This window comes from Emys orbicularis, chromosome 7 (assembly GCF_028017835.1).
Source record: "Emys orbicularis isolate rEmyOrb1 chromosome 7, rEmyOrb1.hap1, whole genome shotgun sequence".
Lineage (NCBI taxonomy): Eukaryota > Metazoa > Chordata > Testudines > Emydidae > Emys > Emys orbicularis.
In genome coordinates this window covers 34,275,219-34,347,307 of record NC_088689.1, presented here as the reverse complement: position 1 = coordinate 34,347,307, position 72,089 = coordinate 34,275,219, and the positions used below count along the sequence as shown (strand labels likewise).

The 72,089-nt window shown below is 42.7% G+C and overlaps 1 protein-coding gene across 1 annotated transcript; it reads right to left on the bottom strand.

Moving 5' to 3' along the window:
* Window positions 1-17,477: 17,477 nt before the first annotated feature.
* On the bottom strand, window positions 17,478-64,650 carry HTR7 (5-hydroxytryptamine receptor 7). Its single transcript, XM_065408556.1, has 3 exons — window positions 64,127-64,650; window positions 24,104-24,853; window positions 17,478-17,550 (listed from the first exon to the last, which is right to left on the bottom strand). The coding sequence occupies exons 1-3, from the start codon at window positions 64,648-64,650 to the stop codon at window positions 17,478-17,480; spliced, it is 1,347 nt and encodes a 448-aa protein (XP_065264628.1).
* Window positions 64,651-72,089: the final 7,439 nt, after the last annotated feature.

The window sequence follows — 72,089 nt, the reverse complement described above, 5'->3', positions numbered from 1 at the left end:
CACCGAATTCCCGCCGAAGAAGAAAGCGGCGCGGTGGAGCTGCCGCTGGAGTGCCGCCAATCGCGATTGCAATCGCGGCTTTTTTTTTGGCTTTTTTTTTTGGGGGGTGGCAAAAACCCTGGAGCCGGTCCTGACTAGTGGAGGATGCAGCATCCTGCATTCTGACACATTCAGGTCAATAACAGTACTATTTTATTCATTCCAATCACTTAACTGGATACCCATTGAATGCTGGCTCAAGATTAAAGTCCTGGCTTTGATCTTCAGTGTGCTCAATGGGCTGGTCCTGGGACATCTCAAAGGTTACCTCTCCCTGTGTGATCACCAGACCATCCTGGGCAGCAATGATCTTCAGGAACAATGGAACCCTTAATGGCAATGGTAACTAGAAGGCACTTAGTGACAGATACTTCTTAGTAGCTAGCCAACTTCTGTTAAACTCCCTTCCACCAGTGCCTTCCACAAGAATGACCACAAACCTGACTGTTTTCAAGACAAATGCAAGACTCTCCTCTTTCCCATAGATTTTCCATCCTAATATTAAAAACATGATAATTATATTAATAAATATTAAAAACCTTTTGTTTTTCCTTTTCTTTGACCGAAGGAAATGAGAGTGAATACTACTGGGTCTGTTTGTATGCCACTTGTCTGGATTTATGTAATTTTGAAAAGTGCTTAGATGCAACAGTGAAGAGTGCAATATAATTATCTAAGTAGAAAGATGAAAGAAAGTCATACTCTCTTGTCTGGGGGGGGGGGGGGGGGGGAGGAAGTTAAATGTAAAATAGCATGGTGAAAAATATCCTGTAAACTCAAACACAGCTGTGGAGGTTCAGGAAGCGTGATGTTGGTGGGTCTCTGTAGACTTGTAAAAAACCAAAGATGTTTAAAAAACTGGAATTCTCTGCTGCAGAATGGACATGAGCCTCATCTAATTTAGCAACAGAATAGAAAGTATTGCACAAATTGTAGTTTGAGGAAATATGGGTTCAGTATATCACTTATTCAAGCAAAATGGAGAACAGATATAAGTGTAAAGGGAATGAGAAGTACTTGTGGCACCTTAGAGACTAACAAATTTATTTGAGCATAAGCTTTCGTGGGCTAAAACCCACTTCATCGGATGCATGCAGTGGAAAATACAGTAGGAAGATATATATACACAGAGAACATGAAAAAATGGGTGTTGCCATACAAACTGTAATGAGAGTAATTAATTAAGGTGAGCTATTATCAGCAGGAGAAAAAAAACTTTTGTAGTGATAATCAGGATGGCCCATTTCCAGCAGGTGACAAGAAGGTGTGAGTAACAGTAGGGGAAAAAATTATCATGGGGAAACAGTTTTTACTTTATGTAATGACCCATCCACTCCCAGTCTTTATTCAAGCCTAATTTAATGGTGTCTAGTTTGCAGATTAATTCCAATTCTGCAGTTTCTTGTTGGAGTCTGTTTTTGAAGTTTTTTTGTTGGAGTATTGCGACTTTGAGATCTGTACTTGTGTGACCAGGGAGGTTGAAGTCTTCTCCGGCTGATTTTTGAATGTTATAATTCTTGACGTCTGATTTGTGTCCATTTATTCTTTTGCGTAGAGACTGTCTGGTTTTAAACAATGTACATGGCAGGGGGGCATTGCTGGCACACGATGGCATATATCACATTGGTAGATGTGCAGGCTTCCGGTATAGGGTGGTGTTTATGTGACCATCGCTTATTAGCACTGTAGTGTCCAGGAAGTGGATCTCTTGTGTGGACTGGTCCAGGCTGAGGTTGATGGTGGAATGGAAATTGTTGAAATCATGGTGGAATTCCTCAATGGCTTCTTTTCCATGGGTCCAGATGATGAAGATATCATCAATGTAGCGCAAGTAGAGTAGGGGCGTTAGGGGACGAGAGCTAAGGAAGCATTGTTCTAAGTCAGCCATAAAAATGTTGGCATACTGTGGGGCCATGCGGGTACCCATAGCAGTGCTGCTGACTTGAAGGTATATATTGTCCCCAAATGTGAAATAGTTGTGGGTGAAAGTGTAAAGGGGCTTTTTTTAGATGGGAAAGAAATTGAAAGAGGCATGAGCCTAACATTGCATCTTAACATCTTATATTTTTTGTATGTACTTAAACTGGGAGTTCTCCCAGGAGCCTAAGGGAGTTAGGCACTCTAATCAAATTAATATTTATGGGGATTTGGTTACTTAACTCCCCTAGATGCCTTTGAAAACCCCAACCTTATTTGTTGGTTCATTTGTATTTTTGGCATATCCAAAAGTGACTACTGACCGTGAGTCCCTCCCATTTTTGTGTGTGTGCCCAACTTCAGACATCTAAAAGGAACCTAATTTTCATAGTGCAAGTGCTCAGCATTTTTGAAAATCAGGCCCCTTTAAGGTGTCTTAAGTACACCCACATATCAGTGTAACCGCTCAGAATTCAAATTCGGACCATTACTCCACAAATCATCCATGACCACAAAAACTAACAGAATAATTATACTCTACACTAAACTTCAGCTATTTTACAAGTTATCTAGAGCTAGGGTGACCAGATGTCCCGATTTTATAGGGACAGTCCCGATTTTGGGGTCTTTTTCTAATATAGGCAACGAACACCCCCGTCCTGATTTTTCACATTTGCTGTCCGGTCACCCTATCTAGAGCTAATGTTAGAAGGTGAAATACTAATATGAGAAAGGAAAAGCAGCAAAGACTCCTTTTTTGTTAAGGCACAGATGTTGGAGCCAGAAACCCTGAGTTCTATTTCTGGCTTTGCTACAGCCTTGGACAGATCACTTAAACCCTTACTCTACTCATGTGGCAAATGAGGATAATACCAGCCCACCTTACATGAGGCTTAATTTAATGTTTGTAAAGCACTTGGAGAACTGCAGATGGAAGGCATCAGAGAAGTGCCAAGTGTCATTTTATGCAGATGATCAAATTACCCATTGGCATTTTTTGTACACTCCTTTTCTTACCCTGTCACATGTTGTGCACATGATTTAATTAATGTATTCTAGGTGTGTAGGTATTTAAGGGAAGCCTCGATCACTCATTAGCAAAGTAAGCTCTGCCATCTACTGCTCAGTATGGCAGGAGATGGGATTGTAGGAAGGCCACAGCTGGAATAATGAGCTCTGCATTGCATGATAAAATATCAGTATATTCTCATTTCCAGTATTCTTTGTAACCCAGATGTATTGTTTAGTTGATTGACTGTTGTTGGATGGTGATGATGATAATGATAAGGTGTGGACCTGTAACCTACTATGAAGCAATACTCTCCACCAGCTCTCCCATGCTGGGGATAGGGAAATGCCAAACTTGGCTCACAGTACATACTCTATTTGATATCCTTCTTCTTAGAATAAATACCAGTAGCATGACCTACATTATTTTTCTAAGGGATCATTGTCTAATTTAACAAAGAGATGGAAATTCAGGCTGGATTTTTAAAAGCACTAATGGCTGTTAGGCAGGTGCCTGTCATTTCAGCCTCTTAAAATCTGTTAGACAAAATCACTGGCCGAAGCCCAGGGCCGGCTCTAGGATTTTTGCCGCCCCAAGCAGAAACAATTTTGGCCGCCCCCCCGTTTTTTTCTTACCCCACCCCCGGCCCCGCCTCAGCTCCACCCCTTCCCCAAATCCCCAGCCCTGCCTCCTCCCCCCAGGCTCTCAAGCCTAGGAGGGAGGGGGAGAAGCGGCACGCGCGCCGCGGCCACTCGGAGTCTCCCCCTCCCTCCCAGGTTTGAGAGCCTGGGAGGGAGGGCGAGCAGCGGCGCGCGAATCAGCTGTTTCACGCGCCGCTCGGGATCTCCCCCTCCCTCCCAGGTTTGAGAGCCTGGGAGGGAGGGCGAGCAGCGGCACGCGAATCAGCTGTTTCACGCGCCGCTCGGGATCTCCCCCTCCCTCCCAGGTTTGAGAGCCTGGGAGGGAGGGTGAGCAGCGGCGCGCAAATCAGCTGTTTCGCGCGCCGTGGCGTGCAAACGGCAGCAGCGGAGGTGAGCTAGGGCGGCCGGGGCACATTTTTAGGGGCGGCAGGGGCGGCATTCTGGCACCAGCTTGTTTTGCTGGTGCCTAGAGCCGGCCCTGTTGAAGCAACGCAATGATATTATAGATTTGTACTGCTTGTGTTTTCACGGGCAATGTTGGTCCAAAAGCATTTAGCACCTATTTCTTCATTGTAGCTCCCCATCCATCAGTTTGTTGAAGCATTCCTTGCGTCTTACCCCTCAGATAACATTTCTCTTACAATATTTACAAATAGAATATATTTTTGATTAAATTTAATGTCACAATATTTACAGTGAATTTCACAGAAAATTGTAATACTAGTACATATTACAAAAATTCATTTAAATAATAGATCTAATAATGTACAATTATTCTATTAAATCTGAAGTTAAGGTTTTGGTACAACTTTATCTAAAAGGAAAGCGTGACATTCCACTTTGTTCTGAATACAGGTGCTTCAGTGTCTGTGAAGTAGCTAAACACTAGCTTTAGAATATTACAGATGTCCTTTTGCATTCTGTTTTGCATTTACTGAAGAAAAAATAATCTTCAAGCTTTTGCTTTTACTGTCACTTATGTGAGTCCCTCTTCTCCCTTAAATCTTCTATCCTTAGTTTTATCTGTTGCACCCTGTTCTGATCTGACTTTATTCAGAGTAATTCCACTGAAATCGATACCATTGTAACTGATCAGAATTTGGTCCATTGAGTACTTACAATAAACTTTCTCACATTAAATATTTAAGGATTAACAAAACTTTTATCACTGACATGCTTGAATTTTGTACAGATCTATTTGTTCTCACTATGTACCTCTTGGGAAATCCAAGTGAATTACCAAAGGCACTTATTTTATTTAAAATGTGGGGTTCACAGTGACTAATAATCCTATTGATGAGGTACTGAATGGAGTCCTGGTGACTTTTAATACAGTGACAATGGCTACTCTGGTACTTGATTATCATCAGTACAACAGCATACACCCCCATGAAATTCAACTGAACAGATGCGATTCAAAGTAAAAAGGGTGCTTTTATATATATTCTTCAGAAACAGATAGCACGCAAGAGACTGTTGAAATCCTCCCACCTTTTATGCAGTTAATTGAACGAAGAGAGATCCTAGTTTCTCTATATATTCTGATACATCAAAAATCACCACTTAGAAAGGACATAAATTAACCTTTTGTTGTGTAAAATATATACATCCTGCTCTTGTCTCTTGGATTTAGTCCTAATAAAATCCATGAGATGCATTTTAACTGAAAGGTTTGAGACAACCAACAAATTATGCTCCATTTTTATCTTAAAGACCAACCACCACCTGTGTCAAAGATATATAACTAGACAAAGCTTTCGCCATTTAGTACCAAAGGGCCACTTTTTAAAAAAATCAGCCTTTTATTGTTGCCTTTCTGGATTTTAGCTCAGACACACAGAACATTTTCAACACAAGGCTTGAAAGCATCTACATTGCCACCATTTGCTTGAAAAATATCTTTTTGTAGTAAAACAAAATACATTCTGTATCACCGGTGATCCCTGAATATTAATAGCAATGTTGTAACCCACAAGCATGAGAAACATAAATGAATGCTCTCTTCTGTTTACATCGATTGATAAAGGTGCAGATCTGTACAATGTCTTGTCTTTCTGGATTTCAGTTGATTTCTCTCCCCTCAAGTGTCAAACTGCTTATTGCTAAAATGATTTGGCTTTCTCAAACAGAAAACTATTTTCATTTGTACACAATAGCAATTGTCCCACTAATAAATGAGAGATGTCACCATTTCCATGAGAAATACATTAAATACAATGCCTCAAGCTCATTGATTTTTATTTTATTTTTTAAGCATTCCCATTCAAAGAAGTTTAAGTGCATTTCATAACCCCTCCATTTCTTCTCAGGCTAAATCTTCATTACTTTTCCTTCCCCAGTCGTGCCTTGGCCATATCTGATTACTTCGCTGTGCATTTGGTCATAAGTCATGACTCTTTTTTCTTGAGTAATCAGAGTTTCTCCTGTTTTAAGAAAAAATACACAACCCACAATGAATTAGATAGGAAACTGTAACAGCATCCCCTACAGGGCCTGATCCAACTCCCATTTAAATCAACGGAAAGCCTCCTGTTGACCTTGATGGGAACTGGATTAGGCTTATAAAGAATTAGAGCTCTTTCCCAGAAGTTCAGCACAAAACTTGAGGCCCAAGGAAGTGGGTGGCTAAGGTCACCTTTGTGCTTGCCCAATTCCGGGCTTCTATGAGGGCTAAAAAGGCCCTTAGCATAATTTGGACAACCCTAAGGTACAGCAGCCCAAAAACTAATGAAGCAGCATCTGCGAAAGCCCTCCCCTGGCCTGCCCCTCTAATCTCTGGTCGTACACCAAGCCCCACAGCCTATGTCAGGACTTGTGGAGGGGGTCTCATAAGATAACCTGTGGTTGTCCTGCTCAGTTCTTATGACAGGAGAATTTCCCAGGCACAAAAGCTGAGTAAAGGGGCCATAGCAGGATGGAGAATCCCTCCCTTGATTTTGCAAAGTGACCTTTATCCACATAACTTCTGCAAAAACAACTTCACACCCAATATTTGTCGACAAAATAATGTCACATTTTATCTTAGCTGCAACATTGTCCCATTAATGATCATTGGAGCCAAATCCTGCTCCCTCCTCTGATGCTGTAGAGAAACTCAACCCAGTGGAACTAGTGCTGTTCTGCTATGGAAAAAGAAGCAGGGGGTCATCAGTCTCTGCACATATCAGAGTTCTGTTCCATGGGGGCTTCCTGCACCCCAGCCAGCAGGGATTTGGGGGCTTGACCCCGCAAGATGCTGAGCTCTCTGGCCCTGAAACTTAATCAGATGAGTAATTTCACTGAATTCAAAATCAAGTTCTTTGTGGAGAATGGTAGCGGATCTGTGACTACATAGATCCACCAATCATTCTGTCCCACAGGAAGAGTCTTTCCTCAGCCCCTTAGACATTGTGTTGAGATCCAAGATTTGGCACTAATGCAAAAAACCAAACAAACAAACAAAAAACATGAGTTCAACAGTAAGGCTGAAAATTAAAAACTGAAACAGCTGAGAATTTCTGAGTTTAGTTTGCATGACAGCCTAAACTCAACTCCCTCAGCATGCCATAGGCATAGTGGTACCTTTGGGCCTGAGCAGAGCCCTTTTTCATGTGACTACTCCTACTGAAATCAATGGGATTATTCACATCAGCACAGGCTGCAGGAGCAGGCCTTTAACAGTCAATCATTTCATTAACTCTCGAGTATTTCAGCACATGAACCCACCCTAGCAAACAGGAAATAAATTGAACAAAAGGAGGCACTTCCTGGAGACCAACAAAGGATAACACAAGAAAAGCAAATTTACAGTGGGATACAATGCAAAAATAGATTTCAAACAAGTTTATTCCCATTGTTAGTTAAAATGAGAAGACATAAGCAATTAATTGTAAAGACTAACCAGATAATCATATCCAAGGTCAAAACTAGATATGGAGGAATGAAATAATCAAAAATAGGTTAAGTTTCATTTATTTATATATCTCTATATATTTAAATAAAAATAATATTCAGGGTCTGCTTTAGTTGAATTCACATGCCTAAGGAAGTTTTCTATTTGTTATCTGCTTATATATTCCATAAATCTGAAATGAATACAACTTGTAGGACCAAATATTTGCCCTCAGAGATGCACACTCACTGAAGTCAATAGGAGTGACTTCAGACATTGCTGGTTCTGTTGATCTTTATTTGTGGATATGGTGGGTGAGAGAGAGAAAATTTGGAGTAAGTTATATATGCTCTGTGTGAAACAGAGAGAAAATCTGGAATAACAAAGATACTGTAGATTGACTCTCCTAATTCTAAATTTGATTTTATGGTTGAAAGTTAGAAACCCTTATCGGTACTTTCATAGTGTTTGCTATATTAAATGCCTGTTTATAGCAGTTTTTAAAAAGAGAAATCTAAATCAATGTCTGTGTATGAAACAGTCCTGCAATCCATGCCTAGCTGAAAAGAACTCCAATGGTTATTGAATAATGGGATCTGTCAATTCTATGTATACAATCAGTGATCCTTAAGTTCTCTCTCATGCTGTTTGACTTCCATGACATGTTTAAAGTCCTAACCTATCAGTGTTGATATCAGGGCCTCCCAGGTGCATCCCTTAAGAGGGGCAGCAAAGAGCTTGTGTAGGCCCTAGAGAATCAATCCCAACCATTCAAGACAAATCGCTCCTCGGGGTAAATTCATGCTAAGGTAAGAGTCTACAGAAAATTCCCAAATCTCTTAGTAGACTACTAAACCATAGTGACTCTGCCAGGCTTCCATTAAGCATGCTTTAACTAATCAGTCTTCACTAACAAAATCTTGTCTCTAGTGGAGGCAAATCAATCTATTTATCATAGGTAGGTGTGTAGCTGTAGTATTTACATGCTTTCTAGGAAAGGACAATTGTTCCCTTGTGTGTATCCAGCTCTATATTTCTATATAGTGTCCAATCACTGTAATACTTAGAGACTTGGGATAATTCACATGATTGGAATACTGGTATAGAAGGGTACAGCTTGTTCAGGAAGGACAGACAGGAAAAAAAAGGGAGGAAGCGTTGGCTTGTATATCGAAGACATATAAACTTGCACTGAGACAAAAGTGGGAGGCAGACCTGTTGAAAGTGTCTGGGTAAGGATAAAAGGCATAAAAACAAGATTGATGTTATGGTAGGGGTCTACTATAGATCACCTAGCCAGGAAGAAGAGGTGGATAAGGCTTTTTTTTTTAAACAACTAAAACAAAATCATCCAAAGCACAGGACTTGGTGGTGATGGGGGACTTCAACTACCCAGACATCTGTTGAAAAGATAATACAGCAGAAAAGAGATTATCCAACAAGTTCTTGGAATGCATTCAAGATAACTTTTTATTGCAGAAGGTGGAGAAAAAACCAAGAGGAAAGGCTGTTCTACATTTGATTCTGACAGATAAGGAGGACCTAGTTGAGAATTTGAAAATGGAAGGCTGCTTACATGAAAGTGATCATGAAAAGATAAGAGTTCATAATTCTAACGAATGGTAGGAGGGAAAACAGCAGAAAAAAGACAATGGACTTCAAGAAGGTAAACTTTAGCAAACTCAGAGAACTGGTAGGGAAGATCCTTGGGAAGCAAGTCTAGGGGAAAAAAGAGGTCAGGAGAGTTGGCAGTTTTTTAAAGAGACATTATTAAGGACACCCCAGTGCAGAGGAAAGATAGGAAGTATGGTTAGAGACCACCATGACTTATCCAGGAGATCTTCAATGATGTGAAACAAAAAAAGTCCTACAAAAAGTGGAAACTAGGTCAAATTACAAAGGATGAATATATTAAAAAAAAAATAAACATAAGCATATAGGGACAAAATTAGAAAGGCCAAGGCACAAAATGAGATTAAACTAGCTAGAGGCATAAAGGTAACAAGAAAACATTTGACAAATACATTAGATGCAAGAGGAAGACCAAGGACAAGGTAGGCCCATTACTCAATGACATGGGAAAGACAATAACAGAAAATGCCGCAATGTCAGAAGTTTTAAATGCCTTTTTTGTTTCAGTTTTCGCCAAAAAGGTTAGTAGTGATCAGATAACTAACATAGGGAACATACATGTAAATGGGGTAGGATCTGAGGCTAAAATAGGAAAAGAACAAGATAAGAATTACTTAGACAAGTTAGATGTCTTCAAGTCGGCAGGGCCTGACAAAATATATCCTAGAATACTTAAGGAACTGGCTGAAGAGCTCTCTGAGCTATTAGCGATTATCTTTGAGAAGGCATGGAGGACATGAGAGATCCCAGAGGACTGGAAAAGGGCCTATCAAAAAACGGGAATAGGATAACCCAGGGACTTATAGATCAGTATAATTAACTTTGATACCCAGAAAGATAATGGAGCAAATATTCAATCAATCAATTTGTAAGCACCTAGAAGATAATAAGGTGATAAGTAACAGTGAACATGGATTTGTCAAGAACAAATCATGTCAAACCAAACTAATATCCTTCTTTACAGGGTAACCAGCCTTGTGGTTAAGGGGGAAGCAGTGTGATATATTGACTTTAGTAAGGCTTTGGATATCGTCTCATGTGACCTTCTCATAAACAAACTAGGGAAATATAGCCTAGACCAGTGTTTCTTAACCTTTTTGATACCAGGGACTAGCTTGCTGCCTTTCTAAACTGTGTCAGGGAGATCTCAGGGAATGGTGCTGGCCCATGCACCGGTCATTGAGAACCACTGGTCTAGACATACCTATTCTAAAGTGGGTGCACAACTGGTTGGAAAACTGTCCTTGGAGTAGTTATCAATGGTTCACAGTCAAGTTGGAAGGGCATATTGACTGGGGTCCTGCAAAGATCTGTCCTAGGTCTATTTAATGTCTTTGTAAATCATTAGATAATGGCCTAGAGCAGGCCTGCACAACTCGTAAAGCGGCGAGGGCCATATTACTCCAAAGAAAACAGCTGAGGGCCGAAACCTCCCGGCCCCGCGGAAACACCCCCCCCCCCAGCACCGCCCAGCCCCGCGGAAACAAACCCTCCTTCCCCAGCACCGCCCCGCCGAAACAGCTAAGGTTTGGGGGGGAGGGTGTGTGAAACTTTATTAAGAATTTTTCAATTAAATCAAACAATTTTTTAAATTATTTTAAATTTTTTTATTAATCATGGAAAAATTAAAAACATCTGTTCCGTTGAAAGAAAACATTTGTACTTTTCATAATTACCTTGCAAATTTAATGAGAAATATTACATCTCTTTTCAGCAACAAGCTTGTCGCATTTGGGGGTCATATTTGAAGTGGATATTTTCATAATGTCTTCCAAATGGTCGTCAGTCAGAGAAGAACGTTGCTTGTTTTTATTCATGTTCATGATGGAAAATGTTTGTTCACATATGTAAGTGCGTCCAAAAATGCTGAACATTTTCAGTGCAACTTCATTGTCCAGACTTTTGTAGAAGTCCCGCAAGCTGCTTTCTCTGTGCTTATTTCGGTAAACTGCTGAACACTGAAGTTCAATAACCTCCAACTGCAAATCTAGTGGCACTTCCTCTGGATCCACAGAAAAGGGATCTTCAATCAGCTTCAACTGGACGTCTTCTTCTTTAGACAAAGTAAGTCTTCTGTCAAATTCTTCAATCAAAAGAATGATGTGCTTTGCGTATTTTTCTCCTAACTCGGCGTGTTTGTGCTGAGGGATACGCTGTGCACAAGTGGGAAAGTGACACATTTCACCTTTTGACAGCTGACTTCTGAAAAGTTTCAATTTCATTTTGAAAGCTTTCACTGCTGCACACATTTGAAATATAAGTTGATTTTTTCCCTGAAGTTGAATGTTGAGATCATTCAGGTGTGCTGTAATATCACAAAAGAAAAAGAGATCTTGATTCCAGGACTCATTTTCAAGCTCTGGGAATTTTATTGGCCCATTTTCTAGGAATTTTGCTACCTCCTCTTTCAAAGCAGCAAAACGCTGGAGCACTCTTCCTCGACTCAACCACCTCACTTCTGTATGGTAGATTAAGTCATTGCACTCGGTGTCTACCCCTTCAAGAAAGGCTCGAAATGTCCTATGTTTTAGTCCTCTAGAACGGATGTAGTTTACAATGGAAACTACCACTGACATTACATGCTCAAATTTTAAGACTTTGCTACACAAAACCTGCTGATGCATAATGAAGTGATGTTTGGTTATTTCTCTCCCGATAAATTCTTCAAGAAGAGTAACTGCTCCAACATTTTTTTGGCACATAGCTGGAGCACCATCAGTACAAATGGCCACCAAGTTTGTGAAATCTAATCCCGACTTATCATTTGTGCACTTTATCACTTCACTGGAGATTTCTTTTCCGGTTGTGCGACCCGTCATGGAGCACATGCCAGCAAGTTCTTCAGTAATTTCAAAGTTTTTATCAATACCTCTAATAAAAATAAGAAGTTGGGCGGTGTCTTTTAAATCGGTGCTTTCATCCATAGCTAGGGAGTAAAAGCAGAATTCACTGACTCTCTGCTGTAACTGATCACTTAAATTGGTAGAAATGTCAGCTATTCTTCTCCGTACAGTCATGCGTGATAGACTGACATTCTCAAATATTCCCCTCTTTTCTGGACATAACTCAGATACAGCAATCAACATACACTTTTTTAATAACTCGCCTTCTGTCAAGCATTTCCCAGCAGCAGCAATTTCCTTAGAAATTTTAAAGCTTACTTTAGTAACTGTATCGTTCTCAGTGCTCACTTTCTTGAAAATTTGCTGTTCTCTACTAAGATTTTTCGCTAAACTGGCTGCTTTAATTATTTTTTCATTTGGGCTCAATTTGGCGAGATTGGGATGCTTAGTTTCAAAGTGCCACCGAAGGTTGTATTCTTTCGGAACGGCTAACGTTTCGCGACACACGAGGCACAGTATTTTGTCTTTGGAAATAGTATATAAGTATTTATTCGTCCATTCAGTGTTGAAAACTCTGTGCTCTGATTCTCTTTTTCTCTTTTTCTTTTCACTCATGGTATCCATTATGAAGCTCAAGATTTTGTTGAATAAATTCACACACAAGGGAAACACTCACAGTCACACACAAAGAGAAGAGATATCTCACGGCGCATGGCACACTAGCAAGGCACTGACGGTGTGTGGAAGCCTGTAGGTCCAGGGGTCACTATATTACTGCACACAGCAGTCAATCAATGCAGTTGTAGATAAATCTCTGCATTATGCATTTTTGTATAACTTTTATATGACTTTGTATTGAACCTTGGTACTATGTTATAGCGGGCTCCTAAGATAGTATAATTAAGGTAAAAGAAAAATTTCTTCTGTGCAAATTTTTGAAGCAGAGTTCAAATTTGTGTGCCATGAGGCAAATGCGCCCAAGTGAGTAAAATGCTTATACATTTAAAAAGTTTTAATTTGCAATTTGTGTCAATTTATATGGGTTTTCAGATAGACATCATAAGTAAAAAAAGAAAAACAAAAGTTTGTGTTTTAAATTGAAAATTTTCCTAAAAATATCAATAAATGATTATCAGCCAAGAATAAGATATGTAATTACAAATGCATTTTAATTTCCTTATTGGTCGAAATGTCAAAGACGGCTAAACTAACCTTACTGTTTTTCCCTGCAATCGTTTTCATTTGCCCATTCAATATAAACTCTGTCCAGATCTATCAGTCCTCAATCCAGCTGGTAACTCTTAATACACATCAGCACCCAACATAGAACCCCCCACTCGCTAGTTTCCCAATACACACAGATTTCTCCTCCCTCCCTCCCAGTGCCCTTCCCCACAGCCCCACCACCACAACTAAACAATGCCCCACACAGACCCCCAGTGCCCTGACACACACAGATCTCCCTCACTGCCCAGCACCTCCCAACAGGCCCCCACTGCCTAGCACCCCAAAACACACAAACCTCCCCCACTGCCCAGCGCCCTCCACACCCTCACAGCCCAGCACCCCCCGCACATCTCCCAGACACTCACTCCACCACACCCTTCCCCCTTCCCTGGCCGCACTCACCAGCCCTGCTGGGAGGTCTCTGGCTCCTAGGGTGAGAGCGGCAAGGGGAGTCTCCAGTGGTGAGCGGGAGCCGGTTCGCACCGGTTCGCGGGAACCAGTTGTTAAATTTAGAAGCCCTTTTAGAACCAGTTGTCCTGCGCGGGACAACCGGTTCTAAAAGGGCTTCTAAATTTAACAACCGGTAAGTTGAAGTGACCAGAACCGTAGCTGGGGGGGAGCAGAGGGAGCGGCTGCTCCTCCGGAGCACATTATCCAAAAGTGGCGCCTTAGGAGCCGACCCCATGGGTGCTTCAGCTCTCCGCCCCGCTCCCCGGCCCCAGCTCACCTCCGCTCCGCCTCCGCCTCTGAACACTCTGCCCCGCTTCTCCCCATCCCCCCCCCCCGCTTCCCGCGAATCAGCTGTTCGCGCGGGAAGCCTGGGAGGGCAGAGAAGCAAGCGGTGGCTTCGCGCTCAAGCCCAGGGAGGCGGAGACGGAGTGGAGGTGAGCTGGGGTGGGGGGAGCCACCCGCGCCACAGCAGGTAACCCGGGGGAGGGGCGTGGAGGGGAACCGCTCCCCGCCCCAGCTCACCTCTGCTCCGCCTCCCTGGACCTGAGCGCAAAGCCGCCGCTTGCTTCTCAGCCCTCCCAGGCTTCCTGCGCGAACAGCTGATTTGCGGGAAGCAGGGGGGCTGCAAGCTCAGCCTGACCCAGTGCTCCAGGCACTGCACGGTGGCGGTGTGGCCCGGCTCCAGCCGAGCGGCGTGGCTGTAGCGCCGCCAGCCACCTCCAGGCAGCGCGGTAAGGGAGCAGGGAGGGGGTGTTGGATAGAGGGCAGGGGAGTTCAGGGGGGTGGTGGGGGGGCAGATAGGGGTCGGGGCGGTCAGATGGCAGGGAACAGGGGGATTGAATGGGGGCAAGGCTCCCGGGGGGCAGTCAGGAAGGAGCAGAGGTTGGATGGGGCGGTGGGAGGCAGTCAGGGGCAGGGGTTCCAAGGGTGGTCAGGGGACAGGGAGAAGGGGTGGTTGGATAGGGAATCAGGAGAGGAGTTGGATGGGGCGGCGGAGGGCAGTCAGGGGACAGGGAAGGGGGTGGATGGGGCAGGGGTCCCGGGGGGGGGCAAAAAGCGCTCAGGACGGGGGCGGTGGCTGAGCCCCGTGTCCCTGCTGGGGGGGGGGGGGCGAGGGCACCGTGCCCGTGTCCCGCTTGGGGCAGTGGGGAGGGGCAGCGGCACGCGAGGGCTCTGTGTCCCGCTTGGGGCGGGAGGTGGAGGCGCGGCAGTGCGCGAGGGCTCCATCCCCGTGTCCCGCTTGGGGCGGGGGGGGGGGTGGCAGCGCGCGAGGGCTCCCTGCCCGTGTCCCGCTTGGGGCGGGGGGGGGGGGGGGAGGCGCGGCGGCGCGCGAGGGCTCCCTGCCCGTGTCCCGCTTGGGGCCGGGGGGGAGGCGCGGCGGCACGCGAGGGCTCCCTGCCCGTGTCCCGCTTGGGGCGGGGGGGGGAGGCGCGGCGGCGCGCGAGGGCTCCCTGCCCGTGTCCCGCTTGGGGCAGGGGGGCCGGTTTCGCGCGCCGCGGCCGCTCGGGATCTCTCCCCCCCTCCCTCCCGGGTTTGAGAGCCTGGGAGGGAGGGGGAGACTCCGAGTGGCCGCGGCACGGGCGCTGCTTCTCCCACTCCCTCCCAGGCTCTGAGGGAGGGGGAGCAGCGGCGCGCGAAACAGCTGTTTCGCGCGCCGCGGCCCCTCGGGATTTCTCCCTCCCTCCCGGGTTTGAGAGCCTGGGAGGGACGGGGAGACCCCGAGCGGCCGCGGCGCGCGAAACAGCTGATTCGCGCGCCGCTGCTCCCCCTTCCTCCCAGGCTTGAGAGTGAGCCCCCGCGGGCCGCACAGTGAGCCCCCGCGGGCCGCATGCGGCCCGCGGGCCGTATGTTGTGCAGGCCTGGCCTAGAGAGTACACTAATAAAGTCCGCGGATAATACCAAGCTGGGAGCAGTTGAAGGACAGGATTAGAATTCAAAATGATTTTGACAAACTGGAGAAATAGTCTGGAGAAATTCTATGAAATAAATAGGATGAAATTCAATAAGGACAAATACAAATTACTGCACTTAGGAAGGAATCATCAATTGCACAAATGGGAAATGACTGCCTAGGAAGCATTACTGCAGAAAAGGATCTGGGAGTGCTAGTGGATCACAAACTAAATATGAGTCAGCAATGTAATACTGTTGCAAAAAAACCAAACCTCATTCTGGGGTGTATTCAGAGTATAGTAAGCAAGACACAAGAAGTAATTCTTCCACTCTACTCAGCACTGATAAGGGCGCCACTGGAGTATTGTGTCCAATTTTGGGCACCACATGTCAGGAAAGATGTGGACAAATTGGAGAAAGTCCAGAGGACAGCAACAAAAATGATTAAAGGTCTAGAACTCCTGACCTAAGAGGAAAGACTGAAAAAATGGGTGATTTTAGTTTGGAGAAGAGAAGACTAATTGGGGGACATAAAGAGGAGGGTTAGGAAAAACTTCCTAACAACAAGGGTAGTTAAGCAGTGGAATAAATTAGTTAGGGAGGTTGTGGAATCGCCATCATTAGAGATTTTTAGGCAAATACTTGTCAGGAGTGGTCTAGATAATACTTAGTCCTGCCTGAGTGCAGGACTAGATGATCTATCGAGGTCCCTTCCATTCCTACCTTTCTATGATCTCTATTTACTCGCCATGTTCTATAAGGCTGAGATACCACAAAATAACTTTTTTCCTTAGTATGTGTATCAAGCATATGTTTGTTCTCATTTTGTATGTATTTTTCTTGTGACTGAATGATCCCTATTACTGTATGTGAGTCCTCTTTTAAAATGCTGCTTGGCTCCATTATACAACTACTGATACCTCGCTCTTATAGAGCACTTTTCATCTGCAGATCCCAAAGCTCTTTACAAAGGGGATCAGTACCATTATCCCTTTTTTACAGATGGGGCTAAATTATTCTGTGTTTTAAGTTACTGAGTCTAGTCATTTGCATTCTGTTAATTCATGACAGACTTTAATACTTGCACTCTTAGAAATAAGAGAACAAGTGTGTTACAGTGGCTCTCATGTAGAAAGAAAAAGTTAAACATACTGTAAACACCATTTTCTGGAACTAACAAGACCACACATAAGGAAAGCCCACACATCTGCTCTATTAAAAGAGAATTTTTGATATTTTATTGACTGAGTAGATCTAAAACTAAGAGCAAAATATTTATCCAGTCTGGTATGTCAATAGTTTATAACAATATAGTAGGTTTCCTCTCAGTGGGCTCTCTCTCTTCTGGAAACTTAGGTATTTCAATATGTATTTCTGATTCTGGCATTATTTATTCAATTAGAACTATATATAAATCTATCATAAATGATAGACAATGATAATACTAATTTAAAAAGTCATAGCTTCACTAAGTCTTAAAATGTTTCCTACATTGTGTGTATATATATATATATCAGCATCCACAAGAAAGCAAATAATCAGACTGCCTTTTGTCTACAGTGAGGGATGTCAGTCTGGGGGTTGTGAACATGTGTCATGGGATTGCAAACACTCTGTACTTCCCATACTGCTCAATGCGAAAGGGTCTTGGTTATTTGGGAGAGGGGCTGAAGGAGTTCCTGGTTTGAAAAAGGTTAAGAGCTACTGGTCTACCATTATTAAGATATATAGAAAATGAACATTGAAAAAAATTATAAACAAATTTCAATACATTTTCAATACATGAGAGGACAAAAAATGTACCAAACTCATGTGTGGCAATGACTATTTAGAGAAAAAAATCAAGATAACAGCAATAAAGATACTATTAGCATGTACTTCTTGTACAAAAACCAATAGACAAAGAGAGATTTTCTTTTTAAAGAACAAGAAAAGAACCTAAGATCTACGGTGAGCTATGAACAGGATCTGCTGATAATTTTTTTCTTTGCTTTCCCTGAGAGAAGTTTATCTCTTGAGCAGTTTTTCCTGAAAGACAAGAAAAATCAAATAGAAAGTTAAGGTGGTAGCTATGCACAAAATAATTGGCATCATTTTCAAGATTCCTTGGTATTCTGTGTCCTGCATTTTAGAGTCTTAGTTGAACATCCCTAAATTTACCTCAACAGTGCTCTAGCGATGCTATGTTGAATAGTAAAAATAGTACAATGTTCTTTTATATATACTGGATGCTTGTTATACACCACAAAGCTAGAACATGAAAAGGGAGCAAAAAAATAAAACTTTGCAGTATAGATTTACTCATAGACACCCTTAACTCAATAACTGTCTGCAGTACATTTATTTCAGATTATTTGGCACATCTATGGCTCTGTGTGGTATTGGATAATAAAATAATATCTGGATAGGAAGAGAAAATGAGAAATTATTTTTATTTTGATCAAATGACTATAAAATGATAGATTGATCCTGGCTTTAAACTGTTAAAAATAACTTGGAAAAAAAACCAAATTATAATTCTTTCATTTCAAAGGCTCAACAACAGATCTCCACTTTCTGCTATTAATTGAATCCATCAGTTAATCAGAAGAGTGGTTAAACAAATAGGTCTTATATTGTGCTCTGACACTCACCAAACCCAGGTTCCGGTGGGCTGCTGGAGGTGGGAGGAAATTGAAACGAGTGGGATCTTGGTGCTTCCCAGTTGGCCCTGGCTCAGGTGGGGGTGGTCCTGGCTACTTAATGATCCCTAGTTATTGCTAGAGCACTCTAGTTGTTGTTCCAAGTTTTTGGCCATGAGGGACTGTGCCTTAGGCTCAATGTCTGGTTGGGTTTCTGGGGATAGAGCTACACCGCAATGTAAGCCCAGGGTTAGTAGAACTTGAGTTAGCAGAGTCTGGGTTTGTAAACCTAGGGCTTGAGTGTCTATGCACATTTGTAACCCTAGCTTAGGAATTGTTGAATCCTGGGTCCCACCCTGAGTTTCCAGTGTCTACACTGCATTATGTGGGCCCGACTCCAACCAGCCATATCCCAGACTTCCTAGCACCCTCCCAAAATGTGGCTGCTGTAGCCCTGTTTGCGGTGCAGTGTGGGAAAACTTGACGGCCCAAGTGTAGGGCACTTGTGGAGACTCCCAGAGCACGAGTCCAGTGGGGCTGCATCCAAAGAGCAAAGCCATAGGGTTTGATCCCTGGTACCTGGCTTGACTGAGGCTCGGACCCTCCACCCCATGGGATCCTGGGCCAGAGCCAGAGCTAGCACAATTTGTGTGTGGATGGAAGGGGGGTTAGGCTTGAGACAGAGTTTGAACCCTGGGCTTATATTGCAGTGTAGACATACCCTGTGAGTCCTGAGAAAGTCTAACCATAGAGATCCTGCACAGATCAACCCTAATCATAGAGATTCAACCTAGAGTGACTCCCCTGCTTTCCAAATCAGGATGCACAAGCCCCTGTCCATTAGGCAGAAGCCATGGAGAATGAAGGAGACTGAACAGTTCTGGGAGCAAGCAATTCAGAATTTGTTGCTGGATACAATAATACATGAATTGTCTATGTACCTGGGCTTTGGTAATGGGACCTGGAAAACCTGAACCTCAAACAGAATTCCATATCAACTATCTACATACTCCAGCTTTTGAGCTTAAAATGTAGTTCCTGCACACATTCTTGCAAGTAAAACTCATTTGCTGGAATGCACATGGAAAGTAAACACAAGAGTGGTTTACAAACAAAGCACTTTCACTTTCAAATTTAAGTAAATATTTGTGGATAATGATTCCCATTACTTACACAACTTTAGTGTTAACTAAACAGAAAGTACACTAATATGTTGCCTCAACAGGCACTGAAGAGATATCTAAGTTGTTAATTAAGGATATCATTTCCTCTGGGATTTTTGGAACCTTGTGATTTACTAGACATCTTTGGCTTTTTCACAAAGCTAGTTAGTTAAAAGCAGTAAAGATAGTGAGAGAGCATTCTCAGGAGAATGAAAGCATATCTTTGTTTCAGCCAAATTCCAAAACCATGGCCCACATTCTGCTCTGTTACACCAGATACCTCTGGTGTAAAAGTGGGCAGAATTTGGCCCACTTTTCCTTACAGCCAGAGATTATATAATTTTAACTAGGAAGGAATTCTGGAGCCCTAGGAGTGTGAATATAAATGTGGGAAAGAGAATATTCCAGGAAATACAGGGAAGCGAATGAGCTTTCTAAGAAGAAATATTTGATCTTGGTGCCACAAGGAGTAAACGGATGCTGTTTGGAACTTCCCCAGCCAAATAACTCCTGTTGCAGCATAGCTGGTTCAATAGTATGGGTATTGGTAAGAGACAAGTATATCCTATAGTGGGAGTGTTTACATTAGGAACATTTTAAAATCTTTCCTACCTAGTGGGAACATCCCCATTGTAGGTTACACTTTTGTTCTTCCAAGTTGCAGATGTGTACATCTACCATTTGTTCAGCTAAAATATGCTGTCAGTGGCAATATATATACTAGTCAGCTGTGGAGCAAGGGCTAGATGCAACTTCTAATGGCAGACCTCAGCCCTTTTGAGATGGAACGCATGGACCTGCTTGATAAAGTGGCCACACCTCTCTGTAGAAATACTGACTGAGTGCTTACGTGGGTGAAAGGGCTCCTTCTGTCCTTTTCTCTTCTCCAGCCTATGCTGCCCTGTGCTCCAGAGGACAAGATTGAACCTTTAGTATCAAATATAAAAATATTTTGTAAAGATTCCAAAACACCAACAAAATTAGCTTTTTACTTGGTATTTCAGAAGTCTTTCAGCCTTTCTGATTAACAAGGAGCTTTCTAAACACCTCCCAGATCCAGCAAGAATCCCCGCACCTGAGGATCAGATTGCTGAATAAACTTAAGCCGTAATTCTCAGATGTGGGGACATAAAGCTGGATACTAAAGACACCTGCAGCTCCCATTGACTTCAGTATATTGATTTAGGTACTTAGCTTTAGGCACTCCCCAGTTAAAAATAAACTGGCCTTAAATTGTGTTAATCTTAAAACATATGTCTGGGCAGATGGGTGACCTCTGATGTCAAAATAATTCATTTCATGTTAGATATGAAAATTTATGTATGGCAACACCAGCCCCAGTACCATTTGTACATTCTGGGCCAAATTCTGCTCTCAGCACCCGTGCAGCTCCATTCATTTCACCGGGATGCAAATTAGGCACCAGTTCATGTCTCTGCCCTCAGATTCATGGGGGTGCCCAGGTTGCCTCTAATTTTTTTTTCTGTATGAGGAACAAAAACGACTAGAGCTTAAATTTAAAACCCAGGAGTCCAATCTCTCCCACCCCCATTTTCTCCCCCAGGCTACGCTGCTTCCCTTTCTATTCATCTTATTTGTCATTCACATATTTTTTCATCTTCCTTCCCATCCATTTACTAGCTGTCTTTCCTCATATATTTCTCTTATAACTTACATTCCTTGTACGCTCCTTGCCCCCTTTCATTTCCCTTTTCCTCTCTCCATCCTGTATAACCTCCCTTAACTTTCTGTCTGTCTGTCTGAGAGAGAGATGTAATCTGTTTTAGAGTTTTGTACTAATGTTTATCACCACAGTAAAGACATATCTCTCTCTCACTCACACATATACCACTATCATTCACTACTTTCACTCTTTCCGTGGGAGGATGGGGAGCCTTGGGACACCCTTACTTCAGACAGAAGACAGCAGGTGGAGTGGGAGCCCTTAAGCCCCTTCTTCCAGCAGGAAGCAGATGCCTCCTGGCAAATAAAGGTCTCTTGAATGGCTCAAATGTAACTGTGCATGAAGCCTGCCAGCAGGGTGCACAGCCATGCATGTGAGCAAGGTAGTGAGGGAATATTAGTACACATCTATGTATCTGGTAAACATCAGCTATTGCCTGCAACCTTGTGCACTTCCAGTGATTTTACAAACTCTATACAAGAAGACTGGGACAAATTCTGCATTGGTGTATGTCTCAAGTAACACCACTGAATTCATTTAAAGTTAGTTTAATGTGGTGAATGTTAGAGCAGAATTTAGCCCAGAATACATTTTGGCATTATAAGATAATAGAATGTATGAGATGACCTTATTGCTAACTTATAGTGATGAAGACTACTTTGTAATGAGTATGCTTTCTCCTCAGAAATTATCTTTTTCTAAAAAAAATTGGGAGTATTAAAACTGTGAAATAATAGAAAGGGTTTAATTGGCAATGATGCAATATTAGCTATTCCTGAGATTTCTTTTACAAAACCTCCAAGTTTTCCTTTCTTAAGCTTAAAATTTGCAAAATGTAGGAACACCAATTGGTGAAGTGGTTTCTAATATTCATTCATATGTGAACACAAAGAGATCAGTAAGAAGAAGGGAATCCTCCAGTGTTAGGTGACTGGGTCAGCAGATGGCAAAGGTGACCACTGTAGACAACTTTAAAATAGTTAACCTGGAAGAAGAGATCAAGATAAGAAATAGGCGCCAAATGGAACAGTCATCCAACACAATGATAAGGAAAGGATTTGGGAGTTATCTTGGGTAAAACTGAACATCTATAGCCTAAGTGCACAGCTCTAATAAATAGAGCAAACTACATGTATGTTAGCAAGGGACAGAAAGCAAAATGAATGATCTGACACCCTGAGACCATTACTGAACTGTAACTTGTTGAGTATTACCTGATGCACAGTACTGAGCATCATTCCACAGAAAGTATATTATTGATAAAAGGCTTGATCCTGCTCCATGCAAGTCAGTTGGAATTTTGCCATTGATTTCGATGAGAGCAGGATCAAGCCCTTAGAGAGGCTGCTGCGCAGGGCAACAAATAGAGCAAATGTCCAAGTTTTTAGGCAAGGTTGAATGCACTACTGAAAAAGAGAGATTTTTGACAAAACTTAATAATTTTGAAAAAAGATTAGGTAATCCTATGAGTAGTGACCAAAAGATGATTTCTTAGGTATCGAGTTTTATATTTGATACAGAAGAGTGGTTCACAAACTAGCAGATGAGCTCTAGAAAGTGGAAAACTGCGATAAACTCAGACAATTCACTACTGTTGTTGAGCAAAGAATATCAAGGCCAACAGAACCCTAGATTTGAGTCTGGGAAAGTTTAAGTGTAAATTAGAGAAGGTGGGCTCAGCTGATAAAATCAGAAGAGTTAGATTAAGCAGGGTCAGGTAAGGGCCAGATTGCCTTTTCCTGGTCTTAAAATAGGTTATATACCAGTTTCATATGTTAAGTTAGAGATGTGGGACGAGATCCTCAGCTGGCATAAATCAACATGGCACCATTGAAGCTTCACCAAATTATACCAGCAGATGATCTCGTTCATATAATCAAGGTGTATTTTTTCACAGCGATAAATGCTGTTTCATTGGAAGGTATACAAAAGTGATAGTAACCTTCACTAATGTTCATTCACAGGTAATCAAGTGAATAAAATTATTACATATAAATAATAAAAACAACGAGGAGTCCTTGTGGCACCTTAGAGACTAACAAATGTATTTGGGCATAAGCTTTTGTGGGCTAAAACCCACTTCATCATATGCATGGAGTGGAACATACAGTAGGGAGATATAAATACACAGCATATGAAAAGATGGGAGTTGCCTTACCAAGTGGGGGGTCAGTGCTAACAAGCCAATTCAATTAAGTTGGACGTGGGCTTCTCAACAGTTGACAAGAAGGATTGGAAATCACTTTTGTAGTGCTAATGAGGCCAATGTAAACAAGGTGGCCCATTTCAAACAGTTGACAAGACGGTGTGAGTATTTAGCAAGGGGAAATTAGTTTTTATAAAAACAACAAGGAGTACTTGTGGCATCTTAGAGACTAACAAATTTATTTAGTTTTGACCTATCCACTCCCAGACTTTATTCAGGCCTAATTTGATGGTGTCCAGTTTGCAAATTAATTCCAGTTCTGCAATTTCTCATTGGAGTCTGTTTTTGAAGTTTTTTTGTTGAAGAATTGCCACTTTTAAGTCTGTTATTGAGTGACCAGGGAGATTGAAGTGTTCTCCTACTAGTTTTTGAATGTTATAATTCCTGATGTCAGATTTGTGTCCATTTATTCTTTGGTGTAGAGACTGTCTGGTTTGGCCAATGTGTATTTATACCTCCCTACTGTACGTTCCACTCCATGCATCTGATGAAATGGGTTTTAGCCCACGAAAGCTTATGCCCAAATAAATTTGTTAGTCTCTAAGGTGCCACAAGGACTCCTCGTTGTTTTTGCTGATACAGACTAACATGGCTACCACTCTGAAACATATAAATAATAATAATCCCAAATGATACAATTTCCCCAGTCCAATTTTGTTTTACATTGTTTCCTTTTATAATAGTATAAAGTGGAAAGGGTTGGTTTATGCTAAAATCCCAAATACTCTAGGGCCCAGTCCTTACTACAGCAAAAAACTGTGGAGCTTAGGACTAAGTTTAGTAGCTGTGTCTTACAGATAGTTAACGATTTCATCGGGGCAGTTTCTCTGATTAGCTTTCTCTTCAGAGTTAAAAGAAAATGTATATAAAATAGTGAATTATTGTAAAAAGGGATAAGTGACCTTACAGCACAAATTCTGGCTTTTCTGCAAGCTTCAGAGCCTCGTGCATCCCTGCAGCTGATAGTTTCCGGTTGATATTCCTATATCTGCATTGTAGTAGATTGCGATAGGTTGTCCTCAGGTCCCGATTGAAGAAGGCATATATAAAGGGGTTAATGAGAGAGTTTGCATAACCCAACCATAGAAATGTTCTTTCAACCCAAAATGGGATGCAGCTGCATGCTGTACCACAGATAAAGGGTCTGGCAGTTGAAAGGATGAAAAATGGCAACCAGCACACAGTAAAGGCCCCAACAATAATTCCCAGGGTAGTGGCAGCTTTTTGTTCTCTCTTGAAGATGGAAATGTTTTTTCTATCATGTTTAAGGAGTCGTGAAAAATTTGTACATTCTTCTGATTCCTTGTGTAGCTTTATAACTCCATTCACAGAAACCATGCCTTCATTTTCTTCTGGCCGTGGGAAACCAGCAAACTTGTGTTTAGCAGCACTCCTCTTAGCAGCCTTGTAAATCTGATAGTACATGAAAAGCATCACTGACATCGGGATATAAAATGCAACTGCAGTGGAGTAAATTGTGTAACCAAAGTCTTGACTGATTAAACAAACTTTTTCATCGTTCACATTTTGGGCCCAACCAAAAAGCGGTGGTATGGTGATAGAGGCAGAGAGGAGCCATACACACAAGATCATTTTAGCCATACATTTTCCATTCTGCCTCACAGGATATGTAAGTGGTCTTGTTATTCCAAGGTACCTAGAACAATAAGGTAGAGTTACTACATGGTTCATTGATTTATGGGTAAACTATTTCATGTGGCCTGCCATAAAGAGATTGAATAAATATTTTAGATTTTATTTTACATTCTCTATTCCTGTCTTCTGCACTTTTTCAAACTTGCAGTTAATTCATGTCAACTTAATCACCTTTAGGATAGGCAGAACCTGCTTTCCTGTAGAGACAGTTTTTCTCCTAGGGTAAAATCCTGGTGCCATTGAAGTCAATGGCAAAACTCCCATTCACTTCAGTGGGGCCAGGATTTCACCCCAGATGTAGAATCTTTCTAATTATGTAAAGACGGAATCATTTTTTGCTTACAAAAGTTTTTTATAAAAGATTCTGAAAGTTGGGTTTTTACTTAGCTAACTTCTGGAATTTAACCCTTGGTACATAGTCTACAATTCACCCAAAGAAGCAATTACTCTTTCACATTTTGACTTATAACTGTGCTTAGAGCAATATAAGTGATCCTACAAGAGGTATTCTATAAATAAAGTGTATAGATCCACACCACTAAACTGGATAGGATACATTGTTTTACTCTTACCTTTGTGCTTCCAAGAGAAACAACAGACTTTGCAATTGTATTCCATGATTCGATCATTTTAGTAGTACATTATAATACATTTTATGATTACATAATTAGAAAGAAATGCCATTTCTTCAACACTCACATCAAGTGTTTATTAATTAAACAAAATAAAAATACATTCCAACTTTCAATTCAACAATGCTTGAGAACAAAGGCATCTAGCTATAACTGATAAAAGTTATTACATTTAGGATTAAGACTAAGAAAACAATTACATAAGTGCTATAGAAACAATAGGGTTTGTCATAGAGTTTATGAATAAAATGCAGTCTACTGCCAGGTCTCCATGTTGTAAATATTTCTTAAATGTTAGTTGTTGAACTTAGAATACAAATATTTTATTCTAAGAAACTTTTATGACTCAAGTTCCATTTAGATGGTGAGACTACTGTAAAGTGCCACACTGGTGTCCTAATTGCAAGGTAGCAAATTATGGCTAATGCTACTTCTTTAAGTAAGAATCCGGTGGCAACAATCACTCAGCAACATCACTGACGTTAAGCATCACTGGCATGACAGGAGTGTGAAAGGTAGACTTTGGTAACTGTGCCATATCCTTCACAGCCTGGACTGGCCAGTTACAGTGAGCTTCTAGTCAAATCATTCTGTACTTCTGAAGTCTGGGTCAGGAGTGGACTGAGAATGGTTATTGTGGTTGGCTGGAATTGCACCTCCATGATAAGTGATCGCATATTGTAACATAGATACTAGTAAAAGTTATAGTATTTTTGTTGTTTTCGTTCTCTCTCACCTTTTGCATTAGAATATTATCTCCTGTTAAGTCTTGGAGTCCTGGAGACAAGCTGTAGATGTCATGGATAATTCTATTCTGTGAAATCACTGGCTGGAGATTGTGTCACCGTGATGAACAGAAAGTTCCCCAGGGCATTCCAAGATGTAAAAATCAGAGTTCATACTGGAAAGGTCTGGAGTTCAATTGTCACAGGACAGAAAGTGCCTTCAAAATGTCTATTTATTAGCTGAAGCATTTTAAGGTTTGTGTTGGCACTATAAATGGGTGAGGTACAACAGCTCACACTCACAATGAAGCCAATGGGAATACTTAGTTGAGGCTAGCAGGATTTAACCCCAAAAGAGTTAAATTACTAGCATGACTGAGCATTAATTAAAAGTCACTTGTAAAGCAGTTTCACAGTTCAGAGCAACTGAACCTGTATTTCCGTTCAGTGGTTCAGCAGTGGCACCCACACTCAGGCTTCCAGCTGTTGCCTTTCTTGGGTGGAGTTCTGACTAGGGCAGGGGTCAGCAACCTATGGCACACGTGCCAAAGGCGGCACGAGAGCTGATTTTCAGTGGCACTCACACTGCCCGGGTCCTGGCCGCCAGCCTCGGGGCTCTGCTGCCGGCCTGGGGTTCCGTCTGCCGGCCCCCTGCCAGCCGGGGTTCCGTCCGCCGGCCCCGGGTCCCAGCCACCAGTCCGGGTGGCTCCGCTGCTGGCCTGGGGTCCCGGACGCCAGCCTGGGGCTCAGCTCCTGGCCTCGGCCTGGCGCTCTGCAGCCACCCCCAGCTGTGGCCCACTGACCCCAGCCTGGGGCAGTGAGGGGTGCAGACAGGGGCAAGAGGGGGCGCAATTCAGCACCCCCACCTTAAAAATTGTTCCGGCACCACCGGGATATTTTTAAGTCCTGATTTGCTGCTTACATCACTATCATGCCACGTGGAACAGTGCACTGCGTTTGACGTGTGTCCCATCTGTCACGATTTTTTTCCCCACTGTGATTTGAGGGGTACATTTGACAAAATGTCAGCTCCTAAGAAAGCAAAGTTAGATATCTGTTCATTTCAGCCTTCTTGGACAGACATTTGGATTCATTCAAAAGAACGACTATGCTGTTTGTGCTTTCTGTTGTGAAAATGTTATTTGTCGCACATCAAGTGTTCGACATTTTCAAATGAAGCACAAGAAAACCTTTCTTGATGAAGCAGACAAGACTGAATCGATCAAAAAGGCAGTAGCAAGATATGAGAAGCAAAGCAATGTTTTTAAATGCTTAAGTGTAAGTAAAAATCAAGCCACGGAAGGAAGTTACAAGATTGCACAGTGCATTGCAAAAAACGGAAAGCCGTTTACAGGTGGGGAATATATAAAAAGTTTTTCTCAGAAATTCTGAGGTTTTGTTCAATGATTTGCCAAATAAAGATACGATCGTATCTAGAATAAAAGAACTGCCTGTCTCTGCCAGAACAGTTGAGAGGCGCATAAAGCGAAATGGCAGAAAACCTTAACGAAAAGCAGACAACTGCATTAAAAGACACAGCAGTGTTTAGCGTTGCAATTGATGAGAGCGTGGATATAAACGACGTTCCATGTTTGGCAGTTATTGCAAAATATTGCTTCCGGTGAAATCCAAGAGGAACTTTGTTGCCTAAAATCCCTGCATGGCACAACAAAGGGAGAAGATAGAGTGGAAAGTTTTGTAAACCATTTTGAAGAACGAGGAGTTGACATCAGAAAAATATTTTGTGACACAACAGATGGTGCTCCTGCCATGGTTGGAAAACAGAAGGGATTTGTAAAGTTACTTGAAGATCAAATTGGCCACCCGACAGTCAAATTTCACTGTATCATCCATCAAGAAAACCGGTGTGCTAAAATTTCTAATTCAGAGCTTAATAATGTGATGAATATAGTGGTGCAAATTGTGAATTTCCTTGTTGCTCAATCTGCTTTGACTCACAGACAGTTTCAAGCACTGCTAGAAGAGATGGACAGTGCTTATAACGACATTCCACTTCACAGCAATATTTGGTGGCTAAGTCGTGGCAAGGTTTTGGTGCACTTTGTAAACTGTTTTGATGCAATCAAGGCCTTTTTGTCGGAAAAAGGACAAAACTACCCCGAACTGGATGACAAATGGCTGTGTAAGCTCATGTTTCTAACTGACATCTCCACTCACCTAAACGAACTCAACCTCTGTCTCCAGGGTGCAGGGCAAACGGTTCTGGATCTTTATGAAGCCTGGAAGACATTTGTTGTAAAACTAGCAGTTTTTTCTCAGGGTATTCGAACTTCAACTTTCCGCTACTTCCAACACATAAAAGAGCTATCGACATGTTGCAATGTCAGTGTCGATGAGATTGGAATGTACATGCAAGAACTGGAATCAGAATTTTCTGACAGATTTCAAGATTTCCAGCGATTTGGCCCAAAGCTTTCTTTTCTAATTAAACCTGAAAAGTTCAATGAAAGCGACTTGGATTTGTCTGTATTTCAGTGGATGGGTGTTGAAGATTTCGAAATGCAGCTCATTCAGTTAAAAAGCTCAGAATTGTGGGCATCAAAGTTTGGAGATCTGCTGAGTGCACTTGAAGCTACCGAGAGAGATCATGGGGCCTCTATTCTGATCTGCTGGACGTCCCTGCCAGTAAAATTTAACTGTTTGAAGAAAATTGCGTTTACAATGCTTTCAGCATTTGGATCCACATACCTGTGTGAACAGGCATTTTCACACATGAAATCTGTTTTCTGTCCCTTTCAGAGTCGGTTAACAACTGATCAGTCAGAAGCCTGTGTGCATCTTAAAGTATCCAAATAGGTGCCAGACATTGGAAAACTCAGCAAGGAAAAGCAAAGGCAAAGATCACACTAAACTGATAAGATCTGCATTTTAATTTAATTTTAAATGAAGCTTCTTAAACGTTTTTAAAACCTTTATTTACTTTACATACAACAATAGTTTAGTTATATAATAATGACTTACAGAGAGAGTCCTTCTAAAAACGTTAACATGTATTACTGGCACGCGAAACCTTAAATTAGAGTGAATAAATGAAGACTTGGCACACCACTTCTGAAAGGTTGCCGACCCCTGGACTACGGTATTTCCAGGCTGGACAGTTCCCTGCCTTCACTGTCTTATTCCCAGCAGAGACAGGCTGCCCAAGCATACCTGCTTGCTTTCTCTTCAGAGATGGTTAGCAGAGTGATCGTCTACAGTTTTAAGTTCCCATACAGTTCTTTCTAGGCAGGCCTATTTTATTCTTAAACTAAAAACCATTACAGAGAAAGCATATTAAGAAGCTGCATGCATGCTAATAAGTTTGCCAGAGATTAACCCAACTCTAGCATGGGCTTTGGAAGGAGCAGCTCTTCAATGCCCCACCCAAGGGGTTTCCTTTCTGATGACAATCTCATAACAGTTTCAGTTCAGAACAAACATGGTCAGAACACATTTTGTCCACCCTTTATACAGTTCAGGGGTCTTTGATCTGGAGTTTCCAGGAGCAGGTAATTAGTATACAATGGGTTTTTCTTCCCCAGAGAGGACCTAGCTTCAAAAGTGTGGATTCGAGGTGGGTCATTTGCATTCCCCTTGCCCCCAGGCACTTTCCTAGGAAATCCACTTCATGGGTATTGTTAAAAAAAAAAAAAGCCCTTTGAAGTTCCTAATACCTTCCAGCGATTGTATTAATCTCTTATAGAAGATATACACATGCAATTCCACAATAACACACAGAGAACTGCATTTTAAATACAATGGATCCCAAAGGTATTAAAACTACTTCAACAAGGTTTAACTTAATTCAATAAAGTTCACTCAGGACATTACAGAATATTGTCAGTCAGACATAGCTTTACAGAAATCAACACAGGATATGGTCCTTTGAGAGTTTCGTACCTGAAGGGCATGAGCAATAGCAGCAGACATGTGTTCCTGGGATGCATAGTACTATATATGTCCAACTATTTCATACTTTATCATGGAAAACAATCAGGCTATGATGATGAGGGCCAAGGGTATATAGCTTGAGGGATTAAACTAAGTTTCAGTGAAAGACAAATTTGTGCATTATACATGTTGGTTTTAGGAATGCCCAGTGCTGCAATGTAATGCATCCAAATGTAACCAAAAAAGTTAATGTAAGCAAATATATATCCATATGAATTAAAATGCATTAGTAAAATGTGGTGTCAGTGTAAAGCTGAGTCCCACAATGTATTCTATTAGAAATTAAAATGAACTAATTTACATAAAAACACACTGGTTTCCTTTCTACCCTATCTACTTCTGTTAAATGTAATGGGCTGGAAAAACTAAACAGGCATAAATCAAGTAACCTTCACATCTCTTATCTGAGTGCATAAATTCCATTAACCTTGAAAATTTAGATACAACCTTAATATAACGTTAATCATTGCCACTGTATAATATGCTGGAGATTACAGAATGGTTTAACAAAAACTCATGCCTTTCTGAACTATTGTGTCACTATTGAGTAGCAAAAAGTAGGTTCTCTAATACGGTCAGTAGTATTATTATTACCTTCCAAAAGTTACTGAGTAGGAAGGAGCAGTGCCATTTAGAGAGGGCAGGGGGCACTAGCCCCCTGCCTCTCCCGGAGTTTCGTACCACAGGCTGGGAGCGACCCCTCCCCCTGTCGCTTGCTCCTCTCCCCTCACAAGCCGGGAGTTGTGCCTCCCCAATCTGAAATGGTGCTCCTGATAGGAAACAATTGCTTTTAGATACTGTTTGGACAAAAGCAGCATCCAAGGAGTCTGTAACCTCTTGAGGCCTTGCTGACATGGAAGCAAAGAGGTTGCATTGTCCAAACTTCTTGTCTGGTTATTGGTTTCTCAGAATCCTTACTACAAGGAAGAGGAAGGATGATCTTTAAGGTACTGGGCTGGGACTCAGGAGATTGGGATTCATTTTTTGGCTCTACCAAAGACATCCTATGTTATCTTGGGCAAATCTCTGAGCCTGAGTTCCAACCTGAAAAATGAGGCTAATAATATTTCCTTTTCCACACTCTTTGTCTTGTCTACTTAGCTCTTCAGGGAAGGGGCTTACAATCTGTCTCTTGTTATGCATACATGCAGTGCCAAGCACAATGGAGTTTCAACTAAACTGGGGCCTCTAAGCAATGTCTTATATATATAAGAACACAAAATCATAAGTATTGATCTCATACCATTATCTTAGTTACTGGTCCTAGTGGGCTAAGTTTAAAATTAACACCCTATGCAAGCCCACTAATCACAGAGTCCCAGCAGGCATAAACCCACATTGAATTTGGCCTATTTACATACTGTTCATAGAATATCAGGGTTGGCAGGGAATTTAGGAGGTCATCTAGTCCAACCCCCTGCTCAAAGCAGGACCAATCCCCAGACAGATTTTTGCCCCAGATCCCTAAATGGCCCCCTCAAGGATTGAACTCACAACCCTTTAGCAGGCCAATGCTCAAACCACTGAGCTATCCCTCCCCCTGTTGAATATATTCACACTACTAGCAATGGAACCTATCAAATAAACGGTATTCTCTTTCTTTTCCAAAACCGATAAGGGCTGTTGAGGTACATAGAAAAGTGAGACAGACTGGAATTGACAGCAACCCTGCAGGGTGGCTATGAAAACAAATAATCCCAGTAATTTATTATGATGTATACAGCCCCCAAAAGTGTGATGGGGACTAGAATCTGTAGTGAACTAGACCCTACAATGTGGCACCAGACTTTAAAAAAGACAGCTCCCTTCTCCACAGGCCTGCCGACAGCAATTCTGGGCCCCAGGGCAGAATAGTCAATGGGCCCCCACGCACACACAAGCTGCCGTCGCGGTCCACCTGACATTTGGGTGGTGCTGCGCCTGTGCTGGCTGGTGCCCAGCAAGCTGATGGCTGTGTTGCTGGTGCCCAGAGAGCTGCCGGCATGGCCAGGGCTTCCACATGCCCGCCCGGTAGGGTTGCCAACTGTCTAATCGCGCAAACCCAAAGACCCTTGCCCTTTCCCCTGCCACATCCCTTTCCTGAGATCATGCCCATGTCCCACCCCTTCTCCGAGGCCCCGCCCCCTGCTCACTCCATCCCCCCTCCCTCCGTTGCTCGCTCTCCCCGACCCTCACTCATTTTCACCAGGCTGGGGCAGACTCTTGGAGGGAGTTTCGTTGCGGGAGGGGGTGTGGGGTCGGGCTCTAGGAGGAAGTTTGGGTGCTGGATGCGGGCTCTGGGCTAGAGCAGGGGGTTTGGGTGCAGGAGGGGGTGTGGGGTCAGGTTCTAGGAGGGAGTTTGAGTGCGGGAGGGGGTGCAGGGTTGGGCTCTAGAAGGAAGTTTGGGTGCTGGGTGCAGGCTCTGGGCTAGGGCAGGGGGTTGGGGTGCGGGAGGGGGTTTGGGTGTGGGAGGGGATGAGGCGTGCAGGCTCTGGGAGGGAGTTTGGGTGCTGGGTGTGGGCTCTAGGCTGGGGCAGGGGGTTGGGGTGCAGGAGGGGACCAGGGGGTCGGTGCTTACCTCGGGTGGCTCCCAAAAGTGACCAGCACACCCCTCTGGCAGCGGCTCCTAGGCGGGGGTTCCAGGGGGTCTCCGCGGACTGCTGCCCACAGGCACCGCCCCTGCAGCTCCCGTTGGCCGCAGTTCCCGGCCAATGGGATTTGCGGAGTAGGTGCTCGGGGTGGGGGTAGCGCACGGAGACCGCCTGCATCCCTCCCAGGGGCCGCAGGGACATTAGCCACTTCTGGAATCCGGATTCAAGTGGAGCGAGGTTGGGCAGGAAGCCTGCCTTAGCTCCACTGCATTGCCAGCGGCAGCCGGGGGCCCCCGGACCCTTTTAAATCGCCTAGGCCCCTGGGCAACTGCCCTCTTTGCCCCCCGCCCTGTTGGCAGGCCTGCTTCTCCATGAGGAGAAGAGTGATAGTCACACTTGTAGAAGCTGGCTGCTCTAGATAGTTATGTTCCCTAGGCTCTTGACCTAGAGATTTAAATACCACATAGTGTCAAGCCACAGTACCAGCAGCAGCAGAAGAAGAATGTACCTTCTGACTCTGATTCTCTACAGCAATATTATAAACATTCATTGTTTCTTCCATTTATGGATGTTTTCTCCTAAAAATAAATGACAGACTTGGAGCTGACAGTAAAACTCTTTCAAATGTTATTGCTTTCAGCAAATATAACTAGTGAACTTGAACATTCGGTCACCACTTTTCACATTTACCCACTAATAAACATCAGGTCTCTACTGAATAACAATAATAGAGAAGATACTTACAAAGAAAAGAGACCTTACTCAATACTATTAGTAAAACTCCAGCTCAGTGTGACCTAATATTCTTTCGTAATATTTACCGTATTGTTAAGAATATTTATTTTCACTGTGGGTTACAGCTCTTGGGGAACATTCTTTTTTACATTTTGGCTTTTTTGATATACTATTGATACGCTACAATGACTATAGAAAATGGTTTATATCCAACAATGCTAATATATTCCCTGTGCTTTCATATTAACTGCAGATCACACAACCACCTCACTTACTACAGTGTGTTAAACTATACAGAAAACTATAGCAAGTGCTTTGGGCTATAACATGCACAGAGACAGCAGCATGCTCTAGAGGATAGGGCACTGGACAGGCACTCCCAAAAGCAGAGTTCTGGAGCTGACCCAGAATGTAAACTTGGGCAAGTCACTTTACTTCTCTGTGCCTCTTTTTCCCCTCCCACCCTTTGTTGGTTTTTGTCTATTTACATTGCAAGTTGTTTGGGCCAAGGACTGTCTCTCTCACTATGTGCTTGTTCAGCAACTAGTGCAACAGGGCCTTGATCTCAATTGGGGTCTCTAGGTGCTTCTATAATACAAATAATAAACTATATAGTATTTATGGTCAGTATGGAGACCTTTGAGTCCTTGAAACCATAAAATGGTGCGGAGGCTATTTCATCTACAGCAGTACAGGAGTGAGTGCCTGTAGACACCCATCTATCACAGATGTGGCAGGCTTTTCAGAACTTTCTCACCACATCTCTCTGAATGTCCCTGCATTTGTGCTTGAAGCATATGACAGTTCCATGTGTGTAACAGAAGCCGTTGACTCAACCTCCAACCACAGTTGCCAAGGCTTTTCTTTCATGAGGATGAATGGATGAGTATGGAGTAAAAATGGAAAAACTGCAGAAGACAAATAGTACTTGGAATCCACATATTTTGTTTAGTTACTACTTAAATCTTGAATAGGGTTTGGCTTGGCTTGGCTTGCCATCAGGGCCGGCCCACAACATTTTGGCACCTGAGGCGGGGAGCTCAAATGTCGCCCCCATGTCCCCTTGCTTGGGCCAAAACTTTGAAAGGTCTCAATTCTGCCTTCTTCCTGTTTTACTCCTCTCATGGTACTGCTCTGCTACCTACTCCAATAAAGGAGAACTAACAACTTAAAATGCCTTGTTCAAAAATTTTAAGTAACACAACTTTCAAATGCCTGAACAGCAAATGTTACTTTTCTTGTCTGCATAGTAAACACTGGCATTTTTATCTGTTTGAATAATCAAAGTGGTGCTTTCCGTGCCTTCTTGGTTGCAAAGAAGGCACGGAAGGTCCACAGTCTGGGCCAGCTCATGCTCTATTGAGATGGTTGCAAGGCCTACCAGCCTCTCCTGTGTCATTGTGGAGCGTAGATGTGTTTTTATTAACTTCAGCTTGGAGAAGCTGCGTTCTCCACTGGCAACTGTTACAGGAAGTGTTAGAAGTATGCGCAGAGCAACAAAAGCATTTGGAAAGAGGGTGGTCATCTTATTTGTGCACATATATTCCAGAACAGTCTTTGGAGTTGATCCTGCTGAAATGTATCTTGAAAGGGCTTTCAGTTCATCACCTAAATCACTAGCATCAATATCGCGCATGTCATCATGTGTCAACACTGTCTCTAGTGTCCTGCATTGCTGGTGTAGGTCTTCTTCAGGTATAGTGAGGAGTTTTGGAATATCATACAACATCCCAAATATACTGCTGTGTTCCTCGAGCTGCATGAATCGTTCTTCAACTGACTGTATTGCACAATCTAGAACCTGGTTAAAGAATTCAACTTTGAATTGTTGTTTGGGGTCTCTTATGGGATTATCCTGTGCCTCGTAATCAAAATATCTTCTTCTTCGATGACCCTTGTATTCTTGAATGGGTGGGAAAATAGCTTCAGTGTGAAGTTCCTCTGCCAACTTCTGTGCACTCTTCAGAACGTTTTGAAATCCCTCATCTGACCAATAAGACTGTAGGTATGACTTTGCTTTGTCCAGTTGTTCCATTGCTCCAGATATATCAAGGTCAACACCTTGGAGTCCCTTGCTTACAACATTTACTTCAAACACTAAGCCGCACAGAAATTTGAAGTTATGTATGTTTCTGGTGATTCCATTTTCCTCTGCCACTGTTCTCCCATGAACAGTTCCTGTCAAAGCACTATCCTCCATAATGGCAACTATGGCATCATCTATCTTCCCAATTTGGTGTTTGATAGGCTTTTATCGCCTCCACTCGACTTTCTCATCGTGTGGCACTCAGTGGTTTCAGTGTCAGAGAGGATGTTCCCAGATGTTGCTTCAAAATTTGCCATCAATGAGTTGATGCAGAGAAAAATACATAGATGCTTTGAATTACATTAAAAAATTCAACAGCCTCACTAGAAGCTGATGCTGCATCACTGACCACCAAGTTCAATGAATGAGAACTGCATGGGACAAAAAAAGCTCAAGGGTTTAACTCTCACATCCATGTCTGCACTCCTCTGTTCTTTCCTCTCATGTTGCACCATTATCGTTGCCCTGACCTCTCAAGTCAGCTATCACAATTCCCATATCTTCCAGCTTTTTAAGAAGCACATTTGTCATATCAGCTCCTGTAGTATCATCAATGTCAATAAATTCTAGAAAATGCTTTCTGACAGTCACCACTGCAGGGACATTTTCACTAGGTTCTATTGTTGTTACAAAACACACCGTTAAAGTCATTTGTTCCGTATGGCTGTCAGGTGTGCAGTCCAGAATAACAGAGTAATATTTTGCTGACTTCAGATCTGCCACAATCTTCTGTTTGACATTTGTTGCCAGTAACTATATGATCTCATTTTGAATTGTTTTTCCAAGGTAGTGGTGTGTGTACATTTCTTGGGTGGTGACTCTTCTTAGATGCTCCTGGAGTACAGCATCAAACTCAGCCATCAGCTCCACAATTTTAAGGAAGTTTCCATTGTTTGGCACATACAGCTGATCTGAAGTGCCATGCAGTGCTAGGTTTTGGGTAGCAAGCATTCTCACAATGGCAATGAGCCTTGTCAGAACATTTTGCCAGTAAAGAGACTCTGATGCAATCTTCTCTTGATGCTGATCAGCTATGGTGGCCTTTAACCTTAGTCTTCTCTCAAGCTCTTTCCACCTATGGAATGCTCTCTGGTGATTTGCTGCCTTCTCATGGCATGCCAGATTTCTAGCTAGATTTTTCCAGTCCTTTGTTCCTGTAGAACCCAATGTGGCTGGAACATTAGACTGGAAGAGTTTGCAACAAAAACAGTATGCAGCATTCTGGGTTTTTGAGTACATAAGCCAGGGGTCGGCAACCTCTCAGAAGTGGTGTGCCGAGTCTTCATTTATTCATTCTAATTTAAGGTTTCACGTGCCAGTAATACATTTTAACTTTTTTAGAAGGTCTCTTTCTATAAGTCTATAATATATAACTGAACTACTGTTGTATGTAAAGTAAATAAGGTTTTTAAAATGTTTAAGAAGCTTCATTTAAAATTAAATTAAAATGCAGAGCCCTCCAGACCAGTGGCCAGGACCCGGGCAGTCTGAGTGCCACTGAAAATCAGCTTGCATGCCGCCTTCGGCACATGTGCCATAGGTTGCCTGCCCCTGACATAAGCCATGGCCTCTCCACTTTGTCACCATTGGGGATTTCACGCCAGTAATGTGTTGGATGGAAACTTCTATTTTCATTGTCTTTGGGAAACATGAAGTTTTTCACTTGCTGTGGCCCATGCAGTACAAGGAAGTCCCTCAGGCTACTGCTCAAGTGGGTCCACAGTCCCGGATCATCTAGACTTAAGGAACTAAACTCAGCAGCAGCTGTTTCTTGCACCTCCACCACACTCTTCTCTGATCTACACTTTTCTTCAGGAATGTGCATGGTTACATCCATTTGAGATGGAGATATGGATGCTGCAGTAGCTGCCAGGTCACCTGCACTCTGACTAACTGGAAGATCAGGCATCTCCTCAGCATCACATCCTTACTGGGACTGGAAGGCTCACCGTGAACATTTGTGTCTATGTATCTCAGGAGAGCTCCTTCCTGCTTAGATAGAAAAGCTTCCTTTGCTTGCTTTCTTTTTCTGAATGCTGCCCCAGAGGGGCGTTTTCTTCTTTCACTCATGACTGCTGTTCTGTGCCAGCTATAGTGGCTCTCAACACTCAATTGAAGTGGACAAATAAGCAGGCTGGTAGCAGGGCCTGAGTGAGGGAAGATATCAGCATCTTAAGGGCCTAACTGGCTCTTACTACTTCCATTGACTGCCTGTTCTCCTCAAGTGGGTTCAGGGAAGCAGCAGGAAACAGGAAGTTCCCTGAGAAGCTGGTGTTAATCAGTCCAGGCTCCTGGGGGTGCTACAGAGGTACATAAGAGGCTCCTCCTCCTCTCTCTCTATGCAGCTCCTGCTGCTTTCTGTTATTCCCTCTCACCTTTTCTCCTGCCTGCCTGTTATGTCTCTTGTGCCCTCCTTCCTCCAGCACAGCACTCCACCATCTCTGTGCATCTAGAGCAGAGAGAATACATATGCACCAGCAGCAGACACAATTTTCTACACTCTGGATCCTAGTGGTGCCCTCCCACAGTCTGGCACCTGAGGCGGCCGCCTCAGTTCGCCTCATGGTAAGGCCAGCCCTGCTTGCCATTGTGTTTAGTTCCAAGACCTCAACTTTTGTTATATTTTAAAAGATTAATATAAATGTTTGCCTTTATTTATTTTTAATCTTTTCGAAGAATAACAAAACCTGATATGCTCCCTTTTGTAATGTGTCAGGAATTAGATATCTATCTCACCATATTTGGGCCTTTCAAGTCTGTTCACAGACCAGAATAAATTATTTTAAAGAATGATGCTAACTTAAGGGCTTGGTTGTCTTTAACGTTGTGCTGTGGATCGTCCACCCCATCTGCAGAGCTGCCATAATCTCTTAATAATCCATCGTTAATTTTCTATTGAATTCAATGCAGTATTAAGACAAGTATAGGACTAGGACATAACAAAACTTAACAGAGATTCTTAGAAGCTGTCGAGCATTTACAAACCTTCTCCCTACTACATGACCTATATTTGATGTCTAGAACAATTTTTGCCTCTTCATTAATATATTTTATTTAATTGTAATGCTCCACTACTTAAATAACACATAACTAATAATGTAAAAGTGACCACAAAATCTATTTAGTATTTCTATTACAGTAGCAACTAAGGGCCTTGATCAAAACTGAGGCCTGTTATACTAGATCAGGGATGGGCAAACTTTTGGGCCCGAGGGCCAAATCTGGGTATGGAAATTGTATGGCTGGCCATGAATGCTCACGATATTGGGGGTTGGGTGCAGGGTCTGCGGTGGGGCCAGAAATGAGGAGTTCAGAGTCCGGGAGGGAGCTCTGGGCTGGGGATGAGGGGTTGGGGGTACAGAAAGGTGCTCCAGGCTGGGACTGAGGGGTTTGGAGGGTGGGAGGGGGTCAGGGGTGCAGGCGCTTACCTCAAGCAGTTCCCAGAAGCAGCAGCATGTCCCCCCTCTGGCTCCTACGTGGCAAGCCCCTGACCCCGCTCCCTGGCTGGAGTGCCAAAGTGGGGCAAGCCCCTGACCCCGCTCCCCGTTGGGAGCTCGAGGGCCAGATTAAAACGTCTGGAGGGCCAGATGCGGCCCCTGGGCCGTAGTTTGCCCACCCCGGTACTAGCTGCTGTACATGCACATAGTAACAGAGAACTCCCTGCCCCAAAGAGCTTATGTTTAGGTAGATGTGAGAGACAAAGGAGGGGAGCAGGGAAGTATTACCCCCATTTAATAGATGAAGAATTGAGGCAGAAAGAGAGCAAACATGACTTACTCAAGGTCACACAGGAAGTCTGTAGCTAAACCAGGAACTGAATCCACATCTGCTGTATCCTACAAGACCACCCTTTATTTATTAAATGCTGGTGCCTTCAAATTTCTTATTTAAAAAATAATAGTATTGTGTACTTACATTGTGCCTTTCATGCAAAGATCCCAAAAGCTTTACAAAAGGTGGGTGAGCATTACTTTACCCATTTTTTTTCAGAAAAGGAAACTGAGGCACAGATGTGTTACTTGCTGAAGCTTGTTGAAGTCAGTGGCAGAACTTGGTAATGAACCTAGGTCTTTGGATCTCTATACCCATGCACAAACCACAGGATAACACTGCATCTTTGTTTCACAGACCTTGGGAGGCAGGCCAGTCCTCGCCCACAGACAACCCGCCAACCTTAAGCATAGTCTCACGAGCAACCACACACCGCACCATAACAACTCTAACTCAGGAACCAACCCATGCAACAAACCTCGATGCCAACTCTGCCCAAATATCTACACCAGCAACACCATCACAGGACCTAACCAGATCAGCTACAACATCACTGGCTCATTCACCTGCACGTCCACCAATGTTATCTATGCCATCATGTGCCAGCAATGCCCCTCTGCTATGTACATTGGCCAAACTGGACAGTCACTACTCAAGAGGATAAATGGACACAAGTCAGATATCAGGAATGGCAATATACAAAAACCTGTTGGAGAACACTTCAACCTCCCTGGCCACACAATAGCAGATGTAAAGGTAGCCATCTTACAGCAAAAAAACTTCAGGACCAGACTCCAAAGAGAAACTGCTGAGCTCCAGTTCATTTGCAAATTTGACACCATCAGATCAGGATTAAACAAAGACTGTGAATGGCTATCCAACTACAGAAGCAGTTTCTCCTCCCTTGGTGTTCACACCTCAACTGCTAGCAGAGCACCTCACCCTCCCTGATTGAACTAACCTCGTTATCTCCATACTGATTTATACCTGCCTCTGGAAATTTCCATTACTTGCATCTGATGAAGTGGGCATTCACCTACGAAAGCTTATGCTCCAATACTTCTGTTAGTCTTAAAGGTGCCACAGGACCCTCTGTTGCTTTTTACTGCATCTTTGATTTGCATTCAATTAGCCACATAGGCTCATTAACAGTAATAGCAGTACCCATGTACTACACAGGCATTTTTACCACATTCAGTGCTAAGAAATGTACATAAATCAGAATGAGCTTGAGGGAGGGGGATAAATAGGATGATGGGATGTGGAAAGAAATTGGCTTGATTTCTAGTTTTACAGTATTGATTCATAAGTCTCTTTGCAACACGCACTGGCTGAATCTTGAGGCCAGTCTGGCTGTAGCCTAGCAAACCACATAACTACCCTGTCCGCTCATGGCGGAAGAGGAAGAGAATAATGTGGAACCAAAGGAAGTAAAGAATGAAATTCTACTCTCCTTCCTAGAAGGGGGGCATTTTGCTGGTTAAACTGTAGGTACTGCATGACTTTAAAAACTCAGACTACATATTGGTAAATGTTTGCAATGTCAGGCTAGTAAGGTTGGTTCTTTAGCCAAAGTCAGAGTACTGTACTCATTGCTAAAGCTAAAACTTTCTGATTTCATATTCCCTATAGTTAAACAATCTTTTTTATGTAGTGAATTAGAGGCAGTCTGTGAAAATCCCGAACTCTACAGTACCGGTCTAATTCTGTACCCTAATTACATTACTTAACCTAATCCTTTAATTTTTCTTCCTGCTAAATGTCAGGTGTCATGAAAGTGCTTAGTTTTACTACAAAAAGTGTTATAGCTCATTATTCACCACATATAACAGTTTAGACTTTATATATTGTGCACTTTATATACAAGTCTTTACTAGTCTCATGCTAAAATATTAAGTGATAATTTTTCATTGTGAAGCATGGAGAAAATTAAATATTTGTGAACAATTGTGATTCTCTGTACCAAGGTGAACATTTTCATTTATTCTTCTAGATTGCAAATGGAGCCTAAGCATATTCCTTTTGAAAACAAAGGGGAGTTTATTCCCAGAAAAATCGCTCACTCCCAGTGCCAGAAGTGGGGTAGATTTGTTACTAATATGCAAGCACCAAAACTAAGAGAGACTGACAAAGTTCCAACTCTTTATTCCCAACATCCAATCTTGAGGTTCTGGTTAGTTCTGACAGAATCCAAAGAAATGTAAACCTTTACTGATAGAAACTTTTTTAAATAAATCAATAAATATAAATATTTTATGTTAATACTAAATAAAATTTCTCTTCACATATTTACAGCTTTCTTAGGGTTCTTTCCCTCTCTTCCATTTCCCAGTTTTTCTGTTATTTTCTATTTGTTTCTATTCTTTTTTTTCTAGTCCTCCTTCTACTCTTTTCTGAAAGCAGTTACTGCTTTATATTTTTTGCATTGTATGTTCTGTATATACTTCACTTTAACTCATTTTTCATTCTTCCTTTATCTCTTTCATTCCATTTTCATTTCAGTCTCTTGCTGGTCCTGTATTTCTATTTATATTTCTTCTTTTTTTATCTCTGTATGTTTCCCTCTTCATTTCTGTCTGCAGACCTACCGTTCCACTTCCTTTAGAGACATTCATTCTGCTTTCATTCTAAGGCAATTTATAATCTCCTGAGAATAAAGGTACTGCAGTGTGTTTCCATTTGATTTTTATTATCTCTCACATAATTTCTGAAATCTCATTCATTTTTACCCCAATCTTGGCAGATGTGCTTTCCCAGTCCAGCTCACTTTTGCCTTTATTTTCCCTTTTCCTGTCAGCCCAATTTGCCTGTTACCCCTCCCTGCTCAATTCTTAGCCTCCAGACATAACACTTCAGCATCCTGGGGGAGTTCATTGCACACCCCGACAAAAATTCTGTCTCCTGCACAGATGACCTGTACCCTGATGGTAGAGATCCATCATGCCTGAGATGCACAGTTGTCAGCCATGGTCTTCGTCCCAGAGCTTTAAGTGATCTTTTAGATATGTGAGGCCAAGGCCATTGAGCAACTTAAAGATAAGGATGGAGATCTTGACTCGATATGCAATGGGAAGCCAGTGTAGGGAGCAGAGGACAAGTCTGATGTACTCCTGAGATGTTGCTGAGATGTGCTGCAGCTGTCTGTACTGGTTGGAATTTCCTAAAGGCTGATGCAGCTGGTTGGAACTGGTTCCTGCTGCTGCTGCTCTGTCCCTGTTGGGAGGAGAACAGGAGTACTTGTGGCACCTTAGAGACTAACAAATTTATTTGAGCATAAGCTTTCGTGGGCTACAGCCCACTTCATCGGATGCATAGAATGGAACATATAATAAGAGTATATATATATACATACAGAGGAGATGCCATACCAGCTCTAAGAGGCTAATTAATTAAGATGACCTATTATCAGCAGGAAAAAAACTTTGTTGCAAGGATAGGTTCCTGGGTTAGTGTTTTTGGTGTGTGGTTGCTGGTGAGTATTTGCTTCAGGTTAGGGGGCTGTCTGTAAGCGAGGACTGGTCTGTCTCCCAAGATCTGTGAGAGTGAGGGATTGTCTTTCAGGATAGGTTGTAAATCTTTGATGATGCACTTGAGAGGTTTTAGTTGGGGGCTGAAGATGATGGCTAGTGGCGTCCTAGCTTGAGGAGCAAAGACCTGGCCCCCTTCTAGGGTCCTCAGCGTCCCCTGTCAATTCTGGTGGGGCTGGTGGTATGAAGAGCTGGCTGGAGCTGGTTCCTGCTGCTGCTGTGTCCTTGTTGCAGGGAGGAGGGGAAAATGCCTCGCTAACCTATTAAAAAGATTTGTCCATGTCATCAAAACAGCAGATACAGGGAAACCAGCTGACATAAAGGCTTTTTGAAAGCCCAAGTAAGTTGACAAAGTCCCTCCCAAGAGACTATTCAGAAAACTACATAGTCATGAAGAAAGAGGCAAAGTTTTGTCATGGATCTGAAACAGAAACAAGGGGCTTGATTTTCCTTTTCACTGCAGCTGCTTTATGCCACATGACAGCCTAAAATGGTCATCTAGGGGACAAAACGGGGTCTGGGATGAGCAGAGTATCCTGGGTAGACAAGGTGGGCCAGGCACAGGACTTGTGGTGTCATCAAGTAGGTTTCTGTGATACAAACTACATCAGATTCCTCATCACAGAGAACGTCATGTATTGTTGGATGGCAACAAGTCTTTCTTGATCGGCATCTGTTTTAGTTCAGGTAGCTTTGTGCTGCCTTTTTGGGCCCTTACCTAGATAATGGTCCTGTGTAGTGGATAGGTAGTAGATGTCTGGTAGCCAGTTTCTTATGTCTACTCTGCTTCTTCTTGGACAGTTCCTCCCTATGTGGACTGGGATAGGTGAAGTAGTGTGTTGTGTCATGGGATGCTCTGAATAGAGGAAAGGTTGTCTGGTTCGCCAAATTCCATGAGCAAGACGTATCTGTTGGACCCCTTTTGGTAATATGACCTAGCTGAGTCCCAGGGATGGACAGAGCTGGAATAGTCTGTTCCTGTAGTCATGGATGTGCTGGAAGCATTGTGGCATAACAATGAAAATAATTATAATAGTAACAATAATACTAGGTAGGGTTGAGTACAAGAAAACAGGGGTATCAATGGCATCAGGCAACTGTGTGTGTGTTCCCTTTCCTGCTTTGGGGGAGAGGCAGGCAATAGTATTACTAATGAGTAGTGTGTGAGAGTTACAGCTGTAAAATGTCCACCTGAACAGAAGATGGCAGTGAAGGCTGGAGGAGCATGGTTGAGGCTCCTTCCCTATAAGAGAGGCAAAGCCTTTGAGAGCTTCATTCCCACTGGTGGTTCCTGTCCAAAGGTTGTCCACTCTGGCACATAGACTCTCCCCACCCCCAGCCCCACTCTCACGATCCAGAGAGACACACACAGCTCATGCGTACAATCAAACCATGGCCAACCTGAACTTACCAATTCATGAGGACTTCCAGAAGGTTCTAAAGACACATCTGAAATCTCACAAGTCTCTTCAGGATCAGGCTAAGGCTCTTAAATTGTCCTCATTCAGTCTTGGGGCACACTGAAAAGTATTCTGGGATAATGCAAATGTCCCAAACAAACACCTGATCAATGAACTTCCAGGCTTCAACCTACCCAGGAAACAACGGCATATGTTGAATCGTTTTAGAACACTGCAGGACAGATGCTGTCATCTCTTACACCTTTGGAAGATGAGACAATGCATCTTGTCAATGTGGACATTAGTTGCAAACTATGGACCACGTTATAAATCCATGTCCGCTTCAGTCATTTGCCAGTGGAATCTCCAAATCACTCCTGAAGCTACCCACTGGCTCACTAATCTGGACTTGGTTCTTCAAACGTTGCTAATCATCTCCCTTGGCACACAAAAGAAGTAGTAGTTCCTGGGCTGCAGAGAGGGGAGCTGGGATATGAGTCACAGCCTCACTTTCAAAATTAGAAAATCTCTCTTCTTTCAAAAGTGAACGACGGCCCCTCCCTGGCAGTGGGAAGGAGGGGAAGACGGCAGCAGTGATAGGGTATAACTGTTTCCATACCTTTGTTTTAAAGGTGTTGTTATTAATTGAATTATGGTAGCAGGTAGAAGCACCGAGCCTGAAGCCCCACTGTACAGCTGTGGTAGCAGAGGCAGCGGCAAGCAGCAATACAGGCTGGCCGCCCCAAGTACGTATCCATAGGGTCCGGGCAGGTATGTACTTGGGGCAGCTAGCCTGTGCTTCTGCTCACTGTGTCCATGCTACTGCAGCGACACTACTATTGTTAGTGTGCTAGCTCAAGGAGAGTTTGCCTATGCAAACTGGGAATCACACCCCTAGCACATAGACACAGCCATGGGCACTCAAGAAAGTGCACTAGCTCTATATGTCTCCTGGAGCTGGAAATTACAGCTCCAGCTTGAAGTGTAGATACATACTTTAACCAAAGCTATATTCTGATTGGGTTTGTCAGAGTGCAGAGGACAGAAGCTCTGTTTCATGGTGGATTTTTAAAAATTGGCTTTGTTCCAAATATGAGCAAAAACTGAAAATTTCCCATAGAAAATTCAAACAAACTTTTGCTTCAGGTTGATTTAGATGTTTTATTTAAATTTTGACTTGTTATATTAAAATAAAAAGTATTACATTGTCTTTTCAAAACAAGAAGTTGAAATATTTCATTCTGAAAATGTCAAAACATGTCCAAGTGGAATGTGGTTCAGCTGAAGTTTCTGTGATCAGCTCTAAGCCTTTTTGGGAGGGATAGCTCAGTGGTTTGAGCACTGGCCTGCTAAACCCAGGGTTGTGAGTTCAATCCTTGAGGGGGCCATTTAGGGGCAAAAATCTGTCCGGGGATTGGTCCTGCTTTGAGCAGGGGGTTGGACTAGATGACCTCCTGAGGTCCCTTCCAACTCTGATATATGATTCTATGACTGTTACAACTGTGAGTCAGCTCCCAACTCAACCAGGACCAACCACTGAATTACAACAGCAATAACAAATCCCTACATGTTATAATAAACCAGTGGAGTGGGGGAATATTAACCCGAGGAAGAAATAAAGAGCAATGGGCGGGAGAGAAGAGAGGCATTGAGGGAGGAAAAGTGACAGTTTTAAGATGGCAGGCTGCCTGTGCAGCAGCAATTTAAGACTTTCAAACCACTATTTACCTACAGTACTTTCAATTGTAAAATCCTTCACTGTGAACTGATGAGAAGATTATAAGCCATCTCCTCCTCCTCTGTAGCTCAGTTAAGCAACTTTTTTTTCCATTTACAGATCTTATTTTATTTATTCTCCCACTGATGTTTTGATGACGGTAGGGGAGGAGGCAGGGAGGTCCTCTTTCATGCTACAGATGTGGTGCAGAATGCTGCAAAGGTAAGGTCATACTTGATCAGATAATTTTCAGTACCAACATAAGCATGTACCTACCACCTCCATGGCATCTCTGAAGCAAACCTCACTTTATTTCCCTAGCACTTATTACTTTTACACAGCTGTTCACTCAGGGCCGCCCAGAGGGGGGGGCAAGTGGGGCAATTTGCCCCAGGCCCTGGGCCCTGCAGGGGCCCCCACGAGAGTTTTTCAGTGCCCCTGGAGCGGGGTCCTTCACTCGCTCTGGGGGCCCCGGAAAACTCTCGTGGGCCCCGGGCCCCCGGAGCTTCTTCCGCTCCGGGTCTTCGGTGGCAATTCAGCTGCGGGGGGTCCTTCCGCTCCGGGACCCGCTGCCGAAGTGCCCTGAAGACCCGCGGCGGGGGGTCCTTTCGCCCCGGGACATGCCGCCGAAGTGCCCTGAAGACCCGCGGCGGGGGGTCCTTTCGCCCCGGGACATGCCGCCGAAGTGCCCTGAAGACCTGCAGCGGGGGGTTCTTCCACCCCGGGACTCGCCGCCGAAGTGCCCTGCAGACCTGCGGAGGGGGGTCCTTCCGCTCCGGGACCCGCCGCCGAAGTACCCTGAAGACCCGCGGCGGGGGGTCCTTCCGCCCCGGGACCCGCCACCGAAGACCCCAGGCCCCCTGAATCCTCTGGGCGGCCCTGTGTTCACTTGCAATATGCTTACACGTAGTTCTCCCTTCACTTACACCTATATAACCTAAATGACTTCAGTGTGTAGCCCTTCTCCTGGGTAGTTAATAGTAGGAAGGGCCACATTCAATGTAGTCTAAGGCTGTAGTGTAGACATAGCCCATCACTACAGCCAGTCGGCAAAACTTATGTTGCTCAGGGGTGTGAATATTCTACCCCACTGAGCGACATAAGTTACACTGGCATAAGCATTCGTGTGCGCAGTGCTATGGTGGCAGGAGAGCTTCTCCCACTGATATAGCTTATGCTGCTCGTGGAGGTGATTTTTTTATGCCAACAGGAGAGCTCTCTCCCCTCAGCATAGGGTGGCTTCACCACATGAGCTGCAGCGGTGCAGCTGTATCAGTACTGTACATAGAGACGTACCCTAGGAGTTCCATTTAAAATAAATGAAATGACTGGATCAAGTTCCCATATGAAACCTTTTCTGCTCCCAGCTTGTAGGAACTTCACATTTGATCCTGCCTGGTCACCTTTACAGCTGTTTCTTTCCTGCTTGCAAGCACACAGGAATCCTTAGGCAACTCCTTTTATTTGGGAGAAACAAGATAAACATCTAATGACAACATAAGCAAACCCCAAGCCCTGTGTTTGGAGATACAGCCAACCCTACAGTTCCAGTTATTCACTGCCCAGATTGTTACCGCCCAGAATGCTTATTCACAAAACAATCCCCGCACCCATCTACATCTCATTCACAAATCCATTTAGATTCAGAATGGCCAAGTGAGCACCTTGAGACAGCTCTTCTTAGCCCGTCTGCACAGGCAGCCTGCCATCTTAAAACTGTCACTTTTCCTCCCTCAATGCCTCTCTTCTCTCCCGCCCATTGCTCTTTATTTCTTCCTCGGGTTAATATTCCCCCACTCCACTGGTTTATTATAACATGTAGGGATTTGTTATTGCTGTTGTAATTCAGTGGTTGGTCCTGGTTGAGTTGGGAGCTGACTCACAGTTGTAACAGTCATAGAATCATAGAATATATTCATTTAGACCACTACTGAACTGTATGTGGGCCAGCTCCATGGGACAGAGGTAGCTGGGCTCCAGGCCATCCATGCTCTGTGCCCACAAACACTAGTCATAGCCTGAGTGTGAGCAGGGGTGCTATATAGCCACTGACTTCTTTCCTTAGGCAGCATCTGAGAATCTTCCCTACCCTAGCTGAGGGCCCTGAGGAATGACATCCATATGAGAAAGGTTAGGGACAGGTTTCCACTGACTGAGTGATCACCAGGAAGAGAAGTTGGGATGGGTTGCACAAGTGATGCAGCAAGCTGACATTTCTAAAATTGAGCTGTCAGTTGCAAGAGGAAAGGCCTTTTGTGAGCAACTGAAGATAGAGAGCCTGCCCTACAATGTCCTCAAAGATAACTGGGATTTTAAGGGCCCAGAATCCCAGTTCTCCCATCTCTTCTCTTACCTGCCTTGTGAGGGCTACTGCTGCAGCAACCTTCATGGGTGCAATAGGGGTAGATAGAGGATCAGCAGAAGGCTGCCCATCTTCCCCCCACCACAGGTGGTTGCATATCACACTGATAAGCAGTGGGTGTGGGTCCTCTCTCTTCCTATTCTGGGCTGGCAACCTTCAGGAGCTGTTGGCCTTGATGGCACTGGCTATGCAGGAGTAAAAGGCAACTGTACTTTCAGTTCTCAATAGTTCCCCTCATAGTTTTAGGACAGAAGTTCAAAACCTGGGTATCATAAGTTATGCTCCTAAATTCATATTTAGGCACTCATGTGGCCTGATATTCATAACAGCTGAGCACCCACAAATCTAATTGCATTCAATGGGAGCTTCTGGTGCTCAACATATTTTGACAACTAAGCCACTTTTATTTAGGTGTCTAACTATGAGCTTGGGAGCCTAACATTAAGTACCCAGGTTTGGAAATGTTGACCCTAGTTCTTATGTTTTCTTATTTGTAGATGAATATTCTGAGGTCATCTTAATTCGCTTAGAAAATTATATAATCTCTGAAGAAATGAAGCTTGTTTTGTGCTAGTGACCAAACTAATGTAGCAAATAATAAAGCTGTTCTACTCAGGACAATGGCATTTTGCAATTAGTCTTGTTGCTAAAGCAACTTATGCTAAAAATGGGTTTCTCCAACTGCAAAGACATTTTTTAAAATGAAAACTAATGTACCGGAACTTAACGCAAAAAGTGCATCTTTACAACCGCAGGAGCCATATTGTTTGTAATATCAAAACAACACCTTAATAGGCTACTAAAGAAGCGCTTTGCATCAAAATAACACCACCAGCTGTTCCTGGTTCAGGCATCTGTATTCCCATGTAATTCCCTGCACAGATGAACAACTGATCATGGATCTGATCATGGATCATCTATTTTCTCTGCACTATTCTCCATTTCTCAACCCATTTAATTGTCTAGTTCTACTACAAACAAACAAGGCATTAAAAATTACTTAGAAACCCAATTAAAGGAGGACTGTTGTTTTTGGAGAATCCTGCTGGCATATGTTGCTGCCAGATACACAGTATTTAGCAACAGTCACACCATGATTTGAAGGTTTACATTTTTAATATGGTGACAGCATGTTGCAAGTTTCATTATAAACTGAAATATAACAGCATGCACTTCTGTTCATTGTGCAAACTTCCTTTTCAAGCACATGGCATTAGACAATTAATTATATGAATTTCAGCTGTCTTAAAGGAATATGCAGTATAGTGTACTTTCAATAGCTTTTAAAATCAGTTGAAAAATGAGGACAAAGATCATTTTGGGGGAAGTTTCTTCCATTGATATGTAGATGATTTTCATGCATAACACCCTTTTGTGTAAATTGCAGTTACTAAAGTAAATCCCCTGGAAATCAAAAGGCCAATAAAACTTTTGTAGGTAAATAGTTTTGAGGATCTGTTTTTCCATTAAAGAAAGCTGCACTTTTTGGATTGATCCTCAGTCTTGCAGTTTTCAATCAGCCATACCACAGAATGCAGCTACTTAAATAGATGCAGTTGACAAAAAATGTTAAAGAAAATATTTTCTCATTCTGCCAAGCCCTGCCATCCTTAGTCTCAAGAAGCCCCCAGATGCAAGTACTACTCAATGGGAAGAAGGGTGGTAGAATTGGGTTCAAAGTTATACATTAGCTTATGCTTCATATATTTAAACAGCTTCAATGCTAAAGCTTCTGGCAACAAAGAAATCACCTCAAGGAAACTATGGTGTATCTCCCAGGTTGAATCTTAGGAGCATTTTCATGGCTCAGAATAACAAAAGGTTTCACCAAAATATCCTGTGCTTTAACAATAATTTTTTTATCTTAAAATATCCCATTAAAAGCTGTGTTAAAATATTCATTATTTGCAACTGTTCTCTCCCCAGACTATGTAACACTGGGGCCTATCTCCAGAGCAGTGCCCAGTGATCGCTGGGTATGGCTCACAGAGGGGGCAGCTACAAAGCTGATTGTGGTTCTTGGATCAGTTGTATGCCTTAGGCCCAGGCTGGTGTAGATCACAGCAGGCTTCTGAAGTTCAGTTCCCTCTCTTCTGCATCTTCACTGGCTGGTGAAATGAGGATTAAGCAGATGGAAGAATCTGAAGTGAGAGTAGCTGGGGCCTCCCTAGGGAGCTTTTGGGCTCTCGGATGTCCCATCGGTGGGAGATGAGCGCTCCTTCTTCTCTTGATCCACTGTAACTACTGCCATGACCAGTGCTTAATTTGCCTTAACCCAACTGTTGTAATGAAGAAAGCTCGGATACAGATTTCTTCCATGCCATCAGGCATGGCTCCAGGGTTTTTGCCAGCCCAAGCAGCAAAAAAAAAAAAAAAAAAAAGCCGCGATTGCAATCTGCGGCGGCTCCACTGCCGCCGCTTCATTCTTCGGCGGCAATTTGGCGGCAGGTCCTTCACTCCAAGAGGGAGTGAGGGACCCGCCGCTGAATTGCGGAAGAGCCGGACTTGCCGCCCCTCTCCGTTGGCCGCCCCAAGCACTTGCTTGCTGAACTGGTGCCTGGAGCCGGCCCTGCATGCCGTAGCTCTAGCCACGGTCTTTTTTCGACATAGTGGGCTAAATTGTGGCCTGGCTTACACAGGGAATAAGTGGGTGAAAGCAGTGCTTAATTTGTAATAAAAGAGAGGCCAGAGCTCAAGCAATTTTTTACTTTCATAACTGACACAGCAAGCCCAGAGATGCTGGGGCTGTGAACTGCCAAGGCTTGAAGTGCTGGGGTTCAGCCCTGGCAAGTCCTGGCACAAATTAAGCACTGGGTGTATGTCACCTCCTGATTCCCTTGTGATGACTCTTTATTCCACTGGTACAAAAGAAGGAGAGTAGGCTCTGCAGACCTGCCACATTCCCCTGCTTATGGGCGGGAGTGGTTAGGGACAGAGCAGAGCCTTGGCTTTGCCTCACACAATGTGCCGACTTGCAGAGTTACACTAGTGCACTAGGGGAAGTAGGCTGTGCTAGGTTTAGGCCTAGGGCTGGGCATTTCCCCCTTGTAGCAGGGGAGACCAGTAGGAAGTGGTAGAATGTGACTCAAGAACAGTCTGCCTCCCAGTCTGCTCCAGAGACAACAGAACGATGCACTACCCCTTGCTTGTGGCTTATAGTTCATTATCCAGCCCAAAGGTAGTTATTTGCAAACTTTTCTAAGTCAAATACTAGTAATTATTATTGTTTGAGTACTCATCTCTTCAGTTAGTAAAACTGTTTTATTCAGTTAAATTGCAATATATCAATGCATAACTGTAATAGTTTCATGAATCTTATCCCTCTGCTCCAAGGCAGTTTGATTGTCTACATGCAGCAGTTCCTTGTGATTAGATCCACTGATTTATCTTTCCTTAAAATGCTCTTAAGATGTCAGTTCTGTATATTAGCACTACTGCAGCTATTAGCACTTTCAGTCTTGCTTGAACACCAGCCAAGGAATGTGGGTTATTGCTGAGATGTGACTCACTTTCTGATTTATCTTTCTATTTTTAATATTTCTGCAACTGCTTGTAATTTTATCTCTATGGATTCCTCACAAAGGGAACTTTTTAGTGGTGGAAATGATTAATTATCTTTGCATGTACAGATACAAAGAGTACCAGACAATTGATGTCCTGTGTGAAATTTTCTGACAAAACAACCAAAGCCTTTGACATATTTTAACCGGACAGAGCCAAATTCTTCCCTCAGATATGTGCCTGCAGCTCCCACTAAAGTCAACAGGAGTTGTGTGTGTTAAGGTGAAATTTGACTCCTTATTTAATTGTTAGTGATAATCAGCTGTAAGTGATCTTGTAACTTTACCGCTCTAGCTGTTTAATTTTTCACTCAGGGCTTTATGATGATACTAGTTTTATGTACAAAGGGAGACTTTTAATTTTGGCAAAATCATTTCAAATGGTTGTAGAAAATGAAAACTGTTCAGTTTCAAAACTCAAAGGTTGACTTATTTAGCAGTATGTATAAGAAAACCTATAGACTGCTTTCACAGGAGTCCTCAGAATTACAGAGACAAGTAAAACATAGGTACCTAATCCCTTCTGCCCATCTCTGGTGGCTGAAATTCTCTTCTTTTACTAAATCTAGCTTTCCCTGCAGCACACAGAAGGAAAATTAGATGTTCTGCATTATCTCTGTTATTGTCTTGGAGAGCAAATATTCACATGAGGTTTGTGATCTAGCTCCAAGTCTCAGGGACTGAATTAAACTGGTATAGCCAATATGCCCTATTGGCACTTCTTGCTGACCTGATGTTGGCGCTCCATTAGAAATATGTCAGACTTTTCCTTCCCCCTCTGTCTCTGGTCCAACTCTGGCTCCACTCCCTCTCTGCCTCCTTCCCATGAGCACAATTTGTACTTTTGCTGGGCCTAAATGCACAGCCAGCAGCCTCTTCTCTATTCAGATTTGCAACATTGCTATAAAGGATTAAGCATTATCATGGGATCACGCAGGCCTGGACTGGGACACTGAGAACTTGCCAAACAGGCAGCCATTCTCTTGGATGTGCCAACTGTGGACTGGCAAGTAGAATGATCAGAATTACTGTTTATTCTGCTGACTGCTTAGCGGCCTGAGACATTTATGGAAGAGGAGAGTGAATAAGAATCTTGGTTTAACTCTTTCTCTTCTGGAAAGAAAAGTCCCCATTTTCCCTCCTCTGAGGAGATGCAAGAAAATGGACAGTTCCTATGGCCTCGACAGCCAGCTCCAAAATCTTTGTCTCAAAAGGACAAAGGAGAGAATGGACTGAAGGGAACGGTGAGTTGAATTGAACCAGTCTACATCAGCCATCCTCCTCAAATACCTGGTATGGCCAATACTCCCGTGAAATCTCAGGAGCTCCAAAACAGAGATGGGTTTGGGTACACTCACTCCTCTGACTGAACTTTCATTGTGTTTGGTTTTGGTGAGTCAAGTTCATTATAAATAATTCCCACATGTGGTATGATATCTAAATACACACACTCCCGTCAAAATGGAGTCAAGATACTATTACCCCAATGTAGCTTTGTCTAGTTTCTGTAATCTGTCCAAATGTGGGTCAAAAGTTAGTGTGTCAGCTTTAAATCATGGGGAAGGTTTAATCTTTGTGCTGAGAGATGGTTAATTGTTCTGCTAATTGTGACTGTGGGGTATATATATCAGAATTTTTATTTGCCCTATTCAAGCACTTCCAAACAGCAATCGGAAGTCCCCTAACCTGTTCAGTTACCTATCAATCTCTAAGCATTTCTAAAAGGACCATCTCTGTAACATTTGAAACAGAAATCTGTTTGCAGCTCATCAGCTCCAGCACATTACGAGAAGGGAGATCACATCTAGTAATCAGCTAAAACAGTATTTAAGTGCAAAATGTGAGATCTTCTACAAGGCACTACCTACAAGTGTTGAGTCCTGACATATCTAACTTTCTCTCTAGTGGGGAGTTCTCTATCATAATAGCAAGAACTTTCACTAAGGTTTTGAGCTGCCTGAGCATTCTCTACTCCTGACAGTATGTGATGATATATATGTTTGTTTATATTATGTAGGCACAGGCCTATTACAGAACAATCATCATTGAAACACATTGCTGCTTTCTGAAGTTATAGGAGAAAGTAGAAGTAGCAGCTTTTACAACTGATGAATTTTTTGTTTTCACTTTTCCAAACACTTGTCGTTATTTTTTAAAAATTACAAAAGTTTAGCAATGCTTTAGAATTTGCACACTTTGTAAACTGATTGTACAGCCTTCAGTCTTTGTAATCACATTTCAGACTTTTCCCTAAGTAGGGATTGCCTTTTGACAGGCTACACTCACTGAAGTGCCTCTTTTAATATTAAAGTGAAAGATTCAATGTGTAGCTTTTCCTTTAGCTGCAAAATGTTTTTCAGAGATCTCCGAACTCAAACATAGCAGGCAAGATCCTAACTTAGCACAGTGGGGGAGAGGTGGTTCTAAGCTACCTTTTCCACTACCCAGATTCTGGACCATGCAGGAACCAAATCAGCTCCTGGGGTAACTTAGAGCAGCCTAAGGGCTGCTCTAAATTATACCAGCTGCAGCAATCCTTTGGAACCATTGTGCTAGTCAGCAATCAGGTGGAGCACCACATACTCTGTGTACACCACCTCCTCCTTGGTCCTCTTCACCTCTAACTAGCCCCCTACAAAGAGTGGTGAGAAGTGGGTGGCACAAAACTAGCCCGCGATTTCCCTCTGTTGGAGGAATCTTTGGTTGCCCCTTTAGTGCAGCTTTCCACTGCTCAGCAGCTCAAAGCAGATGGAGTCAGGCCCATTGTTGCTTACTGATTTCTGTCAGTTTAGAGCTGTTTCAAATAGCTGTTTATGACAAAATAAATGGCATCCATCAGAAAAGCTGTCACAGGTGATGTAACAAATATACAGAGACAGAATGTGCCTCCTTATTTGGATACTATGGATAGTATCTTACTGCGTGCATTTTTAAATTGGTCTCTGAGGCAGGGACTGTCATTTATTATGTGTTTGTAGCACGCTTAGCTCAGTGGGACCCAACCGGCTTGTGGTATTTAGGCCAGGTCTACACTAAAAAGTTAGGTCGACCCAGCTGTGTAACTCAGGGGTGTGAAAAATCCACACTTTCAGTTGATCTAACCACTCCCCCCCACCCCCACCCCCCACACACACCCGTATAGCCAGTGGTAGGTCGATGGAAGAATTCTTCCATCTACCTAGTTACTGCCTCTAGGTAGAACTCCTAGAACTCCTCCCGCTGGAGTTAGGCTCTAACACATTATCAGGGGTGCTCGACCTATGGCCCACAGGCTGTACACGGCCCACCAGAGTATTTCATAAGACCCACGGCCTGCTTCAACAAAATATACTAACGGCTGATTCATTAGCATTTTGTCGTCATGTTTACACAAGTGTGTAAATAGGTTGTTTCTATGTACAGTATGTCTATCTAAATACATATGAAACAAGATGAACTTAAAATATAAAGCAATACAGGTGACTTTAAATCTTACTAAAATATGCAGAATCTGTTTGGCCTACACAAGGTTGTGCTTAGGTTTATGTGGCCCTCCTGTGTAATAAGGTTGGGCATTAATTAATAAGTAGTACTACAATTAGTCATGGACTAAGGTGGCAAAATCTGACCCATAGTAACGGCAAGCGTGCAATATGATACTGTCAGTAACTGCTGTTAGAAACCTCCCTGTACACGGCATAAGGAAACTGTTTCTTTTAAAATATGCCTGGAGTCCCAATAATATCTATTATCATTAAGGCCCTGATCCTGTACTCCTTGCACAGTTTGAGAATTTGCAGGTACATAAGAATGCAGGATTGGGCCCAAAGTAACCTACCACAAACCTCAGGATTTTAACAAATTGTATCTGAAGAACACATTCACATATACAATACCAAGATGCTGTTTATACTGGATTTTCTATTACTTGGATCTCACTGAAGTTACCACAACAAAGTTCCATGGTACAATGTGGCATTTGCAAGAATAATCCTAACAATACCAGTGAACTCCTTTAAAGGGGTAAAACATTTATCACCATACCTAACTTCCAAATTCCACAAGAATACTAGTCATGTCGTTGTAGAAAATTATTCAATAAAAACTTTATAACTATTTCCTTGTGGAAATACTTCTGTTTCTGTGTAAGACACTGTGATAGAGCAGTTCACCATTGGTAACTGTAGCAATTTTTTCTATCCTACACAAACCTCATAGAAGGTAATCACTTTGCCGTTCATAAGCTGACAAACATAGAAATGGCTTGATATTCCATACCATAATCATATTGATTCAGTTAAAGAAACACTTACTGGACTGTAAGAAAATACAGATCAATGCAAATGTACTGATTAATTTCATTATACACATCTGAATATTTCCTGCATTTTCAGTGCCTGTATTTATGGAAGTCTCCATCTGATGCTTAGGCTCCAAAAGACGTGTCTGTGCTACACTTTAAAATATTTTAAAAAGAATAAAACCCAAAAGCTTTCTATAGAGTCACAGCCTTTTTGTCAAGTCAGAAAAGGTTCAGTCTGTCTTCATGGAAACCTTTACTATGACCACCAAGAGGGGAGTCCATTTCCAATGTCTCTGGGAATTACACACATCCTTTAAATTGACTGACAGATTTGAAATAAGTTGTGCAATTTTTTTTTTATTTGGAAATATATTCCTCTTTTTAACATCAAAGTAATTTCTGGGCACTGAGCAACAGTTGGAATCTTCCCTTCTCTCAGACTGGTAAAAGAACTGGGGAACAAACTTTTTTTTTTTAATATGCATAAGCTTAAATTTTCAAAAATGACAAGGTAATTTTGTGGGCTCAGCTTCAGCCACTTTAAAAGGAGCCTGATTGTGAGAAATGCACAGTACCCACGTGCTGAACACCAGGCCCTTTTTGAAGTGGACACCCAAAAATTGGGCACCTGATATCACTAATCACTTGTTAAAATTTAAGCCACAATATATATCCATGTGGGAGCAAGCATCAGTATTTACTTTCAGATGGAAAATGCAACAAACTGATTTCAATGAAAAGTAGAGATGCAAAATTTATGTCGTTGAAAATGTCCATTAGCAATTGATCCAATAATCCCACCTACTTTGCAGCATTCAAGCCTTCCCAATAATCTTTTGACTCTAAGTGCAGGAAAATTTGCAGCTTTCCCCATTCTGAGTAGTCTGGTTTTTTTATAGTAACTAATGTACTTAAATGTAGCTGACAGGTGACAAGAATAGCTACTAAGCATCCCTAATCCCTAACTTTTTTCTCACCTTCCCCTGTGCAATCACAAGACACAGATTATGCTTTAGGGCCCAATGCTGCTCCCAACGGAGTCATTGACTAAACTTCTGAGGGCTTCAGTAGGAGTAGGATCTCAACCTCATTCCTGAAGTGTCATTGTAACATATATGATAAACACAGGCATATCTTTGAGAATAAGGTTATTTGCATATTTGTGAGGGACTGTATGATGGCTGGGTAGGGATTGTTACTAAGCCCCATTCAGGAACTCAAATCAGTGAGGCGGGAGAATTTATTGCAGACCTTGGGACCAGTAAACAAATCAAGAGAAGTACCACCCGCTGGGGTGAATTGCATATACTGGCACCATTCTGTGAAGTGGTGCAGTTACCTCAGAAGTATGAAAGGCATCATTCACGAAACTGAGCATTTGTTTACCAGTTTATCTGCTTCACATTATTATTAATATGTTGTCCAGTGGCACCTAGGAACTCCACTCATGAATCACAATGGCACTGTACAAACAGATAACAAAAAGACAGATGCCGCCACAAAGAGCTTACGGTCTAAGTAATCACATCTCTCAGACTCAAATTTAGTTTCTTCATCTCAATAGTTCACAGGTGTTGCACAGAACATGATGAGAGCTCTGTCTTTTCAGCATAAACAATAGAACAGGCATAGATTGTTTCTAAACAGTACCCTACCAATTCTGCTTAAAAAGAAATAAAACAACTTGGAAGAGAAAGAATGATGGTGGCTCTGTTTAACTTGACTACATTAGAAAAAACAAAATTGTAAACTACATGGCAAAAGTAAAGAGGAAATGTCTAGCTGCTTTTCCATTTAAGGCATGGCATCACTGCTGTATATTTAATCAGCTAGATAATAAATTATTTACAGACTCAGAAACAGTAAGTTCCTTAAAGGATTTAGAAATGGAAAGAATAGCCCTTATGATGGTAATAATGTTTAGGATAAAGCTAATTCTTTGAGTTGATTCTGCTGAAATATATACCATAATTGAAATTACTCCATCACGTACTTTTTCTTTAATTCCTTTCACATTGTTATTGATCTTTCAGGAATTTCAGTGTAAATGGAAGTTTCATCTTTCCTCATCAATCCTTCAGTGATATTGCTCTTCCAATACTTGTGCCTGATCCTGCCAGGCATTATGGGGTTCCTGGGACATCATAGAATATCAGAGTTAGAAGGGACCTCAGGAGGTCATCTAGTCCAACCCCCTGCTCAAAGCAGGGCCAATCCCCAAATGGCTCCCTCAAGGGCTGAACTCACAACCCTGGGTTTAGCAGGCCAATGCTCAAACCACTGAGCTATCCGACATGCTGAGTATCCCTAAATCCACATTCTTCTCTAAGGCAACTTGATTGCAGTGGGAGTTGAGGACACTCAACCTTAGGTCTCAGTCCTCCAAGGTGCTATGTCTACACTTAAAACACTACAGCAGCACAGCTGCATCTGTGCCACTGTAGTGCTTCAGTGTAGACACTTAGTACAGCGACGGGAGGAGTTCTCCCATTGCTGTAGTTAATCCACCTCCCTGACAGGCAGTGGTGAGGTTGACGGAAGAATTCTTCTGGGTCTTAGGTCAGCTTAACTACATCGCTCAGGGATGTGGATTTTTCATACCCCAGAGCGATGTAGCTGAGTCAATCTAATTTTTTAGTATAGACTTGGCCTTAGTAACTGCAAAAACACATATATCTGTTTATAGTGTTAATGAATGAATCAGGAAGGAACAGAATTCTGTTAGAAAGGAGAGATTTTTCTATTCAACTATAAATATATTGGTGACAATAAAAAACCCAATTCTGCATTACTTGCATATCCCAAATTCCCAGTGACTTAAAGGAAGTTTAGAATACTCATGGTATGCTGGATGAAGCATAAAGATTGGAAAGGTCTTCCAGAAAGCATGCATGACTCAAGCAGGTTTGGTTAAAATATTACAATTCTTTTTGTATTATAGTATTTATTTTACTAACGTCTAAAGAATCATGAAGCCAGAGTAGTTCTAGAAAGTAACCAACTGAGTGGGTTTTCAATTGGACTAAAAGTTGCTGCTTCTTATGTAGATATTTAGTTAACTGTCTCCCAAATTAGGTTTGTGCAGCTATATTGGGCAAAATTCACTGGGCACCTCAGCCTGAGCCACACCAACTTAAACTCCCCTTAGACGCGTACCCAGTTAATGAGGTGTAGCCTATACCTCTTACACATCACGTCTGAATTTTGATCACTTTTGAATCTGAAGGAATATAAATTTGTGTAATCTATATGCTAAAGATCCAGAAGAGAAGACATTAGGGGGAAAGCAACTAATAAGAGGTGTTATTTAAGGAAGGTTACCTCTTACTGCAGGACAACCATGCTGCCAAGTCTCTGCAGCCCATACCTTCCCCCAAAACTCCCCCTCAGACAGGTTCCTACATCACAGATGCGGTGCTTATCAAAGTTAACACTGACTCTGTGAGTATATTAAGTTAGCTCTGGAATCTCCCTGGGGCTAGTGGTGGAAGAATGATGCTTGACTTCCCCAGTTCCACCTTATACCACCTCTGACCCAGCCCACCCCATCCTATAGGCAGATACCTATTCCTACAGAAGAGCTTCCACAAGATATAGGGTGGATGCCACAGAGGTGGCACTGCCCACTTTTGCACTCCCTGATGCGGATCTGTGGGGTTTTCATCCTGTGAAGGTAGAAGAAATGATACGGCCTGCAAAAAGCCTAAAATTCCAATGTTTGATATTGTCAAGGATATTACCTTATATTCTCCATTAAGTTCAGTCCTGTATAGATACTCACCAGAGTGTGCTTTTCCTAATTTGACTGAGTCCTGTGGAGCCTGTAAAGTGTCAGTGATCACTATACTAACATTTTAATAAGTGCTTTGCACAGTCTTAATATAGCATTCATTAATACAACCTAGAGCACAAACATTTACCAGCTGTTTTATTCAGATACTTCAGACAAAGTCTGGGTTTCATTTTAGATGCTCAATAACCGCATGGAGCATCATTAAATCCTGTATCTGAATTCTAAAAGCAGCACTTAGGGAAATAAATACCCATTTTATGTGCTCATGTGTCAATTTGAGTAGCCAGGGCGAGTATGGACATCCTATTCAGAAACTTATATTTGAAAAGCGGGCCCAGAGGGTGAAAAAACAAATTGCATACTATATCTTGCATTGGATACGGTCCTTGCATATCTTTAGTAAGACAGGCAAATTGCCTATCACTGAAGTGCATATAGGTCTATTATTCCATCACCTTTTCAGTTATATTTTCTTTTAGCCTTCTATTTGATATGCATCAAAACTCTCCTTCAACAAACTGTCTCTGAATGTCAGTAAAGTATTATGCAAATACATTGAGCTGTTCCACTCTCTCAGGTACACACTGCACATATTTTATGTATTATAAAATGCCATCATTTGAAAGGCATTGTGGTCCTGTGGAATGAACACTTCAGGATTTTGCATGGTGCTGTGGAACACCACACGCAGAGGGTATGTCTCGATAGGCAAAAAGGGTGTGTTTTTCAACTGAATTAGCTTAACAGATTGAAAAGAGGCATTACGATACAGGCTAACCAGTTTGAAGCCATGTTAGCTGGCCGTGGTGTAGGCTCCACACTAGGCTACAACAGGATTTTAAAAGTGTTAGACTGCATCTCGCAGGGCTTTTGCTTAACACAATTGAAAATGAGGCCTAAGCACACAAGGGCTTTCAGTGAGATTTAAATGGTACAGAAGATTGTGCTGACCCTGTGTGTGGAGTGAATTTCACACACATACTGCAAACCTTGTCCCCTGGGTCTCACTGAAAAGGATGGCTTGTTTGAAACTGTGGTTTTTACTTTCATTAAATACTTAAGTTCTTTCAAGATTTTCCTTGGACTGATAGTGATTCTCATCTCTGGGAAAGATGACTTGCTGCAGGAAGAGCTATTTCTGCTTAGAGTTCTAACAAAGAAAAGCAAAAATGATATGCCCAACATGTTAGTTTTGTCTCCAAGCCCTGCTTCTTGCTTTTCCCACAAGGGGGAGCTAATTGGATTACTGTGTATGCTCCCTACACTGTTCCACAGAGCAGGTTTTTGGGGTAGGATGGAAGGCTTTTTTCCTCTAAAGCAAGATCAAATATACAGGCACTTCCATCAAATCCATTGTTCTTTGTGAAAGTTCTTTGACTCACTTAAATAATGCATACCATGTGATTTGCAAGTTGCTACCTTACACATAGAGTTTTACTCAGTGATATGCACCTCTCACCCAAAAATGAAGTGCTTTCTACTTACACAAATGAAAAAGGGTAATTCTACTGTAAATGAGATAGCATGATATCAGTGCTATCTGGGTGATAGTTTGCTGTTCAAATTAAAATTTGGGTCATTACTAGTTGCTGAAAATATTCTATGCATCTTCACATCTCCAAAAAGTCGCTAATATCTCATGGTTACCTTGAAAAAACCTGCACCTGATTCACCACTGTTAATCCATTTCTATGCCAGAGTAACTCCATTAAAAATAATTACTCTTCTAGCTCATCTCTTTATTTCTCTTTTCTCAGTTGTTACTAAACATTTAGTAAGATTTCACTAAGGATTTATCTGCAGCTGTTCCTTACCTGACATCAACCTTAGTTTACAGCATCACAACTCATGATTGTATAACAGATTTGAAGGAAACAGAGGTTAAGGCATCAGGCTTCACAGAGAATTATGATTTTAAGTTTGAAATAAGCAGCAGGAAAGTATGAACTCTTTAAGAATCAAAAGATCCTGCTTTAATACAAGTTTTTGTTCATTAATATACAAAACAAAGTAAAAAATGAGAGAATATTTTCATTGTTTTTGTCCATTAAAAATCAATCACTTTGTAATTCTAGTTCCAGATTCTATCTTAAAAGGATATATTATCCCCTTGATACATGTGTATAACTTCTGTCATTGGTTTAACTATAACACTATCACTAGGGTAACTATAACAACTCAGGAAAAAGACCTGAGTATCTTTGTGGATAGCTCAATGAAGACCTCTGCCCAATGCCCAGCACTGGCCAAAAATAGCAAACAAAAATGTTAGGATGTATAAGAAACAGGATAAAGAATAATACTGAAAATATCACAGTGCAATTATGTACATCAATGGTACAGCCTTACTTGGCATGTGAGGTTCAGAGATGGGCAACAAGAATTATTAGAGTCAGGAAAAAACTTAAAAATTGGGACTCTTTCCACAGAAATGGATAAAAGGATATACAAACCAATGAATAGTAAAAAAAAAAAAAAAAAAAAAAAAGGGTAAGTCAGCCACTGCTGTTCACCCATTCTCATAACACAAGAATTAAATTTAAAGATGGCAAGTTTAAAAATGATGAAAGGAAATACTTTTTTGTTCAACATTAAATAGTATGTGGAACTCATTTCTACAAGATATAATTGAATTCAAGAGCTTAGGAGGATTCTACTAAGGATTGGTCAATACAGCGTTAGCAAAAATATACACAATTGTAACAGCAAATATTAATAAACAAGAGTTTTGAATGAGATATAAACCTTCATGCTTCAGGTCATAAGACAACCTCTGATTGTTGGAGGTCAAGAGGAAAACTTTCCTGAGGGCAGGTTATCCATACATGTCTATTGCAGGATTCTTGCACTTTCCTCTGAAACAGCTGGTACAGTGTCAGACAGGACCAGGCCCGCCGACAGGAATTCCGGGGCCCAGGGCCAGGACCGTCCTTAGGTGGGGCAGGGCCTGGAAGTGATGAATCCGTCACCTCCGGGACCGACCCCGCGCCGGCCCGCAGGGCCCCCCAAAGTCTGGGGCCCGCTCCGGAGCGGTCGCATGCACCTAGGAGTCCTGCGGCCCGCCCAGGCAATTTGCCCTTTTAGATCACCCGGGTCCCTGGGCAATTGCCCCTTCGCCACCCCCTGTCGGCGGGCCTGGACAGGACACAGAAATAAATGGACCACTTCTCTGTTCCAAAAAGGCAGTTCCTATGGCTCTATCCATGCTAGCAATTATTACTGATATATATTGATTAATAAAATCCACTGGCTTTTAATTCAAGGTTTCAAATTGCTATGTTTTTGTTGACAATAGAAGCACAATTCCCAATAGTTTAAATAAAATTATGAAATATCTTCGGGCCAGATCCTCTCCTTTGCTCTAACCCCTTTGCACTACTCAGGTAGCACAAGGGCTGTAAATGGCCATCGGCAAAACCACTGGGTGGAGAGGAAATCCCCCCAGCTGGTGTAAAGTTGATGGAGCCAACTGCTGCCCCACACAGGCAGCATACTGAGGGAGGGAGTTTGGTGGGGGTGAGGCAGAGCACTGGCCCTACTGTGTCGATCCTCCACAGGCATAAATTTCAACAGCCTATAGCCTGCTGTAACTTATGTCAGGGCTGGCCCAGTGCAGAATCAGGGAGTCACAGCAGGCTCCCTCTCCCTCAGCTTCGGGGTGAATCGAACTCATAAACTCGATTTAAACATTGGAAACAAATTACTAGTAAGCTGTCCTGCAGTCAGTACATACCCTCTCCCGGTTTTAGTGTCCACATTTTTCACATGTATTTGCCTGTGTGTAGGTTAGCAACAATAGGCTGCGGGTGTAAAATAGGTTAGTCTATGATTGTTTGATTTTTTCTTTTTAAAAATGCCATCAATTTTTCCTCTGAGAATATCTGTTATTTCCCAAGGAAAAATAAGCAAGCAAAAGAGACCCCTGGTGGAATTGCCATACAACATATCTGCCAGCTGCAGTCAGCATTCAAGAATCTTCTCTGCTAACTTATCAAACTAAATAACTTTGAGTCATATTTCTACTCTGTATTTGTCTCCTAGCCACTGTAGTGTTCAAACGGGGGCATTCACTCGGTTTGCTTGTCTCAGCTCCAGACAAAGAGAGAAAGAGACACACAGCACAAGTACACACGAGATGTTGGCATCTCCGCTTTTGCACTCACCTGTCAATACTTATCACACACAAAGTCATAATGGAAGCAGTGCAACACATCACATCCATAGCAATGAAGACATTACAGAAAACGTGGCCAAAGATCCACTCTCCTCCAATGAGGTCCGTTACGCTGACAAAGGGCATGACGGCCACCGCTACCGAGAGATCGGCCAAAGCCAGGGAGACAATGAGATAGTTGGAGGGCTGCCGGAGTTTCTTTACAAAGCACACGGAGATCACCACCAGGCAGTTGCCCGCGATGGTCAGCAGAGTGATGAGGGAGAGAATGGCCCCGATAACAACTTTCTCCATGTTGCCGTAGCTGAGGATCTGCTCCCCGCAGCGAGTGTCATTGTCGGCCGCCAGGCTGGAAGCGGGGCTGGGGCTGGCGGTGACATCCTGGATGATCTTCAGCCAGCGGGGGTGCAGGGAGCCAGCCACCATCCCACTGCTGCTCAGCTCGCGGGGAGCCTCCAGGGCGAAGGCTCGGAGGTGGCCGGACACGTGACTGCTGTTGATGTCCATAACCATCTTGACGGGTGCTGCCCATGAAGCCGCCGGCTCCCAACACGCTGGGTCCTGGGGAGGGTCCCCGAGCCCGCTCAGCCCCCAGCTCTCCGGGGCTCGCCCCCCGACCCGGGCAGGGGCTCGCTCGACAGTCCGCGGGAGAAGCGCCTCAGCCCGGTTAGCTGATCATTGCCACCAGAGGTGGGGCGGGTGCCTCAACTTCCCCGTGCCCCGCTGGGCTCGCTCCGCGGGGGCGGACATCTCGCCATGGGGTCAGCGTGCCCTGAGCGCTGCCCGTCGGGGAGGCCGCGCCCCACAGCGCCCGCTGCTCCCCCCTGACCCGGGAGGCTGCCTGCTCTTCGCCCGCAGCTGCCGCCTCCACAGCCGCGCCGGCCCCCGCCCAGCCCAGCTACCTGCTGCGGGAGCGGCGGGGAGGGAAGTTTGAGTCTCCCTGGCTGCTCCGCCCCTCGCCCGCCTGCAGCCGCTCGCAGCTGCCTCTGGGCTTCAGTAGCCTCCCCCTCTGAACTGGGGCGGGAGGGTCGAGTCGAGCGGGAGCAGAGCAGGGTCACACAGGGGTCTGCCCACAGCTCTGCCCGCGACCCCGGCAGCTATGGACCCGTCCTGGGCATGCCCCCCGCCACCCTTGCTTGGGGGAAGGGGCCGGAAGGCGAGGAAAGGGGGTAGGAGGAGACGAGGGGAGAGTGGGAGAAAAAGGAGGGGGCCCTTAGGACTGCAGGCTGGGATGAGTAACTGCCCGCATCCTAGCCCTAGCCGCAGACTGGCGCTGAGACTCTGGTATGCTCCGTGTGGGACCAGGGGACCTCTGAAATCACAGTTCCGGGAGGACGTGGGGATGTGGAGAGCCAGGCTTTGCACTCCCACCAGGTTTCGCAGAAGGAAGAAGACTCTTAAGGAGCTCATTTATTTGAAATAGCAGGACACAGGCGTGTTGGGAGGGCTGATGTCCTGTACTCTGAGGGCTGAGATTCCTGTGGGATGCGCATTGTGGGGTGAAGAGCAAAGTTAACCTGAGAAGCTAACAAATATCATTAGCAACGTCTCTTGCAGCAGATTTATCGTTGAATTTGAGCTTGCCTGTGCCTCATAGGAACTCTATCCATTGCTAGCCTTTCTTTCCTAATTTGCTTGAAGGCTGATTCATTTGACCAGAGTCTGAATGAATTCCTGCTCCATTCATCTTCACTAAATAGCTGGGGATGGCCTCATGCAGTAGTGCATTTGCAGACCCCTAAAAATTTTGAATGACCCCCTTTGGATATCTTAGACATAGTCTGTGGACCCCCAAGGGGTTGAAACCACTGTCATGGTGTGTTTCTTTCTCTCCTGATGAAATGTGAGCTGTGGATGGGCCCAGCCTAGTGATGATGGATCCATTCAAATGCAAGGCAGCAGCAATGATTCTGTGCACTCCAGCTGTGGTGGCCCTCTGTACAGGGGTCAGTTGCACCCAGAGAAGAGTTAAGTTCTTGCAGGCTGCTTATCCAGCAAGAGTTTAGTAGTCACTGGTGTGATTCTACATTGTAAAAGGAAGTTTCTCACTGTTTTGACTGACCTCAGGGCCAGTTCTAGGGTCCCATTATTGGGAGGCGCAAGTGGGTATGTTGGGGCCTTGGATGTCACTATTTAAAAAACAACTAACCTTCCAGGAGTCCAGAGACTAGTTAGACCCCTGGAAAATCTTGGGTTTAAAAAGTAAAATTTGGCTACGATGTCAGTATTTTGGTGTGATTTATAATATATAAATAGGGTCTTTGGTTTTTGGGGTTTTATTTTATTTAATTTTTCCCGGAAATTTATCAGTATTTATTGCTACAACAAAAACAGGTGAAAATCAGTGGCAAAAACTATTTATAATTTTTCTGGGTAAATATCAGCGTTTATTTTGGTGGACAAAAGGACGGGATGGGGGGAAGTATTCAGTAGATTAATGCTTTGATTAATGGAATTCAATGTGGTTTGCTGCAGAATTAAAACAGAACTCCAAACACAATGCTACCTCTGAGTTTAAGAAAACAATATCTCTCTAATCCCCAAATAAATCTTTTCATTTGAATAAACATTTACTGTTGTAGACTTAGAACTATTAGCCTATAAATATTTACATTTAATAACTGGGCAACACCATTTGCAGTGCATTTACTCAACTTCTTTTCTTCCATTTTGGGGTCTTTTTAGAACTTTTGAATACTTCCTTGTGTTCTGAAATGTATTCTGGTACAGATTTTTGTTTTCTTCCCATTTTAGTGTGTCAGATCTTTAAACCATTATCTGCTAATTACTTGAAATTTGTACATGATGGCCATGAGATTCATCAGTACATTCAGATGCGCATGCGCTTCAGAGCTTGCATGTGTGCCTGTTTGTGTGTATCTTCTAGACTAATACACTGGACTAATAGGCTAAGCCTTACTTCAACAGGCAGCTTTGCATATACACACAGACTAATGAATTATTGTAATACATTTATTTAATGCAATGTATTGTATTTTCCTAACAAAACAAGTAATTTTTTAATATATTTGAATGATACAACAGTAGGGTGAAAATCAGAAAAAAATGAATACTTTTTGTAAAAACCAGGATTTTTTCAGTAAAAATTGGTTTAAACTGAAAACAAAGGGGCTTATATGTAAAGGATGAAACCTCTCCAATCTGCTGCTGTTCTGCTGCTTAACATTGGATAACTTTGACCTTTCTGACAATAGCTTTGGGGCCCCTTGAAGACCATGGGGGGGGGGGGGGCAATGTCCCCTTTTCCCCTCAGTAGTGCCAGGTCTGACTCAACTAGATGATTATGATACCGAGATCTGACGGAATTAAAGAAGTTAAAGACAATAAAATGTGGAGGAAAGAGGAACTCTCTGCCAGTGGAAAGTCACTAGAGGAGATTCCATTGCCTCTGCACTAGCTGCCCTGACTCCCAGTGTAAAGAGAAGGAAGGGGTATGGGCATGGTGGGACAGAGTTCTGCCACAGCTGATCCTCCACTGGTGTAAGATCCCTGAGGATCTTACACCAACAATGTATGTTGCTGCCCTGTCTTGTGCCAGGGCTGGGCCTCTATGAATCAGGCAGCCAACCCTGGCTCCCTGTGGCCCCCTACTCTCCACTCCATCCAATGAGAATCAAAGCTGTTGTCTTTTTCTGCATTTACTTGACAACTAAAGAATACAGAGGAGCCAGCAGGATTAATATTGCTATGATGGAAGATGTTAATGGCTGCCATCAAGAGACTCTTTAATCAATAAAAACAACAAGGAGTCTGGTGGCACCTTAAAGACTAACAGATTTATTTGGGCATAAGCTTTCGTGAGTAAAAACCTCACTTCTTCGGATGCATAGAGTGAAAGTTACAGATGCAGGCATTATATACTGACACATGGAGAGCAGGGAGTTACTTCGCAAGTGAAGAACCAGTGTTGACAGGGCCAATTCAATCAGGGTGGATGTAGTCCACTCCCAATAATAGATGAGGAGGTGCCAATTCCAGGAGAGGAAAAGCTGCTTCTGTAATGAGCCAGCCACTCCCAGTCCCTATTCAGGCCCAGATTAATGGTGTTGAATTTCCAACAGCATCAGAGGACCCAACCACATCAGCCACACCATCAAGGGCTCATTCACCTGCACATCCACTAATGTTATATATGCCATCATGTGCCAGCAATGCCCCTCTGCCATGTACATTGGCCAAAACGGACAGTCCCTCCGCAAAAGAATAAATGGACACAAATCGGACATCAGGAATGGTAACATACATAAGCCAGTAAGTGAACACTTCAATCTCCCTGGTCATTCTATTACAGATTTAAAAGTCACTATCATTGAGCAAAAAAACTTCAGAAACAGACTTCAAAGAGAAACAGCAGAACTAAAATTCATTTGCAAATTTAACACCATTAATCTGGGCTTGAATAGGGACTGGGAGTGGCTGGCTCATTACAGAAGCAGCTTTTCCTCTACTGGAATTGACACCTCCTCATCTATTATTGGGAGTGGACTACATCCACCCTGATTGAATTGGCCCTGTCAACACTGGTTCTCCACTTGCGAAGTAACTCCCTGCTCTCCATGTGTCAGTATATAATGCCTGCATCTGTAACTTTCACTCTATGCATCCGAAGAAGTGAGGTTTTTACTCACGAAAGCTTATGCCCAAATAAATCTGTTAGTCTTTAAGGTGCCACCAGACTCCTTGTTGTTTTTGTAGATACAGACTAACACGGCTACCCCCTGATCTTTAATCAATAGACAATCACATACCTAATTAAAGCTGATGGGTAGGCTAACCACCCTTTTTTCAGGCTAAGTGGAAGAAGCAATTAAACCCCTTTACAAAGTGAGATAACTAGAAACAATAGGACGTTACCACCCAAGGCACTGGGCCGCATGGAAAAACCTGAGCACAGTGAAGCCATATCGTCCAAGAAGTTTCCTGGGAATGATTGAAATGCAGAGGCTGAGGGAATGACTAATTGCAGCTGCAAAGGGGCAACCAAATTGACAAAAATGCACAAAATAACCACCATCCCCCTCCCAAACTTAAATACAGGATGGTGTCAGGGATGTACAAAAAAATAAAAGTACAATTAACAGAAAATTTTTCTTGCTTTTTCCCTTCTATTTCTTTATCCCTTTTTTCCTTTCCTTCCATGTCTGATCCATTCTGTCCATCTTCATATCATGTTTGTTTACCTATTCTTTTCTCTCTTTCTTTATTCTTTCCTTTCAACTCTTTCTCCTTTCCAAATCAGCATCTCCTTTCCGTTGGTGCCCATAAAGGTCTGGTAAGTTATTGCTGCTTTGAACATTTGCGTGCTGGGAATAATAAATAAGATATAGGTAAATGTCCCTCCAGCCTGTGGAGGATATGTTGTCAGCATGTTGAATATATTTTACCACCATCTGAATTACATTCTGAAGCTAACTATTATTTGAACCTGGATTTCTATTCCAAGCATGTCGTATTTAGCACATCGTGTTTCTGTTTGACTTGTAGCAGAGATGTTGCAGCTGCAATTTTCTTTACTGCCTTTCGTTGGCTTTGTGAAACTAAATCATCACCACTTTGTGGTAGTAAAACAGAGTGGTAAACATTCATTTCTTTGGTGTTTCTTTTCTTCTTCTCAAAATAAATGTTAGCATCTGCTCAACTTAAACAAATGTGAAATGAATTTTTCACTTTTTTGATGACTACATTACATATACTGACTGCAGCAGGCAGCACAGCTGTGACAGATATCGCATCCCCATGCAGTATCTTTAGGGGCCATTGTATTTAATTTATGAACGGTTTATATATGAGTATGATTGTGTTTTTCTCCAGGAAGAGGGTAACCACAGGTCCTCCAGGAACTAAAAATAATGTGTGTGTCGGGGAGGGGGGTTATTAAAGTCAATCACAAACTAAACAGCTGGTTCAAGCTGGGTTTTCTAGAGACTAAGAGATAAAGAAAGGTCTTTTGGTATAAAAGGATGAGCCTGAATTGTTACAAGATCTTTTCTACTCCAGCAAATGGACAAGACCTTCTGTCCTAGAGGGGCCCCACCCATTGTGGAAGGGTTGGAAAATCTTTGGCCTACTAGGGCCCCCTAAGAATGATAGGTGACTCCTGGTATCTTTAATGTATGTTTAAATCTGTTTATTGTTTTCAGATGTTTTCTCTGTAATACTTTTACCTTAAGAATAAATGGGCTTGCTTCAGGATGGATTTGATTTAAATCACTAGTCAGGAAGACTCGATTTAATCATGGATTTCTACATAAAAGTGCATTCTTGTTGGTTGTTATAATCTTAATACATATTCTTCACAACACAGAGATAGATGTAGGTTTCATTTTTAGAAGGTACACACTAAACCTTTTTAAAGTGATTTATTTTGAAAACTAATTTGAAAAATTAGTTTTACAGCTATATCAGAAAATGAATGCTTGTTTGATTATTTCATTTACCAAAGGTAACTGAAGCTGATATTTATGAAGTCATTGGGAGGTGAACTATCTCCAATTCAGCAGGTTAATCTTTAATATTTGGAGGATTTTCTTGTGCTGTATTAGGAGGAGAACATCACCAGACAGACATTTAAATTGTTTTATTCAACTAAAACAACAACGTTATGTATTCTGGATTTTTTTCTTCAACAGCAAACATATAATATTTTAACAAAACAAGCATATGAATTTTAGTGTGATCCTTGCCCTTGCTTTTCCTTGCTGAGTTTTCCAATGTCTGGCACGTATTTGGATACTTTAAGATGCACACAGACTTCTGAGTGATCAGTTGTTAACCGGCTCCAAGAAGGACAGAGGACAGATTTCATGTGTGAAAATACCTGTTCACACAGGTATGTGGATCCAAATGCTGAAAGCATTGCAAACGCAATTTTCTTCAAACAGTTAAATTTCACTGGCAGGGATGTCCAGCAGGTCATAACAGAGGCCCCATGATCTCTCTCGGTAGCATCAAGTGCACTCAGCAGATCTCCAAACTTTGATGCCCACAATTCTGAGCTTTTTAATGGAATGAGCTTCATTTCGAAATCTTCAACACCCATCCACTGAAATACAGACAAATCCAAGTCGCTTTCGTTGAACTTTTCAGGTTTAATTAGAAAAGAAAGCTTTGGGCCAAATCGCTGGAAATCTTGAAATCTGTCAGAAAATTCTGATTCCAGTTCTTGCATGTACATTCCAATCATCGACATTGACAGTGCAACGTGTCGATAGCTCTTTTATGTGTTGGAAGTAGCGGAAGGTCGAAGTTCAAATATCCTGAGAAAAAACTGCTAGTTTTACAACAAATGCCTTCCAGGTTTCATAAAGATCCAGAACCGATTGCCCTGCACCCTGGAGATGTAGGTTGTGTTCGTTTAGGTGAGCAGTGTTAGAAACATGAGCTTACACAGCCATTTGTCATCATCCAGTTCGAGGTAGTTTTGTCCTTTTTCCGACAAAAAGGCCTTGATTGCATCAAAACAGTTTACAAAGCGCACCAAAACCTTGCCACGAGTTAGCCACCAAATGTTGCTGTGAAGTAGAATTATAAGCACTGTCCATCTCTTCTAGCAGTGCTTGAAACTGTCTGTGAGTCAAAGCAGATTGAGCAACAAGGACATTTACAATTTGCACCACTGTATTCATCACATTATTAAGCTCTGAATTAGAAATTTTAGCATACAGGTTTTCTTGATTGATGATACAGTGAAATTTGACTGTCGGGCGGCCAATCTGATCTTCAAGTAACTTTACAAATCCCTTCTGTTTTCTGACCATGGCAGAAGCACCATCTGTTGTGTCACAAAATATTTTTCTGATGTTAACTCCTCATTCTTCAAAATGGTTTACAAAAGTTTCCGCTATATCTTCCCCCTTTGTAGTGCCATGCAGGGTGTGACGTTGTGCAGTCTACATGGTTTTATAAAAACATGATAATAAGTGAATATAATG

Bases quoted from the DNA above. Each gene is read 5' to 3' on its own strand.
- HTR7 (XM_065408556.1), bottom strand. From the start codon at position 64,650: ATGGTTATGGACATCAACAGCAGTCACGTGTCCGGCCACCTCCGAGCC. The intron at 24,854-64,126 runs GTGAGTGCAAAA...TTATTGTTCTAG, and splicing joins TGTGTGATAAGTATTGACAG to GTACCTTGGAATAACAAGAC. The intron at 17,551-24,103 runs GTAAGGTCACTT...CTTGTCTTTCAG, and splicing joins GAAAAGCCAGAATTTGTGCT to GAAAAACTGCTCAAGAGATA.